The sequence below is a fragment of the Hyperolius riggenbachi genome, chromosome 3 (genome assembly GCF_040937935.1).
Source record: "Hyperolius riggenbachi isolate aHypRig1 chromosome 3, aHypRig1.pri, whole genome shotgun sequence".
Lineage (NCBI taxonomy): Eukaryota > Metazoa > Chordata > Amphibia > Anura > Hyperoliidae > Hyperolius > Hyperolius riggenbachi.
The window spans coordinates 199,181,803-199,253,891 of record NC_090648.1 but is presented as its reverse complement, the minus strand read 5'-3'; positions in this window follow the sequence as shown (position 1 = coordinate 199,253,891).

Genomic DNA, 72,089 nt, shown 5'->3' with positions numbered 1-72,089 from the left:
AGATCAATATCTGCAAAAGATCTGTTCCTGCCAAAGATCCGTTCCTGCAAATTGCATTCATAGTCTATGAGATCTGCAGATCATCATACACACCTTGTTTAACTGACATTCATCTGCAGATCAGACAATCATCTGCAGATCTGAAGATCCATCCTGGTGGATCTGATCTGCAGATGAAGGTCTGTTAAACAAGGTGTGTATGATGATCTGCAGATATCATAGACTATGAATGCATTTTGCAGGAACGGATCTTTGGCAGGAACAGATATTTTGCAGATACTGATCTTTTGACTGTCTACAGCATCTATGTGTGCAGCATCTTGCAAAGATTTCTATCTGATGGGGAGTTCAGCTCCATAGAATAGACTGTGTAGGTATAGCTCTCATACTACATGGAAGGGGGTAAAATTGGTCTGTGATCTTTCATTTTCCAAAGACTATGGTCTGATGTGTGTATGAGCCTTAAGACTGCAATTTGCAGGAACAGGTCTTTGGCAGGAACAGATATTTTGCAGATACTGATCTTTTGTGTCTGTACAGCATCTGTGTGTGCAGCATCTTGCAAAGATTTTTTTCTGATGGGGAGTTCAGCTCCATAGAATAGACTGTGTAGGTATGGCTCTCATACTACATGGAAGCGGGTAAAATTGGTCTGTGATCTTTCATTTTCAAAAGACTATGGTCTGATGTGTGTATGTGGCCTAAGAGGGCCACAGGGCCCACAACCTCCCCAACACCTTAATATCTAGTTATCTGGCTTGCAGTCACTGCTATGTATCCCCTTTTCTTATTTCTTTCTGCTTCATACACAATTAGGAATGACAGCTGAATGAATTGTGCGCCCCCTCCTACACTGCGCCCTGAGGCTGGAGCCTCTCGAGCCTATGCCTCGGCCCGGCCCTGCACGTCACAGAAGAAAATGCCTTCTACTAAATTGTGCTTCTATTCCGCTCTGTCCCTCTCTCATTCCCTGCCTGACTGACCGTGCATGAGTGCTCTGAATTATGGAGGAGGAGCACTGATCTGGAAGTTGGCGCCATCTTTACCAAGGATGCTGCATTTCTCATCATATTCATTTCAGCATAATGTCATCACTTTTCTGGCAATAAATATTTTTAAATGCCCAAATCCATTGCCACAACATCACTGATAACACATTTGAAAGTAAGCATCTCTGGCCAAATTACCATGAAAAATGTACCTACTCCTACTTGAGTTCTTATTCCTTTTATCTTCACGTACAGCAACAATAAATAAATAAATAAAGTATCCTGGCATATGTATACATACTGTGACATCTTTGGATCATGACACAGTTTTAGTTTCTGCCCTTTTTCCTGCATTGACAGCTCCTTATTCACCTGTGGTGGTCCAAAAACCTTCAGGCTGCATTCACAGTGGGACTTTGCGGAGCTGTGTTATAAACGCTTATAACGGAGCTTACCACACTGCAATGCTAATCCTAGGGGGCGTTCACTGTGCGTCGTTAGCGTTGCATTGTGTAACGTGTAGCGTTATGGTAACTCACTGCTTGCAGTTACCAGGTTACCAGGCAGAGGAAAGTTACTTTTAATTGCCTGTATGCTTTACTGTACCTACTGTATGCAATGGTAATGCAGCGTTAATGTGCATTACCACCTTTTTTATTTTTTTTTTGCCGTTGCGTAATGCTGCGTTGTGACTTTAATGTCACATTACAACGCAACATCCCTCTGTGAAAGCAGACTCAGGGCCCTTTCACACTGGGGCGGTGCCCCCAGTATAGGTAGTATAGTTGCCCCAGTATAGATAGCTAGTATAGCTGCCCCCAGTATAGGTAGTATAGTTGGCCTTATATAGGTAGCTTAGTTGCCCTCAGTATAGGTAGTGTAGTTGCCTCTGTATAGGTAGCTTAGATGCTGCAGTATAGGTAGGTAGTATAGTTGCCCCCATTAAAGGTAGTATAGTTGCCCCTGTATATGTAGCCTAGTTGCCCCAGTATAGATTGCCTGCCTTCTAGAAGACCTTGGATCACATGACCCGCAAATCCCGCTGTGAAGAGAGAACAGCGTCGGCTCCCATTGTGTGTATACTGGAAGTATATACGCAATGGGAGCCACCAATGTCCTCTGTTTAGCGGCCTTGCGGGTCACGCGATCTGAGGTCTTCTAGCAGGCAGGCAAGTTGAGCGGGACCCGGCAATGCTTCCTTGCTGCAGAAGTCGGCCGCTGCTGTTTAAATAAGGTAAACAATGTAGCGGCAGCCAGGAAGGGAGGGGAATGAGCGGTGGCAGGGAAGGGAGGGGGTAAGTGGCCAGTGCGGGGTGTGGGGGGGATGCAACCCTGATGCGTGACGCCGCTTGAGGATGCGGTCACCTGGCATCATGGGGCGGGACAGGGCTGCCAACTGTGAACCTAGCCTGAAGAGTATGGAATTCCCTTGAGAAAATGTATGGTTTCAGTATTGTGGAACACTCTAGGTAAAGTCAGTGACACCGGATTGCTTCAGAACTATTTTCAGCAGCCTTCAAGATGTGTTTATTTTTATTTTTATTTTTTTTACAGCAAAGTCATCATTCATGAGAATAAATGTGAAGGACTTATTTCGATGAAATATGAAAAGCCATTGTTTCTCAAGGATGTTCCTTTGGTGTTGTTTTCTGCATTGCCGTATCGTGCACGACATAGTGTCTGTTCTAAAATGTTTATTGTTGCTTTTCTAATGAGATGGAAAGCAGTCTCTTCTGGTATTTGTTTCTGATACAGAACACAGAGGTTAATCTGGCACTAGGATAGCAATCCTTATTACTATAAGAACATTATTGCAACATTTGTAATTGGGAAGTTTATTGTTAAGTAAGAGCTGTACTTTTTACTGTTCCCCAAATACACAGCCCTAATGCATTTCTATGTGTACTACATCCTAATACTGTCTGTGTACTATACCATGCCAGAATGAGGCTACATTCACATTGGGACGTTACGCAGCTTACCGCACTGCAATGATAAGCCTGTGGGACGTTCACGTTCACAGTGCGATGTTAGCGTTGCATTGTAACATGTAGCGTTATGGTAACGTACTGCTGCAGTGCATTACCTCTAAATGTACGTTACCAGGTACAGAAAAGCATACTTTTCATTGCCTGTATGCATTACTGTACCTACTGTATGCGTCGGTAATGCAGCGTTAATGTACGTTACCACTTTTTTTTGCGTTGCAATGCAGCATTGCGACTTTAACATTGCATTACAATGCAACATCCCACTGTGAATAAGCCCTGAATTTGTTCTGAAATATGTACTACAGTATGCTGCAGCAAATTTATACAGTATTTTTTGAAGTATAAAACTAAATTTGCTACCCAAAACTTTGGGGGGAAAAGTCCAAGCAGGTCATTTTGACATGCACTTTACCATAGACATAATGTTATCATATATTTAGTGGCGCAGTGGGATTTCAGATGTAATTTGGCTACCAGCATACTACTTCCCTTAGATTTGCTGTGCCTCAGAGGGGGATAGTATTTCACACTGTCGGTGTTTCAGTGGCAGCAAGGTGAGGTGTCATTCAGCTCACCCTGCACCCACCATTACTGCTTCGCCGGTCCTTCCACTCTACACATGCTCCTCTCCTCCTTTGTCTGCAATTGCTGCTGTATGCTGTTCTTTACGCTCTGGTCTACAGTACATCCTGTTGGGTTATGTACTTCCTGGTTCCCTCTTACTGTGTGATCTGATGGCCAACTTGCGCCGGGGTCACACATGACTTGTGTTGTGGTGCACATGCAGTGTGACTGGCGGGGGCAGCAGGGGTTAGTGTAGTGTAGTGTAGCTGGGCAGTGTAGCTTAGAGTAGTTTAAGGAGAAAAGCTTGGGGAGAAAAGGTCCACAAGATGCCCCTGCTCCATTGACTAGGCTTTGCATTTTTTCCCCCTTGATGTTTGTCCTCTAAACCTAGGTGCATCTTATGGTCAGAAGAGTTTTATGGTCCAGGAAAAAATGGGTTTCCTGCTGCCATTGACCACAGACTGTAAAGAGAATATATCTACAGTATAATGTGGGCTTTGGGCGCCACCATAGGTTGCTTTAAAAATTGTGGCTCTGGCGGCGCTCTGTACTCTTTGGCTACAAAGCAGCAGTACTTTTTTGCCTGAGGAAGTGGACTTGCACTCACGAAATGTGCTGCCTGTGTGAATAAAACCAACTCTCACTTATTTTAATTGTGTCATTTGTGAGGTAAGCCACATTCACTTTTTTCTATTTTATTTTTGTTTTAAATAAGTTTTATCTGCCTTGGGTGCCTCTTCACCCTAATTGTGCCAATTTTACCTGCCACTTCTAGGGTTCTTCCAACTTCTATTGGTCTACGGTGGCTTAGCCATCTGCAGTACCTTTTACAAGAGTGTGACCACCTCTCACCCAACTATACCTGGAGTGCCCGAGTGGAGATGGGTTATTGTTCTCCATCTGTTTCATGTTGTTGGTTGCCCCTTGCTGCAACCCACCTTTGTGAGTATATTTCTTCTGATCTATTTCCTCAAATAACAGTGACATATTGTGTTATCGGGCTTCTGTTGTCTCTGTGCTCTTTTTTTCAAGGTGTATCCTCACCCGACCTCATCCCTTCTTTGTTATCCACAATATGCTCACCGCGATCCACAGCACATTTTAGCCTTTATTCAATTAACTTTATCTCCTAGGAGATAATTTTCACTTTCTCTTCAAAAACAACTTTTCAGCAATTTAGTTGCAGTAGAGCATTGTATAGGGTTTGCCATCACTAAAAGCATATCCTGATTCAAAACTTGCTTTTTTCAGCACTTTGCAATTAAAACATATGTGCCAAAAAGTAGGTGAAAAAGTACTCTCAAGTCTCAATTATTTTGAGTATTTTTTGTTTGCTGTGTTTGCTGATAGTTTAAAAGGCATTCCTGTGGTAAGTTTCAGTTCTATCTTCCTGCTCCACTGATTTCTGCCATGTTAGGCCATGCTTTAGACAGGGGCGTATCTGGGTAATAAAGAGCCTATGGCAAACACTGAAATTGCGCCTTCTAGGTCAGAGCCCCCTTCCCCTCTAAAAACAGCATCCTTCCTCGTGTTCATGTGCAGTGGCGTAGCAAAAGGGGGTGCAGAGGTAACGACCACATCAGGGTCCTTGGGCTAGCGGGGCCCCTTGGGGCCCACACTCAACCACAGCATTAGCTCTTTCTTGGTCCTGTGCTTATAATAATCACTTATATAGATGCTTTGAATAGTAGTGATCATTAACACACTGCTTCCCATCCCCTTCTTGCACCTCTGACACTGTGGTTGTCCTTGATTGATTGTTATTTCTAGCAAGCTTGGGGGGGCTCCAATGCAAAACTTGCACTGGGGCCCACAGCTTGTTAGCTACGCCACTGTTCATGTGTTATGGTTGCCTGTGTTTTTGGTGTCGGATATTGCTTGAATTACTTTTTTGGAAATATATATTCTTATTCCATCTCTGTCCTCTAACAATAAGCCAAGTCTGCCCCATTTACATAAGTTACGTTTATGTTTCCTAGATAATAGAATTAATCTGCTCTGAGGTCTGAGTGACAGGGAGGCACAGGAACAGGCATGGTGATGCAGTACGGGGCAGGCCATGCCCATGGTATTGTGGCGTCCATGTTATGAGCTCTGCCTGCACCCCTCTAGATACACCTCTGACTTTAGAGGCTTCTGCAAAACTTTATTGCTGCTCATTACTACTCACAACCATGCATGTTATCAACCCGATAGATCTTCAGCCCAGCTATAGGTGTTTGTGTGGCTATCCTCACTTCCGTGTTCAAGAACATTACAAATATGCCTATCTCCACTTGTGCCTTTACACTGACTCTCTACACCTTTTTTTCCTAGATTCTACTACTCATAATTTGTACCTATCAACCTGCAGCAAGATAATGTCTCTACATGCATCAGGCTAACCCTTTCATACAAAATCTACAGCTTTAAAGGACCACTATCGCAAAGAATTGTAACATTTTAAATTCATAAAAAGTACATTTCTCCCTGAATAAAATGAGCTTTAAATTACTTTTCTCCTATGTTGTAGTCACTTTCACTAGGTAGTAGAAATATGACAAAACTGACAGGTTTTGGACTAGTCCATCTCTTACTGGGCGGTTCTCAGGCTTTTATTTATTTTCAAAAGCACTTAGTGAATAGCAATTGCTTAATCCAACTCCATGAAAAGTGTCCAAACAGGTAGGAGGCCAGCCTGCATCTTTGTATACATCCTTTACAGGGAATGCTTCTGTAAAGAAATAATAAAATGCTGAGAATCCCCGATGAAGAGATTGGCTATTTAAAAACCTGTCAGTTCCATCAGATTTCTACTAACTACTGTAAGTGACAGCAACATAGGAGAAAAGTAATGTATGGTGTATTTTCCTCTTGAAGAAACATACTTGTGTTATTTGTATGTGTTTACATATTTTTTAAATTTTACAACTTTTTCGAGATATTGGTCCTTTAATGTCATACTCTCAACCAAGTAGCCACAGTAATATACCATACCATGTTTTACAATTTCACCATTTCAGGTAATCTTTTAGGCCCAGTGTACACCAACAACCTCTAGCAGATCTGCAAAACGCTAGAGGTTTTTGAAGCAGATTTCAGAGCGATTCTAGGCATGGTTAGAGAGGTTTTCTAAACATGCTGAGCGTTTTTGTGTAGCAGATTACAAATATTGTTACAGTACAGCTCTTACTGAAACGCCTGGAAAACCGCTCTGATCTAGCGTTTTTGTGTAGCAGATTACAAATTTTGTTACAGTAAAAGCTGTTACTGAAACGCCTGGAAAACCGCTCTGATCTAGCGTCTTTCAGAGTGGTTTTCCACTTTACTATACTCTAATATTGAGGCAGACAAGCCTCAGAAATCTAAAACATGATGCAGCCCCCGAGTTTGCTTTTGTGGAAAAAACAAACAGCTCTGGTGTGCACCAGCCCATTCACTTTCATTAGCCAAGTGTTTTTCCCCCTGCAAGCGTTTTTAAAAACGCTCCAGAACCGCTCCGGTGTGCACCAGCCCATTGTTGAGGACAACATTATTATGAGTATATATGTTGTGTTGCATGTGCATGTACGTTGCCATGTCTACTCATATTTATGAGACTCCTCCTTTTGTGGTTACACCCATTGATACTGGTCAACAAAATCCATTCTTACCACTCAGTTTAATAGTCGGAATGGTCAATGAGATGCAAATAATTCCGAGTTGATAAGGGATTATGCAATTTTTAATGCAAATGTATGCAGCTTGAAAATGGAACAATTGAATACCACCTTGGTTTCATTTGACTGGTCCATTTTCAAGTTGCCTACATTTACATAAAATATTTTTCATAATCCTGCATCAACTCAGAATTATTTGCATTGCACTGACCATCAAGATTTAACAGATAGGACTGTGGTCAGGTGACTTGCATTTGACAGACTTCCCTAGAAATGCATTCATGCACCTAACTTAGCTCTTAAAAACTCGTTCCCTGTAAACTGTGATTAAATATTTAAGAAGTGCTGACATTACAGGAAACCTAATCAAAATACTATAAAAGCATTAAAAATGTCTCTTTAACACAATATCAATGCTGATTGTGGTGGCGATATTAAAGCTAACCCAAATTATATTTATTTCGGCAGCGTCTTGTCATTTGACAGAATGAATAAAACAACTTTTATTTTCTTGCCCATGCAGCATTTTTGAATTGATGAATCACGGTAGTGCCTTTAGCTATTTAGGTTAGATGAATATTGAATGCAAGTCATCTGTTATTCTGACAAGGGAATAGAGTTGGCTAAAACAATAAATATTTGCATCCAACTAATTGTATGTTCTGGCACTTTATTGAAAATTGATTAATGTAGATGTTTTTGCTTGTGAGTGACTATCCTTCACTTTTAGATGACTGCAACACTTCAAGAAGTCTGTATGAGGTCATCTGCAGTTGAAAGAGTGTCTAACTTATTTAATTAAAGTTACAGACTACACAGTTCTGTTGTTATAGTCTGTTGTCTGGTATGTTAAAAATTGTACTGCTATGATTTGATCCCAAAACATTAATTTTTAATCTCAGCAATATTTCTTTATTTTCATTATGCTTTTTTGTTTAATAATAGTAATGAGAAAAGGAGCCTTTAAAATTACAACACTCTTAAAAATAATAATAATAGAAAAAAATTACAACACTCTAAACATGTGTGGAAGCAAATTGAAAAACAATCAAATTTTGTTATTTTATGAATGTTTAAAACCTAATCCCATTTAAAATGTTTAAACAGTGTAATGGGTGCTTTATAATATTTCTTACTGCACTGTAATGTAGAGGCCTGCAGCGGGTCAGGTACCCGCGGGTAACCCAAAATGTGGGTCGGGTTCGTGTACCCGAATTTATTTAAGCTGCGGGTGCGGGTCGGGTGCGGGTAGGGTTGCGGGTAGCGGTCTGTGGGTGCGGGTCGCGGGTAGTGAAAGCAAGCATGTAAACCTTCTTTAGCTTTGGTTTGTGTATAAAAATAGGTTTTATTAACTTTACAGCTCCCCAATGTTACTTTAAATGTGCACTTTAGAAGAAAATGTAAAAAAGCGGATCGCGGGTAGCGGGTCGGGTAGCGGGCCTGTGGGTCGTGGGTCGGATGCGGGTAGTGGGTACGGGTCGGGTTGCGGGTATCAAATTCACCAGAAAGCGGGTCGGGTGCGGGTAGCGGGTCGCGGGTGCGGGTATGAAAAAGTGGACCCGCGCAGGCCTCTACTGCAATGCACTACCCAGCCATGTGACATTTACAGTGCAGCAGGTGTGTTGCAGTGTAATGGGTTGCAGTATGGTAACACACTGCATACAGTGCGTTACCGCTAAATGCATGTATAAACAGTAAGAGTGAAGCTTACTTTTCATTGACTGTACTCTTCACTGTACCTGACGCAAGGCATGGATAACAAGCAGCGCCACTGCCCCGATCCGTTGCATTCCTGCTGACACAAGGAACGCAACAATTACTGTAAATGTGTCCTTAGCGTTGGATATTATGTTAAGGGGAGGGAAACTCTTTTGAAATTTTTAATACTATCCTCTGTCCCTGTCATCTGTGATAATTTCCATCAGTTCCTATCCAGACAGCAGCTGGGAAAATAATCTGCTTGAGTGACAGAATAACAACAAATAAAACAACTTTTGTAAGTAGGAAAAAATTACAATTCTCTACTAAAGTTTATTGCTGTGAAAGGAAGGCATACGTGAATTTCGGGCGCCATTGAAAATCGGGTTCAGGAACAGTGCTGGTAGATTTACTCTACTATTTAAAGTGTTAATTTTTGTTAGTGAAGTATTGGTAATTGTTACAGATATTTTACTATAGCTAAACCTAACCCTACTCTCACACAGAACCCTTCACTACAGATGCCTAACCCTAACCCCCTTGGTGATGCCTAACCCTAAACCCCTTGGTGATGCCTAACCCTAAGACACCTAGGAGTAGGCACCACTAGGAGGAGTGGTGCCTACTCCTAACCTCCCCCCTACACAAACCACCTTCCTGGTGCCTAATGCTTACCCCCTGCACAAACGAACTTCCTGATGCCTAAGCCTAACCACCTTCCCCATGCACGAACACCCTTCCTGATGCCTAACCCTAACTGCCTTCCCCTGCACAAACCCCCTTCCCAACATCTAGCCCTAACTGCCCCCCTTCCTGCACAAGCTTCCTTCCTGATGCCTAACCTTAATCGTCCCACCTGCACAGAAAAACTGAAAGAAACCAGCAAAAAATAACCACTGGGTGCTGCCTGGTGCCGAATATCCCCTTTGTCAACGGTTTGTTGCCTTAAAAACAAAGGAAGAACCCTGCAAAAGAAAAACGGTAATTATGTAACGTCCAAATTTCCCTTTTGGCACTTGCTTGCCGATACTTTAATTTAAAGTATATGGCGACACCCAATTTTTTCCAAACTGCACTGCCTCGCAGCATGTGTAAAGTTGGATTTTAGAAATCCCAAATGAAGCATTTATGTGTCAGATAGAATAGATGCTACATTTTTGAAAGTGAATGGTGCTTAGGTTAGACCAGTGAAAAAAGCTGTAGAGCTTCCTGGCTCTGTCTAGCTCTGTCCAGCCACAGCTGTACACCTGGTAGTTGATTATTGAGTCAAGTGCATCATTACAATTATGAAATACAAAAACAAAACAACGTTACCCATCTATTAGTTGCAGTTCAGAATTTGATTCCCTGTCTATGTCAGTCAAATAAAATATCTAAACAAATAGAACATTGTAAATGTGTTCAATTCATAGTGCAGGACAAGGAACTATATGATGGGATTATGTTCAGAATGATATGCAGGTGAATATAAAGAATTACATTTTTAGGGAGGAGGAAAATGAAAATACAGTTGAGCAGTTGGACTGGGTAAGAACACATGGGGAATATAAAGCGTCGCGTAATGACGCAATCAGGAAGAGCATCCTAGTGGCGGCTCCTCCTGACTGCATCATTACGTGACGCAAGAGGAGCCGCCGGGCAACAGTGAAGGGAGAGAGGACGGGCTGCGCAGCTTCCCGGCAGCACAATTAGACCTTTCACCACCATGGAATAGGTGAGACGTCTCCATGTGGCTTCTGCTACGCCTATTCTGCACAAGAAGCGGGCAGAAGAACAGGTAGTCCCCTGTATCGTGACATCATCGCGGCGATTCGGCGGGCGTTCGTATCGGTGGGTCGTTCGTAAGTCGGGCGTTCGTAAGTCGGGCGTTCGTAAGTCGGGGACTTCCTGTAGTAAGCTTGCAAAACATACTGTACCTCTACTATGCATTAGAAAGACTGAATGAAATAGGAAATATCTCAATCAAACATTTCACCTCTTAAACATAAACCTATATTTCAAGTAAATCAGTTAGATCATGAGCTTGCTCCAGATTCCTCGCACTGATTATAGTGTCATTTCTTTGGCTCTCATGTCACTGAGCAAAAAGGGCTAATCAACTTTTGAGCTGATTTCACAAACTCTCAACAGATGTGTACAACAGATGGGGTGAGCCTGGAGCATTATAGATAAGCTTCAGCAGCCCACATAGTATTTCAGGAGCACAGCCGAAAGTATGGCTGCAGCCCTCAATAAACTTAAGGCTCCTGGAACAGAAATTTTGAATATTTAACGTAATGTAACTTATGTCTACCTCTACTTTATATTTTTATTTTATTTTTACTCTGTATTCAGGCTTGCAATACGTTTATTTGCGAGGGTCAGAAAGTTCCTGGTACTTTCATAAGGTTGTCACAAGTGATGATTGTAATCAGCTAATTATGATTACCCAAAATTTTGCGTATATTTTTGCAATTACTCCTATACGTAATTACAAATTGTTAATTCAATTTATTTTGTATAATCATTTGTAATTACGCATGAATTGATGCGTAATTCATGCGTAATTTTGTGCTGACTTTGGCAGTGAATAGCATAGCCCCAATACATGCTATTGCTACCAAAAATGCTACATATGTTAAGGAGAATAGTGGGTACAAGAATTTTTCAAAAAGACCATGTAGTTTTTCCAGAAAAATGTTTTTTAAACTCAGAAAATTTCTCCTTAACCACTTGAGGACCACAGTCTTTTCGCCCCTTAAGGACCAGAGCCTTTTTTTTCCATTCAGACCACTGCAGCTTTCACAGTTTATTGCTCGGTCATACAACCTACCATCTAAATGAATTTTACCTCCTTTTCTTGTCACTAATACAGCTTTCTTTTGGTGCTATTTGATTGCTGCTGTGAGTTTTAGTTTTCATTATATGCATCAAAAAAGACATGAATTTTGTCAAAAAAATGACTTTTTTAACTTTCTGTGCTGACATTTTTCAAATAAAGTAAAATTTACTATACATTTGAGCGCGAAAGTTATTCTGCTACATGTCTTTGATAAAAAAAACAAAACATTCAGTGTATATTTATTGGTTTGGGTAAAAGTTAATAGCGTTTACAAACTATGGTGCAAAAAGTGAATTTTCCCATTTGGACGCATCTCTGACTTTTCTGACCACCTGTCATGTTTCTTGAGGTGCTAAAATTCCAGGATAGTATAAATACCCCCCAAATGACCCCATTTTGGAAAGAAGACATCCCAAAGTATTCAGTGAGAGGCATGGTGAGTTCATAGAAGATTTTATTTTCTGTCACAAGTTAGCGGAAAATGACACTTTGTGACAAAAAAAAGGTTTCCATTTCTTCTAACTTGCGACAAAAAAAAAAATGAAATCTGCCACGGACTCACTATGCTCCTCTCTGAATACCTTGAAGTGTCTACTTTCCAAAATGGGGTCATTTGTGGGGTGTGTTTACTGTCCTGGCATTTTGGGGGGTGCCTAATTGTAAGCACCCCTGTAAAGCCTAAAGATGCTCATTGGACTTTGGGCTCCATAGCGCAGTTAGGCTGCAAAAAAGTGCCACACATGTGGTATTCCCGTACTCAGGAGAAGTAGTATAATGTGTTTTGGGGTGTATTTTTACACATACCCATGCTGGGTGGGAGAAATATATCCGTAAATTACAATTTTTTGATTTTTTTTTTTACACACAATTGTCTATTTACAGAGATATTTCTCCCACTCAGCATGGACATGTGTAAAAATACACCCCAAAACACATTATACTACTTCTCCTGAGTACGGCGATACCATATGTGTGGCACTTTTTTGCACCCTAACTGCGCTAAGGGGCCCAAAGTCCAATGAGTACCTTTAGGATTTCACAGGTCATTTTGCGACATCTGGTTTCAAGACTACTCCTCACGGTTTAGGGCCCCTAAAATGCCAGGGCATTATAGGAACCCCACAAATGACCCCATTTTAGAAAGAAGACACCCCAAGGTATTCCGTTAGGAGTATGGTGAGTTCATAGAAGATTTTATTTTTTGTCACAAATAAGCGGAAATTGATTTTAATTGTTTTTTTTTTTTACAAAGTGTCTTTTCCGCTAACTTGTGACAAAAAAATAAATCTTCTATGAACTCACCATACTCCTAACGGAATACCTTGGGGTGTCTTCTTTCTAAAATGGGGTCATTTGTGGGGTTCCTATACTGTCCTGACATGTTAGGGGCCCTAAACCGTGAGGAGTAGTCCTGAAACCAAATGTCGCAAAATGACCTGTGAAATCCTAAAGGTACTCATTGGACTTTGGGCCCCTTAGTGCACTAAGGGTGCAAAAAAGTGCCACACATGTGGTACCGCCGTACTCAAGAGAAGTAGTATAATGTGTTTTGTGGTGTATTTTTACACATACCCATGCTGGGTGGGAGAAATATCTCTGTAAATGACAATTTTTTTATTTTTTTTTACACAATTTTCCATTTACAGAGAGATTTCTCCCACCCAGCATGGGTATGTGTAAAAATACACCTCAAAACACATTATACTACTTCTTCTTAGTGCGGAGATACCACATGTGTGACACTTTTTTGCAACCTAGGTGCGCTAAGGGGCCTAACGTCCTATTCACAGGTCATTTTGAGGCATTTGCATTCTAGAATACTCATCACGGTTTAGGGCCCCTAAAATGCCAGGGCAGTATAGGAACCCCACAAGTGACCCCATTTTAGAAAGAAGACACCCCAAGGTATTCTGTTAGGAGTATGGTGAGTTCATAGAAGATTTTTTTTGTCACAAGTTAGCGGAAAATGACACTTTGGGAAAAAAAACAATACAAATCAATTTCCGCTAACTTGTGACAAAAAATAAAATCTTCTATGAACTCATAATACACCTAACGGAATACCTTGGGGTGTCTTCTTTCTAAAATGGGGTCACTTGTGGGGTTCCTTTACGGCCCTGGCATTTTAGGGGCCCTAAACCATGAGGAGTAGTCCTGAACCCAAATGTCTCAAAATGACCTGTGAAATCCTAAAGGTACTCATTGGACTTTAGGCCCCTTAGCACAGTTAGGCTGCAAAAAAGTGTCACACGTGGTATTGCCGTACTCAGGAGAAGTAGTATAATGTGTTTTGGGGTGTATTTTTACATATAATCATGCTGGGTAGGAGAAATATCTCTGTAAATGACAATTTTTTTATTTATTTTACACACAATTGTCTATTTACAGAGAGATTTCTCACACCCAGCATGGGTATGTGTAAAAATACACCACAAAACACATTATACTACTTCTCCTGAGTACGGCGATACCACATGTGTGACACTTTTTTGCAGCCTAGGTGCGCTAAGGGGCCCAACGTCCTATTCACAGGTCATTTTGAGGCATTTGTTTTCTAGACTACTCACGGTTTAGGGCCCCTAAAATGCCAGGGCAGTATAGGAACCCCACAAGAGACCCCATTTTAGAATGAAGACACCCCAAGGTATTCTGTTAGGTGTATGGGGAGTTCATTGAAGATTTTATCTTTTGTCACAAGTTAGTGAAAATGACACTTTGTGAAAAAAACAATAAAAATCAATTGACGCTAACTTTTGACAAAAAAAATAAAATCTTCTATGAACTCGTCATACACCTAACAGAATACCTTGGGGTGTCTTTTTTCTAAAATGGGGTGACTTGTGGGGTTCCTATACTGCCCTGGCATTTTACTGGCCCAAAACCGTGAGTAGTCTGGAAACCAAATTTCTCAAAATGACTGTTCAGGGGTATAAGCATCTGCAAATTTTGATGACAGGTGGTGTATGAGGGGACAAATTTTGTGGAACCAGTCATAAGCAGGGTGGCCTCTTAGATGACAGGTTGTATTGGGCCTGATCTGATGGATAGGAGTGCTAGGGGGGTGACAGGAGGTGATTGATGGGTGTCTCAGGGGGTGGTTAGAGGGGAAAATAGATGCAATCAATGCACTAGGGAGGTGATCGGAAGGGGGTCTGAGGGGGATCTGAGCGTTTGACCGAGTGATCAGGAGCCCACACGGGTCAAATTAGGGCCTGATCTGATGGGTAGGTGTGCTAGGGGGTGACAGGTGGTGACAGGAGGTGATTGATGGGTGTCTCAAGGTGTGATTAGAGGGGGGAAATAGATGCAAGCAATGCACTGGCGAGGTGATCAGGGCTGGGGTCTGAGGGCGTTCTGAGGGTGTGGGCGGGTGGTTGGGTGCCCTAGGGGCAGATTAGGGTCTAATCTGATGGGTAACAGTGACAGGTGGTGATAGGGGGTGATTGATGGGTAATTAGTGGGTGTTTAGGGTAGAGAACAGATGTAACCACTGCACTTGGGAGGTGATCTGACGTTGGATCTGCGGGCGATCTATTGGTGTGGGTGGGTGATCAGATTGCCCACAAGAGGCAGGATAGGGTCTGATTGATGGGTGACAGTGACAGGGGGTGATTGATGGGTGATTGAAAGGTGATCAGTGGGTTATTACAGGGAAGAACAGATGTAAATAATGCACTGGCGAATTAATAAGGGGGGGGGGGGTCTGAGGACAATCTGAGCGTGTGGGTGGGTGATTGGGTGCCCGCAATGGGCAGATTAGGGTCTAATCTGATGGGTAACAGTGACAGGTGGTGATAGAGGGTGATTGATGGGTGATTGATGGGTAATTAGTGGGTGTTTAGAGGAGAGAACAGACGTAAACACTGCACTTGGGAGGTGATCTGATGTCGGATCTGCGGGCGATCTATTGGTGTGGGTGGGTGATCAGATTGCCCGCAAGGGGCAGGTTAGGGGCTGATTGATGGGTGGCAGTGACAGGGGGGACTGATGGGTGGCAGTGACAGGGGGTGATTGATGGGTGATTGACAGGTGATTGACAGGTGATCAGTGGGTTATTACAGGGAAGAACAGATGTAAATAATGCACTGGCAAATTGATAAGGGGGGGAGTCTGAGGGCAATCTGAGCATGTGGGCGGGTGATTGGGTGCCCGCAAGAGGCAGATTAGAGTCTAATCTGATGGGTAACAGTGACAGGTGGTGATGGGGGTGATTGATGGGTGATTGATGGGTAATTAGTGAGTGTTTAGAGGAGAGAACAGATGTAAACACTGCACTTGGGAGGTGATCTGATGTTGGATCTGCGGGCGATCTATTGGTGTGGGTGGGTGATCAGATTGCCCGCAAGGGGCAGGTTAGGGGCTGATTGATGGGTGGCAGTGACAGGGGGTGATTGATGGGTGATTGACAGGTGATTGACAAGTGATTGACAGGTGATCAGTGGGTTATTACAGGGGGATAGAGGCATACAGTACACAGGGAGGGTCTGGGGGGGGGCCTGGGGAGAATCTGAGGGGTGGGGGGGTGATTAGGAGGGAGCAGGGGGCAGTTTAGGGTTAAAAAAAATAGCGTTGACAGATAGTGACAGGGAGTGATTGATGGGTGATTAGGGGGGTGATTGGGTGCAAACAGTGGTCTGGGGGGGGGGGGTCTGAGGGGTGCTGTGGGCGATCAGGGGGCAGGGGGGGAAATCAGTGTGCTTTGGTGCAGACTAGGGTGGCTGCAGCCTGCCCTGGTGGTCCCTCGGACACTGGGACCACCAGGGCAGGAGGCAGCCTGTATAATAGGCTTTGTATACATTACAAAGCCTATTATACGCATTGTGTGCGGAGATCCGGGTGCTAGTAACCCGCCAGCGCTTCCGAACGGCCGGCGGGTTACAGCGCGAGGGGGCGGAGCCAGTCGCCGGTGGCTGATCGCGTCACGAATGACGCGATCGCCGCCTAACTACGCCCCCGGCCGCCGCCCCCCTCCGATAGGCGTATTGCGGTCGTTTAGGCCCGGTCTTTGCCGCCCATCGGCTGGGGGCGGTCCTGAAGTGGTTAAAGCGAATGGGAATCGGATTTAAAAAAATGAGATAGATACTTACCCAAGGAGAGGGAAGGCTCTGGGTCCTATAGAACCTTCCCGCTCCTCTCCTGGTCCCCTCGTTCCAGTGCTGGCTCGCCTGATAGCAGTATTTGACTAAATTAGTAAAATAGTGCTTTATCCGGCTGTAGGAGGCTCCAGAACTCTTTAGGGAGCTTGAGTGCGCCTGAAGAAGGGACGCCCTGTACTGCGTCTGTGCAAGCACGCTCTCTTGCACGCTCACGCCTGAAGACTTCCAAATACCCTTTTGACCGGGGAATGCAATGGGGGGGGGGGGGGGGAGCCAGCACAGGTATAGAGAGCACTAAGAGAGGAGAGTGAAGGCTCTATACGACCCAGAGCCTTCCCTCTCCTTAGGTAAGCATTTGCTTCATTTTTTTAAAAATGCGGTTCCCATTCACTTTAACATGCCATATTTTTTGGAAAAAAATACTAAACATGGTGCATCCATGGTACAGGGGCGTCTTGTGGATCTTCTCCCCTCCCCAATTATTATGTTCCCCCTTATACCTCTTGTGTTCCTGTGCCCTCTTTGTACCTTTAGTGTCTCCCTTGTGTCATCCTCTGTCCCCCTTATGTTCTTGTTTATCCCCCTGTGCCCCCACTGCTACCCTGTCCCCCTGTCCTCCTCTATCATGTCCCCCTGTGTTATGCAGCTGTCCTGTCCCCCTCTATCTTGTCCCCCTGTGTCCTGCTGCTGTCCCGACCTCCTCTATTCTGTGCCCATTTCCCCATGTCCTCATCTATTTTGTCCCTTGTGTCCCATACCTCAGTCCTCCTCAATCTTGTCCCCTGTGTCCCTGTGACTGTCCCATCCCTCTGTCTTCATCTATATTGTCCCCGCGGCTGTCCCATCCCCTTCTGACTCTGTGTCCTGTGGGGAGTGTGCAAGTGGCTTACCACTGCAGCCTAGTGATGGTGAGCGGTGAGCCTCCAGGGAAAAGCCGCGGGGTAGTCCGTGCACACTAAGGACATTTCTATCCCTTCACTTCTGCTGACTGCTGCTGTAAAATATCGGGGCTTACCGCTGCAGGCTAGAGATGATCTGCGGTAAGCCTTCGAAGAAACGCCACGTGGGTGTCCGTGCACGCTGCCTAATGTTTTTCTACCTTTACTTCCACTTACATCACCAAGGCGGAAGTGAAGGTAGAAAAACATTAGGTAGGGTGCACGGACACCCACGTGGCGTTTCCCCGGTGGCTTAACGCTGATCATCTCTAGCCTGCAGCGGTAAGCTCCGATCTTTTACATCAGCAGAAGTGAAGGGATGGAAATGTCCTCAGCGTGCACAGACTCCCCCGTGGCTTGTCCTTGGAGGCTCACCGCTCACCACCACTAGGCTGCAGCGGTAAGCCACTTGCACACTCCCCACAGGACACAGAGTCAGAGGGGTCGGGACAGCCATGGGGACAAGATAGATGAGGACAGAGGGATGGGACAGTCACAGGGACAGAATAGAGGAGGACAAGGAGGGCGGTATGTGGGGAGGGGGCACATTACCGCGGGGATTCCCAGTGGAGGGACACCTGGTGCTGAGTAGCATTTGGACCATAAGACGCAGGCACTTTCCCCCCCCCCCCCATGTTTGAGGGAGGAAAAGTGCTTCTTATGGTCCCAAAAATATGGTATGTATCAATTTTGGTAGCAATAGTATGTAAAGGGGCTTTGCTATTCACCACCAAAGTCAGCACAAAATTACGCATAATTATGAAGGCTTACAATTACATACGAAATTAATTACGCTTTTTCAAAAAAAATTGCATTACAATTACGATGCGTAAATGCAAATTATGATGCATAATTATGCATAGATGTATTTGCTGCTCATCACTAGTTGTCACATTCTAAGGCCTCCTTGTACAACTCTTGCCCTGTTACTTTGGTCTTCTAACAAAATGGTAATGCTTTGTTTTTGCCCACATTGGCAGTGTACTTGTTTTTAATATATGTTTGGGGGATACGTCCTTGAATAAAATCTTTTGTAATTTGACACCTCTGTGCATTTGTATTGATATTTAGACCATGGATTACTTTGTCCTTGTGTAAAGAGTATTTCAGTGCCTCATGGGACTTGTAGTTCCACCACAGCTGGAGTGCTAAGGTTAGCCTTCACTGGTATATGGAATGGTGTCATTTTGAAGGTTTAAAAAGTAAAGGCTTGTCCTTTTCTCAGCTATTGTGTTTGTTTGTTTTTTACTTCACATGTGTGATCCCGCAAACATAGCTTGGGTTTATAAATGTTGTTGCTGCCCGATGTTCTGCTTGCCCCAGCAGTGGGGGTTTTCTTTCCAATGTTATGCAGTTATAAATGTAAAACACAATGGAAACAACATAATTGTGTGTACATGGAGTCAACTTTAAATGGAAAAATATGAATATGCAACATCATAAAATTGTACTTAGCGATTTTTCATTACACAGTGTTTTCTATTAGTTTTTACTATTAGTTTATTGCATGGGGTAGGGGTTCTAGTTTTGTATATAATTAAAGTTATGGAGCACTGCTTTCAATGTAAATAAAGTCAAGGTAGGAAACAGATTGCTACATTTTTCAGTAGTGAATTGGTTTACAAACAAAATGATACAAAGAAATGGAAATCTGAGTAGCAGACTAGGCTAGAGTAGGTGGTAAGGAGATATGAAATCATAGGAAAAGCTGTAAAGCACTAAAAGCAATTTCTGTAACATGCTTTCAGCTGACTCATAAACCTAGAGGGTTTATAAATGAATTTTCACATAAAAAAGTAAAGCTTTAGTTACCTGCACCTGAATCACTGCAATTTATGTATTTGAAAACAACTTTAGCTACTTAGCTTACATAGGTATTATAGAATCAATAGACATTGCAGAACATTATACCCTACAAGCTTTAGAGCATCCACTTATCAGAAAAAGGTTTTTTTTTTTTGTCACAACCTCTACATCTTATGTGTTCCCTACATATTTTCTCTTGGATAAAACTAGCTAAGATATATACAATTGCATTTCTATTTGTTGCCTCAAAGTACAGTGTTCATGTACCTGTTTGCTCAACCACCTTTATAAGTTTAGTTAAAGCATACATGTCAAACATGTCAAACTCTGGTGCCAAACCTGGCCCCAAACCTGGCCCTAAGAGCTATTAATTTTGGCCCTCAAGTGGTTTCCCCACTTTGCATTATGTTTGGCTCACTCTAGACTACAGGGAAGCTATATTGGGGGTGAAGCCCCATAACCCCAGGGAAGCCACATGGGGGAGGTAGAGGGAAAGAACTAAACACCAGATAACTGTAAAGGGAAGGGTGGGGGCTAATAGACACCTGGGAACTTTATAAGGGAGAACGGTAACCAGTAAATATTAAGGGTGGCCCGTGACTTGTGTCAGGATATATGTGGTGATGATGATATGTACGGTAATATGCAGAACATGGGTACCATTTTTATTTATTAGTATCTAAGGTAGCCTCCATCTTGTTTGTCTACTTCACATGTGTGGGGCTATGAAATATTGTATATAATATAATACATTTGCATCTGAAGGAACTGCTAAATTGACTTGCTAGCTTCGGGCAAGTAAATGGCTCATTAGGCCACTAGCCCGTAATATGCCCTCAACTTGATCGGCTGTGAAATACTGTCTCCGATGTGTGCTATTGTCACCTGGCTCAAAGAAGCTGCTAATGTGAGTACCTTATGTAATTAGATAATTACCCCTCTTTTGTCTGGCATCCTGAAAAGGTGTTGCATTGCTTTGAACTCTGTATTCATGTAAACAGCTACCTGTTAACCAACTATACAATCTGGGAACTTCAAAGGGCTAACAGGAAACTCTGGAATTTTCATATGACAGCCTGTTGGAAATGTGTGAAGTGTTTTGAAGTCCTTTTGATACAATTTTTACCTGTGTAAATTAGATCTATGGGAGATGGGAAATCTCTGAAAGATCAAAAGCGGGACAGGAAAAACCTTTGAAGTTTGCATATCACAGGATATTACAAGCATTCTGGGCAAACCTTCAGAGGCAGGTTGGACTTGTACCCCCAGGTCCCAAATGGGCCTATAAGAACCTGCACAGGTCCTTCACAACTCGTAGTTCTTTAGGGATAGCACAACGCTAGGACTAACCTGGTTTGACCAGAACCGCGTTCCCCTCGCAACAATGCTCAGATCCATATGCTTGTGTATCTTTGTAACTTTTATTTTGTAATTTTTACTTTGTTTTTGTGAATCTTTTGTATATATTATTTTCTGCATTGTTCCACTTTTTTCTGGAATATTAAATCGATATTTAATAAGTTTGATTTCTGCTGTACTAAGCCAACACTCATTGCTCTAGAGAAGCTGCAGTGTAATTTATGTTACAAGTTCAGTGCCCGATTGTGCCTTGCTACTGTACGATTGTACTGTGTGTGTGTGCATGGCGTTCCCGTATTTGGCCTAAAGCGCAAAGCTGACCTGAATACGAAAATGTGGACTGCATGTAGATCACTCAACAGCAAAGTGAGAATCACTGAAGTGTCTAGCAGCAGCTAGTGGTGGCCGTGAGAAGTGCTTTGAGGGGCGACAGCCTTGTTGTAGCTTGAATAAGGCTGCTCCCCTCTCGATCTGGTCAAACCCGCAGTCGGTAACCGTATCTGCAGGCTTGCTGCGGGGCCGGTTCCTGACATAATGGCTGGCAGTGGTGGGAACGTTTAGTACATTAGTACGCAGTTTAGCTTTCTTACAGGAGATTGAAAGGACTTGTCGTCAGTATGGGGTGCTCCGAGAGCAAAGGGCAAGGTATCTCACACCAGCTCTGAGAGGCAAGGCCCTGGAGGCGTTTGTGAGTCTCCCCCAGGAGGAAGAAGCAGACTTTGAGGCAATTAAGAAAGCCATCATTACGCGGTACCACCTCACGCCAGAGGTGTATCGCAAACGTTTCAGGACAGTGCAGCGAGGTCCTAATGACAGTTACTTGGATCATGCTTGCAACCTGCGCACTGCCTTCCAGCAGTGGATAAAAGGACTAGCAGTCACAACCTTTGATGCCCTGCAGGAACTGATGATCAAGGACCAGTTCCTACACACTTGTCCTGCTGGGGTCCAGTTCTTTGTACTGGACAGAGAGCCAAAGACTGTGGATGAGGCCGCAAAAGTTGCCGATTCCTACACAGCCCATCGAGCACCCGAGTCCCGGAGGACTACTACGCTCAGCTGGAAGGGAGAACAGATCACTAAACTGGCTTCACCCGTCACCCAGAGGAGGAAAGCACCACCGTCTCCTGGATTCAAGCCACCAACCACTGACACCCGGAAATGCTTTGTATGTGACAAGGTGGGTCATATCAGCGTGACTTGCCCAGAGAGGAAGAGGGAGGCCCCAAAATCCAGTGAGGCCTCAAACTCCAGTGAAGACCAAGCTGTTTTGTGTGCTACCAGGAATGCCACTAGCTATGCAGAGAATCTGCAGCTTGTCACGGTTGGGGGTACAGTTGCCACTGGGCTGAGAGACACTGGAGCAGAATTTACTCTCATACATCCCCAGCTCGTGAATCCCGAGCAGTACATACCTGGGAAAATGATGAGTTGGGGGTGTCACCCCAGCCATACCCACTGCCTTGGTCCACCTGGATTGGGGGGCCGGCAGCGGAATTAAAGAAGTTGGAGTAACTGACAAAATCCCCACCAACGTTTTGCTGGGTACTGACCTGGGACGGTTAGTAGCCCGGTATGAGCCTAATCCAACCCTCAATGAGCCTGCCTCCCCGCCTGAAGTCCAGGACTCATGCAAGGTACTGTTTGATAACTCTGTGCAAGTGGGGAGTGCTGGTGAGTCTCCAGGGTATAAGGACTGTATACTAGGAGCCAGCCCTAGTGAGTTTCCAGTGCCCAGGCCTGGAGTGGGACATGTTGATACAGAAAATGCAGAAACTGATGATGTAATTTATGACGCACGGACTATCGAGGTAATCGATGCAGGAACTATTGATGCTACTTGTGAAGTGCTGAGTAGCAATGTGTGCAATGCTGCAGATAATGTTGATGTATGTGATGTTCTAAATGACAATATGTGTAGGGCTGATAATGCTGATGTCATATGTGTTATACTACCTAATGCTGTGTGTCATGTGGACACTCCGTCAGCTGCAGGAGTAACCAGCAGTGTTCGCTGGGCTGCAGCAGATGAACTGCCCACTGAAGGGGCAGATGGCACCAGGCCAGATCTTTCCCTTTCAGATGATTTTGAGATAAAAGGTATGAGCAATGATATATATGATACGGATACTCCCTCCACTGCAGTGGTAACCAGCGCTAGTGGTCTACAGCAGAGGGACTGTCCACTGAAGTGGCAGACGTTGCCGGATCAGCAGTGTCTGCTTCGGAACCTGTCACTGAGGGCCTAGGAGCCTTTCAGTTTGCAGCCTCCCTGGCATGTGTGACAGGCAGCACTGAGCTCTCTGGGGCTGTCTGATTTGACAGCAGCCTGGAAGAGCTCAGGGGTCTGGCCAGCAGGTCACCAGCTGGGAGGGGCAGGCTGAGAGGGTTCTGAGAGGGTTCGGAGCTGTCCGAAGTGGAGGAGGCAGACCGGCAGATAATTGTTCCCCAAAGGGACAGAGAGATAGCTCCTGCCACTATAGAGAAAGTGCGTGTAGTGACTGTCGGAACCCTTCCTCAGCTGCAGCACTGTCTCTATGGTCGTGAGTTTAAGGTCGTCACGGACCATCATCCCCCTGGTTGGTTACGTCAGGTTGCCGGGGGCAACGACACATTTCAGCAACCTGGCCTAATTTTCCAGCCGTGTAGCTTGGAGCTAACTGCCAGGTGGGGAATCCTCGGGAGAATGCTAAGGAGTTACCCCACCAGGCCAGGCCAGCAGTGTAGGCGCTGGCAAGGGTATTCATGGGAGTCACCTCCCAGCACCGCTACCTGTCTGTGTGTGACAGGTACACATTGTAATGCCCATCACTGCATATACCTACCTGTTGTGTTCAGTGCACCCACCTACCTACATGAGTGTACGCAGTGTGATATACCACTCCGTGCATACCTGTTAACAGCACCTGTGTGACTGCACATTGTATTAGTCAAGTCAGTGTATACCTTCCATTAATCCCCCTGATATGGACAAAACGGACAAAACAGGTAGAGGCAGAGGTAGAGGCAGACCCAGAGGAAGGCCACCCAGCAGGTCTGTGCGAGGTCGTGTTGATGTGATTTCGTGCGGCTCTGGCCCAAAGTACAGTGCTCAGAAGAAGGCACGTCCCATCAACTCCCAAGATTGTCAGGACATGGTTGACTATTTAACACAGAACATCTCATCTTCCGCAGCCACCAGCGCTACTACAAGCACCACATCCGCTGCATTTGACACTTCGCAGGAGTTAATTGGCGGGGAATTAACTGATTCACAGCCATTATTGTTAAAACCAGATGAAGGCGCTAAGCAAGTTACACCACCTCATATGTCTGAGATAGGCAGCGACACTATGGATGTAACGTGTGAGGAGGAGGATGATGAAGTACCTGCTGTTGGTGCATTTTTGGAGGTGCCTGAGGCAAGCGAAGCTGGGCAGGATGATTATGATGATTATGATGATACGGATCCCACATGGGTTCCTAAGAGACAAGATGACAAGGGGGACAGTTCAGAGGGGGAGTCAGAGAGGAGTAGGAGGAGACGAGTTCCTGAAAGAAGCAGGGGGAGCTCATCGTCAGAAACTGCTGGTGGTAGTGTCTGGCTCCATGTATCGCCACTTATGTACAGCCAACCAACATGCCCTTCAACGTCAGCTGCTGATGCCACCATAGTGCCATCACCCCAGGGGGGCTCAACGGTTTGGAAACTTTTTAATGTGTCTGCCTCAGATTGATGCAATGCCATCTGTTCTCTCTGCCTCCAAAAATTGAGCCGTAGAAAGGCCAACATTCATGTAGGGACAACTGCCTTACAAAGGCACATGGAGAAAATGCACAAACTGCAATGGGAAGAGCACCTGAGCAAAAGCAGCACACAATAGAAAAGCCACCCTCCTTCTCCTCTTCCTCCTTCAGTTGCAGCATCTTCAGCCACTTTATCCCTTGCACCTTCACAGCCACCCTCCTCCACTCCGCCTCTGCCATTGAGCGGTTCCTGCTCCTCTGCCCACAGTAGCCAGGTGTCTGTGAAGGAAATCTTTGAGTGGAAGAAGCCAATTTCTGCCAGTCACCCCCTTGCCCGGCATCTGACAGCTGACGTGGCGAAACTGTTAGCTCGCCAGCTGTTACCATACCAGCTGGTGGACTCTGAGGCCTTCCGTAAATTTGTGGCCATTGGGACACCGCAGTGGAAGATACCAGGCCGCAATTATTTCTCTAAAAAGGCGATACCCAAATTGTTCCGTGAGGTGAAGAGGCAAGTGGTGTCATCTCTGGCACACAGGGTCAAGGGTCCGCCTGACCATGGATGCCTGGTCTGCCAAGCATGGTCGGCGCCACTACATTACTTACAAGGCCCATTGGGTCAACCTGGTGACCGATGGCAAGCAGGGAGTACGTGGCTGTGCAGCAGACCAACTTGTGACACCTCCACGGCTTGCAGGCAGGCCTCCTGCCACCTACTCTCCTCCTGCTACATCCTCTTCGCTGTCATCCTCTTCCTCCTCCTTGGCTGAGTGGCAGTTCAACTCTACTGGTGCTGCGATCTCCTCTCCAGCTACACAGCCCCAGCTCCCCCGGGCCTATACTGCATGCCAGGTATGACGGTGTCATGCCATCTTAGACATGTCTTGCCTCAAAGCGGAGAGTCACACTGGACCAGCTTTCCTGGCTGCTCTTAACAAACAGGTGGATCAATGGCTGACCCCGCACCAGCTGGAGATCAGCAACGTGGTGTGTGACAATGGCAGCAATCTCCTTTCCGCTTTGAATTTGGGAAAGCTGACACATGTACCCTGCATGGCACATGTGCTCAATCTAGTCATTCAAAGATTTATGTCAAAGTACCCGGGCTTAGAGGATGTCCTGAAGCAGGCCAGGAAGTTGTGTGGGCATTTCAGGTGGTCTTACATGGCCATGGCACACTTTGCAGACATTCAGCGGAGAAACAACTTGCCGGGGAGACGCTTGATATGTGATAGCCCGACTCGCTGGAATTCGACCCTGGTCATGTTCTCTCACCTGCTAGAACAGGAAAAAGCCATCACCCAGTACCTGTACAATTACAGTACAAGGACACAATCTGGGGAGATGGGGATGTTCTGGCCCAACAACTGGACACTCATGCTAAATGCATGCAGGCTCATGTGGCCGTTTGAGGAGGTGACCAACCTGGTGAATCACATTGAAGGCACCATCAGCGACTTGATCCCGTACGCTTACTTCCCAGAGTGTGCTGTGCGTAGAGTGGTGGATCAAGCTGTGGAGGAGCTTGAACAGGAACAGTTATTGCAAGAACAGTTGTGGGAGCAATTTTCATCAGAATCAGATGTTTCCTCAACACCTGCGGCAGCACAGAGGGGGGAGGAGGAGGAAGAGTCGTGTGGGGAAGAGGAGTCAGACTCGGATGATGAGGAAGGTGTTTCTTTAGAGGAGGAGGCAACGGCGGCAGAAGAACAACCGCAGCAGGCGTCGCAGGGGGCTTGTGCTGCTCGATGTTCCTGTGGTATTGTTCGTGGCTGGGGGAGGAGGATGACTTACCTGACGTCACTGAGGAAGATCAAGAGGAGATGGATAGTACGTCTGGATCTAACTTTGTGCAGATGGCGTCTTTCATGCTGTCCAGCCTGTTGAGGGACTACAGTATAAAAAAACTCAAGGGGAATGAGCTGTACTGGGTGGCCACGCTTCTAGACCCTTCGGTAAAGGCACAAAGTGGCAGACATGTTATCAACTCACCAGAAGGCAGAAAGGTTGCAGCACATGTAGAACAAACTGGCAACTATGCTTTACAATGCATTAAAGGGTGAAGTCACAGCGCAACGCAATAAAGGTACCACTGCCCGTAATCCTTCTCCCATGTCCATGCAGGCAAGGACAGGACGCTCCAGCGATCTCATGGTGATGTCAGACATGTGGACATTCTTTAGTCCAACCCCTCGCCTTAGCGCTTCCGGATCCACCCTCCACCAACGCCTGGACTGGCAGGTAGCCGACTACCTGGCCTTAAGTGTGGATGTAGACACTGTGAGCAGCGATGAACCCTTGGACTACTGGGTGCACATCCAACTTCTGTCTTACCCTTCCTCAAGCGTCCTGTCAGAAAGGACCTTCAGCGCAGCTGGAGGCATTGTCACTGAGAAGAGAAGGCACAAAAGTGTTCAGTACCTCACCTTGATCAATATGAATGAAGCATGGATCCCGGAGGGCTACTGCCTGCCCGAAGACTAAGTCAGTCCCCACTCCCCACACACAGCTTCTCTGCCTGCACGCCGTGTGACTGGCTGCCTGCCCCAAGACTAAGTCGCTCCCCACACAGCACCTCTGCCCACAGGCCGCTTGACTGCCTTCTCCGCCACCACCAACAGGCTCCAGGACTCCAGGCGGATTCCTGAATTTTTAAGGCCGCTGCTAGCAGTGGCCGCTATAATAATTTTTTTGGTGCGTGTACATGCCTGCCTAATTTTTCTGCCTGCAGTGCTGCTGCAACAACAAAACAAAAGGCATGTACATGTGCCCATTCCCCTTCGTGATCATTACCTTGTCGCGGTGAAGGGGCTTGCGTATCTCAATGAAGCAATGACCGCCGGCTATATGAGTGTCTTGGAAGGTGGCACACCAAAAATAATAAGGTTGTTGCTTCATTGTGGACAGACCAAATTTGGTCAGCTGGACAGTCACTGTTGTTATATCATTGAGCTACCACAGTCCGGCGACCATATGGGCTTAAAATGAAAACCACCACGGCCTGCACTCTGGCCGTGGTGTGCACCAGTCCAGCATGGCCGCCACTACACAAGCAGCTGTTTGCGTTACACAGTGAGTTTGGTGTGTCAGTGTGAAGCAGTACTCTAATTACACTCCCTGATTGATTGTATACACATGCAAGATGTTATAAAGCACTTTAGGCCTGCAATTTAGCATTGAATGTGATTTCTGCCCTTAAAACTCTGCTTTGCGTCCAATCCAGATTTTCCCCGGGACTTAGGTGTTAGACCCCTTGGAACATCTTTTCAATCACTTTTGTGGCCAGCATACATTTTTCTAGTTTTCAAAGTTCACCTCCCCCGGGACGAGTAACTACGTCCCTGCAAAATGCCATAACTCTGTGCAGGGACGTAGGTACGTAGGTACCCGCCACGCCCCCCCGCTCGCCCCCCCCCCCTCCCCCGCGCTTGGTACCACTGCTCATTACTGCCGATCGCCCGCCGCTAGATCAATGAATGAGAAAACAAATCCCATTCATTGATCTAATTCCCTGTGTGAATGGCTGCAGCCATCTATACAGACGGCTCTGCCATTCATTCATTCCGTACGCGTAGTGCTTCTGTTTCCGTACAAATAGTACGGAGCTAAAGTCACTACTGAGGACATCTTGTGGCCAAATTGTAATATTACATCCCCCTTTTTTTTCCAGTTTATTATCCCTAGTTACCTTTTTTTTATTATTATTATCAACCCCTGACTTCCTACACTCCCCTAAAGTTACCATTTTTTTATTTATTGATTTTTTTTAATAGAAAAAAATTACAAATAAAAAAAAAATACATAAATAGTTACCTTAGGGACTGAACTTTTTTAATATGTATACAAAAACTGTATACTACAATTGCTTTATAAATTATGGGCCTGTAATTGGGGATAGACGCAAAACTTAAAACATGCACCTTTATTTCCAAATGAAATATTGGCGCCATACATTGTACTAGGGAAAACGTTTAAACGTTGCAATAACTGATACAAACGGGAAAATAAAATGTGTGGGTTTTAATTACGGTAGCCTGTTTTATTTTGAAAATATAATGGCTGAAAATTGAGAAATAATGTTTTTTTTTTCAATTTTTTAATTTTTTTTCTATTAACCACTTGATGACCAAGCCTTAAGGACCAGCGCTGATTTCGCTGATCTGTGCTGGGTGGGCTCTACAGCCCCCAGCACAGATCAAACACCAGGCAGAGCGACCAGATCGCCCCCCTTTTTTCCCCACTAGGGGGATGATGTGCTGGGGAGAAAAGACTGTGGTCCTCAAGTGGTTAACCACTTACGTACCAGCGGTTTTTGCCCCATTAACCACCCTGGCGTTCTATTAAGATCGCCAGGGCAGCTGCATGAGGGTTTTTTTTAAATAAAAAAAAAACTATTTCATGCAGCCAACTGAAAGTTGGCTGCATGAAAGCCCACTAGATGGCGCTCCGGAGGCGTTCTTCTGATCGCCTCCGGCGGCCAAAAGTAACACAGAAGGCCGCAATGAGCGGCCTTCCGTGTTTTGTTTACTTCGTCGCCATGGCGACGAGCGGAGTGACGTCATGGACGTCAGCCGACGTCCTGACGTCTGCCGCCTCCGATCCAGCCCTTAGCGCTGGCCGGAACTATTTGTTCCGGTTGCGCAGGGCTCAGGCGGCTGGGGGGACCCTCTTTCGCCGCTGCTCGCGGCGGATCGCCGCAGAGCGGCGGCGATCGGGCAGCACACGCGGCTGGCAAAGTGCCGGCTGCGTGTGCTGCTCTTTATTTGATCAAAATCGGCCCAGCAGGGCCTGAGCGGCACCCTCTGGCGGTAATGGACGAGCTGAGCTCGTCCATACCGCTAAGGTGGTTAAAGAGGAACTGTCGCAAAAATCTTAAAATTTAAAACACATACAAATAAGAAGTACATTTTGCCCAGAGTAAAATGAGCCAAAAATCTCTTTTCTCCTACGTTGCTGTCACTTATAATAAGTAGTAGAAATCTGACATTACCGACAGACTTTGGGCTAGCCCATCTTCTCATAGGGGGGTGCTCAGGGTTTTCTTTAGTTTTAAAAGCAGCTAGTGAATGGCAGTTGCTCCGTCCAACTGCCAAAATAGTGTGCAGCGAGCAGGGAGGCTGGCCAGCATCTTTTGTATTAATCATTTTCAGGGAATGTCTTTATAAAGAATAAAGGCCATGCTGAGAATCCCCCATGAAAAGATGGACTAGCCCAAAATCTGTCGGTAATGTCAGATTTCTACTACTTACTGTAAGTGACAGCAACATAGGAGGAAAGTAATTTATGGCTCATTTCACTCTGGGAGAAATGTACTTCTTATTTGTATGTGTTTTAAATTTTAAGATTTTTGCGACAGTTCCTCTTTAAGGGGGCAAAAACCGCTGGTACGTAAGTGGTTAACCACTTGAGGACCACAGTCTTTTCGCCCCTTAAGGACCAGAGCCTTTTTTTCCATTCAGACCACTGCAGCTTTCACGGTTTATTGCTCGGTCATACAACCTACCACCTAAATGAATTTTACCTCCTTTTTTTGTCACTAATAAAGCTTTCTTTTGGTGCTATTTGATTGCTGCTGCGAGTTTTACTTTTTATTATATTCATCAAAAAAGACATGAATTTTGTCAAAAAAATGATTTTTTTTACTTTCTGTGCTGCCATTTTTCAAATAAAGTAAAATTTCTGTATACATGCAGCACGAAAAATGTGGACAAACATGTTTTTGATTAAAAAAAAACCATTCAGTGTATATTTATTGGATTAGGTAAAAGTTATAGTGGTTACAAACTATGGTGCAAAAAGTTAATTTTCCCATTTGGAAGCATCTCTGACTTTTCTGAGCACCTGTCATGTTTCATGAGGGGCTAAAATTCCAGGATAGTACAGATACCCCCCAAATGACCCCATTTTGGAAAGAAGACATCGCAAAGTATTCAGTGAGAGGCATGGTGAGTTCATAGAAGATTTTATTTTTTGTCACAAGTTAGCGGAAAATGACACTTTGTGACAAAAACAAAAAAACAAAAAAAAGTTTCCATTTCTTCTAACTTGCGACAAAAAAAAAAATGAAATCTGCCACGGACTCGCTATGCTCCCCTCTGAATACCTTGAAGTGTCTACTTTCCAAAATGGGGTCAGGTGTGTTCACTGTCCTGGCATTTTGGGGGGTGCCTAATTGTAAGCACAATTTTTTGATTTTTTTTACACACAATTGTCCATTTACAGAGATATTTCTCCCACTCAGCATGGGTATGTGTAAAAATACACCCCAAAACACATTATACTACTTCTCCTGAGTACGGCGATACCACATGTGTGGCACTTTTTTGCACCCTAACTGCGCTAAGGGGCCCAAAGTCCAATGAGTACCTTTAGGATTTCACGGGTCATTTTGCGACATTTGGTTTCAAGACTATTCCTCACGGTTTAGGGCGCCTAAAATGCCAGGGCAGTATAGGAACCCCACAAATGACCCCATTTTAGAAAGAAGACACCCCAAGGTATTCCGTTAGGAGTATGGTGAGTTCATAGAAGATTTTTTTTTTTTGTTACAAGTTAGCGGAAATTGATTTTAATTGTTTTTTTTCACAAAGTGTCATTTTCCGCTAACTTGTGACAAAAAATAAAATCTTCTATGAACTCACCATACTCCTAACGGAATACCTTTGGGTGTCTTATTTTTAAAATGGGGTCATTTGTGGGGTTCCTATACTGCCCTGGCATTTTAGGGGCCCTAAACCGTGAGGCGTAGTCTTGAAACCAAATGTCGCAAAATGACCTGTGAAATCCTAAAGGTACTCATTGGACTTTGGGCCCCTTAGCGCACTTAGGGTGTAAAAAAGTGCCACACATGTGGTACCGCCGTACTCAGGAGAAGTAGTATAATGTGTTTTGTGGTGTATTTTTACACATACAGATGCTGGGTGGGAGAAATATCTCTGTAAATGACAATTATTTGATTTTTTTTACACACAATTGTCCATGTACAGAGAGATTTCTCCCACCCAGCATGGGTATGTGTAAAAATACACCACAAAACACATTATACTACTTCTCCTGAGTACGGCGATACCACATGTGTGACACTTTTTTGCAGCCTAGATGCGCTAAGGGGCCCAACGTCCTATTCACAGGTCATTTTGAGGCATTTGTTTTCTAGACTACTCCTCACGGTTTAGAGCCCCTAAAATGCCAGGGCAGTATAGGAACCCCACAAGAGACCCCATTTTAGAAAGAAGACACCCCAAGGTATTCTGTTAGGTGTATGGTGAGTTCATAGAAGATTTTATTTTTTGTCACAAGTTAGTGAAAAATGACACTTGGTGAAAAAAACAATAAACATCAATTTCCGCTAACTTTTGACAAAAAAATAAAATCTTCTATGAACTCGTCATACACCTAACAGAATACCTTGGGGTGTCTTTTTTCTAAAATGGGGTCACTTGTGGGGTTCCTATACTGCCCTGGCATTTTACGGGCCCTAAACCGTGAGTAGTCTGGAAACCAAATTTCTCAAAATGACTGTTCAGGGGTATAAGCATCTGCAAATTTTGATGACAGGTGGTCTATGAGGGGGCAAATTTTGTGGAACCGGTCATAAACAGGGTGGCCTCTTAGATGACAGGTTGTATTGGGCCTGATCTGATGGATAGGAGTGCTAGGGGGGTGACAGGAGGTGATTGATGGGTGTCTCAGGGGGTGGTTAGAGGGGAAAATAGATGCAATCAATGCACTGGGGAGATGATCGGAAGGGGGTCTGAGGGGGATCTGAGGGTTTGGCCCAGTGATCAGGAGCCCACACGGGGCAAATTAGGGCCTGATCTGATGAGTAGGTGTGCTGGGGATGACAGGTGGTGACAGAAGGTGATTGATGGGTGTCTCAAGGTGTGATTAGAGGGGGGAAATAGATGCAAGCAATACACTGGTGAGGTGATCAGGGCTGGGGTCTGAGGGTGTGGGCGGATGATTGGGTGCCCTATGGGCAGATTAGGGTCTAATCTGATGGGTAACAGTGACAGGTGGTGATAGGGGGTGATTGATGGGTGATTGATGGGTGTTTAGGGTAGATAACAGATGTAAACACTGCACTTGGGAGGTGATCTGACGTCGGATCTGCGGGCGATCGATTGGTGTGGGTGGGTGATCAGATTGCCCACAAGGGGCAGGTTAGGGGCAGATTGATGGGTGGCAGTGACAGGGGGTGATTGATGGGTGATTGACAGGTGATCAGTGGGTTATTACAGGGAAGAACAGTTGTAAATATTGCACTGGCGAATTGATTAGGGGGGGAGGGGGGGGGGGTCTGAGGGCAATCTGAGCGGGTAGGCGGGTGATTGGGTGTCCGCAAGGGGCAGATTAGGGTCTGATCTGATGGGTAACAGTGACAGGTGGTGATAAGGGGTGATTGATGGGTAATTAGTGGGTGTTTAGGGTAGAGAACAGATGTAAACACTGCACTTGGGAGGTGATCTGACGTCAGATCTGCGGGCGATCTATTGGTGTGGGTGGGTGATCAGATTGCCCGCAAGGGGCAGGTTAGGGGCTGATTGATGGGTGGCAGTGACAGGGGGTGATTGATGGGTGATTGATAGGTGATTGACAGGTGATTGACAGGTGATCAGTGGGTTATTACAGGGGGATAGAGGTATACAGTACACAGGGGGGGGTCTGGAGGGGGGGGGTCTGGGGAGAATCTGAGGGGTGGGGGTGATCAGGAGGGAGCAGGGGGCAGTTTAGGGTTAAAAAAAATAGCATTGACAGATAGTGACAGGGAGTGATTGATGGGTGATTAGGGGGGTGATTAGGGGGGTGATTGGGTGTAAACATGGGTCTGGCAGGTGGGCAGGGGGGGGGGGGGGGTCTGAGGGGTGCTGTGGGCGATCAGGGGGCAGGGGGAGAAATCAGTGTGCTTGGGTGCAGACTAGGGTGGCTGCAGCCTGCCCTGGTGGTCCCTCGGACACTGGGACCACCAGGGCAGGAGGCAGCCTGTATACATTACAAAGCCTATTATACACTTTCCGTGCGGCGATCGGGGTGCTAGTAACCCGCCGGCGCTTCCGAACGGCCGGTGGGTTACAGCGTGGGGGGGGGGGGGCGGAGCCAGTCGCCGGCGGCTGATTGCGTCACGAATGACGCGATCGCCGCATAACCACGCCCACCGCCGCCACCGCTGATGGGCGTATTGCGGTCGTTTGGGCCCAGCCCTTGCCGCCGCCCATCGGCTTAAGGCGGTCGGCAAGTGGTTAAGCAATACCAGTTGCCTGGCAGCCCAGCTGGTCTATTTGGTTGTAGCAGTGTCTGAATAACACCTGATCTGCATATGCTTGTTCAGGGTCTATGGCTGAAAGTATTAAGGTGGCCACTAACGATCCAATCTTTTTCATCCAATCTTGCCAAATCTATGCAGTAGAAGAGTAAACTGAGTGAATATATTGCATGTTTACTATAGGCAGTCTCTTGTATTACATAGAAATGGTAAGATTGGATGAAAACGATTGGATCGTTAGTGGCCACCTTAGAGACAGAGGATCAGCAGGACAGCCATGTAACTGGTATTGCTTAAAAGGAAATAAATATGGCAGCGTCTATATCCTTCTCACTTCAGTTGTCCTTTAAGCTTAAAAAGGTTAAAAAAAAAAGTGTCATAGACCGGTTTAGCTTCATCCACTAGCTTTGCCCTTGTCCATCTAAAATTTTAAGTGTCCAGATTTTTTTTAGCCTTTTGTCCATCAACATTTTTAAATCTGGTTGACAATGCTGCCCTGCTGCCAAGAGCATGCCCCAATCGACGATGCATCCAATTTGTGGTCGAAATTGGTTGCATGTATCGATCAGACATGCTGCTAGATCTCCGGCCGATGTGCTCGATCATCCTATTCATGCCCAATGTCAGAGTGGCTCCCTTTTGTTTTAATGAAAGGATAATACTAAAGGAAATCAGACTCTTTTCATTAAGGCATTAACGTGGACAACATCATTAATTTGATTAATGACCCAGAAATTTTAAATACTAAAACATATTTTATATATAAAAATGTTTGTTTTCAACATTTTCAGAATTTTACTTATTTCCAGGATTACACTAAATACACCTGCTTGGTAATAGTTACCGATATTTTGCTATGACCTAACCAAACCATACTCTCACACAGAACTCTCCCTCTACTGATGCCTAACCCTAAGACTACCCTGGTGGTGCCTAACCCTTAGACCCCCCTGGTGTTGCCTGACCTTAATCCCCCTCCCCATGTGGTGCTTAACCCGAATTTAATTATGCCATATACATTTTAAATACTATAACATATTGAATATATTAAAATGTTTTGTTTTCAACATTTTCAGAATGCTCATACTTTCTCTTTATTTCCAGTATTAAATAAAAAGAATCCCAGATTTTGGATGTGGTCTCAGACTTTTGGATCTTTTTTTTTTATTTTGGACCTAAATACAATTACAGAAGGGCTCACATTCTTTAGTATGCCTATGTGCTGTAAATATGCACAACTGTCAATGCCAATTAGTGTACTGCGCTTTTTTTGCTCACGAGATTACTTTGCAGTGAAATGTACAGATGGTATTCAAAGGATATGGTATGGCTGAATGACTAGGACAATATGAAACTGCTGAACAATTTCATTTACTGTGCTTTGCCAAACTAAGCAGCTCTCCTTCCTGATAATATTTCACTAAGGCTACAAGTTACATTACTTTTTGTCCTTTGCTCCTGCCAAAATTATAGTACTTCATGCAGACAGCCTTGGTTGTTTTGTAGGTAAATAAACAATTCTGATCGGCGAATCCATTCTTCTACAGCTAATTCTAAGGTTTAAGCGGGTGATGGCCATACAGTTGGCAGTGTGCTATTCCTCTCGGATATAACCGCCATACTGCTGATGTGAAACAAAGCCATATGTAGCTAATTTAGTAAATTCATCCTGATTATCTGCAGTACTTTGCAGTATGTCCCAGTCTTTTGGATGATCTATGATGAAAGGTGAAGTGAATTGATAGGAAGCTGTTTCACCTCCGAACATTGTCATTTGTTTTAATACCTTTACTTGTGATGTGATGCTAAAGTGAATGAAGAAGGCTACAACTCAGTTCTATTTTCCTGATGAATCTGTAAACATTTGTAAACCTCACAATAAAAATGGTTTCTGCAATCCATATTGTCTTTTCACCTTCCAGATAACCAAGGCAGTCTGCATGAAGAACTATAACTTTTTGTCAGGGGCAAACCTAAAATGAAAATAAACTTATGAGATAAATACGTGTGTGTATATATAGTAATAATGACTAATAGAAATTAGCTACATAGAACATAGTCTCATATTTTTATTTTCACTTTAAACGCTGCATTTTTAAGACTGAATATTAAGCAGTAGCCATGATAGTCTGATGTAAAAGTAGCTGCATTCAGCTGAATAATAATAATAATAATAATAATAACAATAATAATAATAATGACTCTTTGAACTTTTCAGGACTAAAATTTTTTCAGGATTGTTTTCTCAGCCACATAAAAGTGCTTTGCCTTCTATTTATTTTTAAGGCCCATGGACTATATTCAACTTTCTGTTCAACTTGCTCATTTGTATAGATAACACCTCACTTTTTTAACAGTTACAGTTAAGGAAATTAGAAAGGAACTTCAGACAATTTCTCAATAGGACTAGTAATAAATGTAGCGATGCTTATCTAATCATGTCACATGTCAGTTCAAGTATGCTTTAAATATTCTACCAGCTAAGTTATGATTCCTTGAAAAAGCTCAAATAGCCTTAATATGTGGATAACACAATCCAAAATGAAATCTACAATATTAACACCTATCTAAATGAAAACATGCATATATTAATTTGTTGTGTATCATGCATGCCACTTATAGTAATGGCCATGCCTGTTAATGTATCCTTTGTGGGAATTCCTCGTTGATTTTTCATAATGACTTTATTTTGCATGGGACTCCATTTTGCATTGTAAGCTAAGTAACATAAACAAACCCATAAATTCAGTATAGATTTTTTGCTTGTGTATGACGTGTCCATCATGTGCTAATATTATTCTTTATTTAGTAGGAGTCTCAGCTCCTAAATCACTGATGACTTCACTTATTTGACAAACTCTACCCAAAGCAAACCTTGTTTCACAGTCACAGTAGCCAATACATCTGATCGTTGAACTGTTAGAAAAGTGCTTTTCAAAGTTCTTTGGTCTGCAGAATTTTTAAATATTATCAAACATGCAAAGGACCAGCTACATACACTTCTTATGCTAGCAGCACATAATAATAAATTGTAATCTTCTTAAAATATCTCAAACTTGTTATAACTCGAAAGTGATGTCCTGGATGATTTAAAATAATCAACCATTTCACTGTGATCAGACCCTTGGTGTTGTTCTCTGTAGCTCTGTATAAAAATAATAAAAATGAAAATGGCATTAACTGCAAAAGAAAAGTTCAAAAAATATTTACACAAGGTTACAAATAAATTACAAGGCCAAAAGATATTTAGGTTTGCCCATCATAATATCACACGGATTAGAACAATCTGTTTATATTACTTAAAGCATATTAAATATGAATGCAAGTTTGTTTATACTGTGCGGCTGGCAACAAAGAAAAAATAAAACCTCCCTAGAAGAAAAATAATTTTGTTAGATCAAAATGGATGAAAGGCAATTATAAATGGGAGCGTTTTTAACAGTAAGAAAATGGGATTCCAACTGTTTCTTTTATCACCCAGTCCACTATTCATGACTTAAAAAGTTTGGAAAGCCTCTGTTTTCTTCTTCGGGGGGTTGTAACAGCCTTAAATCCTATGGATTTTTCCCCTTACAAATTACCTGGTTGCCTTGTTTTCAACACAAACCTAATTTAATGTTCCTTTCAAACTGTTCCTTACAGCGTAAATGAATGAACTGTAGAGCACTCAGGGCACTAGCCTGCTAACAAGCATTCACCATGTTAGCTCCATGTGGCTTTAAACTTTTATTTATCACAACTCTCAGAAGTAATTGCTGTCAAGTGACAATTTCAAGCAAAATATGTTTACTTTTATATTTTTTTATAGATAAATAATGTCCCCATTAAAGCGCTCAATCCATAGCCAGACGGCTTTGTTATTTTAACCACTGATCTCAAATAAATAATAATCCTTTTCTGCAGGCTATTTGGAAAGAATTGTAGCATATTGAATGTGTTTTTCTCAGAACATTTACGTCCAGGGATGCTTAAAGAAAATACCACTTTCTTATAAAAACTGCTGTAAATCTACATGGTTGCTGAACAAGTAGTTTTATAATTGTATGCTATTAAAATTATCCATTCCATTTGAATCTGAAGCCACCTAAATATCTTTCAGAACTGTTAGTAAGCTTAAAGTAAACTATAAGTGAGTGGGAGATGTAGGCTGGTATCTTTGTTACCTACCAATTTCCTTGCTGTCCTGCTGATCCTCTGCCTCCAAGATTCTTAGCCATAGACCCTGAACAAGCATCAAGATCTGGTGCTCTGACTGAAGCCTGGCTGGATTAGCGATGCTTGTTTCGGGTATGTGATTAAGCCATGACTGCAGCCAAAGAGATAAGCAGAACTTTCAAGCAACTGATATTGATTATTAGGTAATGAATATGGTTGGCAGCCTCCTTCATTACCTTATAAGCAATGCCAGTTACCTAGTTTTAATGCTGAGCTTTTGGCACTTTGGGCACTTTTTGACAAGTAAACAGCTAGTGGAGTCGGACTAAAGTAAAAGCAACTGATCTTGAGCACGGTGGCATAGTGGTTAGCGCTCTTGCCTTGCAGCGCTGGGTCCCAGGTTCGAATCCCAGCTAGGGTACTATTTGCAAGGAGTTTGTATGTTCTCCCCGTGTCTGCGTGGGTTTTCGCTGGGCACTCCGGTTTCCTCCCAACATCCCAAAAACATACAGATAAGTTAATTGGCTTCCCCCTAAATTGGCCTTAGACTACAATACATACACTACATGACACATACATACACACATGACTATACTAGGGATTAGATTGCGAGCTCCTTTGACGGACAGTTAGTGACAAGACAATATACTCTGCACAGCGCTGCGTAAGATGTTGGCGCTATATAAATACTAAATAATAATAACAAAAAAGAATCATCTGCATGCTCATTCTGGGTCAGTGATGTAAAATATTAGAGGCAGAGCATCACTAGAGAAGTCTGCCAACTAGCATTGTTCATTAGAGAATAAAGATGGCAGGCTGTCTATTTCTCTCACTTCAGATCCCCTTTAAATTACTCTTCTCTACAGCCTAGGCAACAATACTCTTCACAGTCTGTTTGGAATGCTCTAACCAAGATAATCTTGTTGCATTGGTGAGCAGCCTTTAGTACTCATGTCTGTCATTAGGACTAGTCCATTGAGTGGTAGAACTAATACTCCTGTCTGCTAGGTTAAGTTAGATAAGACTTGGACTGGTTGAAATAACTGTGATTTTATGGACATAAGTACAAGGTAGGTACACTAAAATAAGTTTTGACATTAATTCCTGCAATGTGTGGGTGTTGAGCCCTGAGATGGAGCATGGATGCATTGCTAGTTGGCAGCGTGAGCTGGGTAGATGGCATAAGCAATGTACTCAGAAGTGTACATACATAGAGTGAAAAATAGGAAAAGGGTACAGTAAAAGTAGGAATGCCAGACCAAGATGTTTTGTGCTAGCACATCATTTTTAGCCTGTAGTGCTTAGTGTCACCTTAGCTCATTAAAGGACCACTATTGTGAAAATTGTAAAATATATGTAAACACATACAAATAAGAAGTATGTTTCTTTCAGAGTAAAATGAGCCATAAATTACTTTTCTCCCATGTTGCTGCCCCTTACAGTAGGTAGTAGAAATCTGATAGAACAGACAGGTTTTGGTCTAGTGCATCTCTTCATGAGGGATCATCAGCATGGCCTTTATTCTTTATAAAGACACTCCTTGAAAATAATTTATATAAATATGCTGGCCAGCCTCTGTGTTTGCTGCACACTTTTTTAGCAGTTGGACAGAGCAACTGCCATTCACTTAGTGCTTTTGAAAATAAAGAAAACCCTGAGAATCTCCTGTGAGGAGATGGGCTAGTCCAAAACCTGTCGGCTCTGTCAGATTTCTAATACCTACTGAAAGTGACAGACACATAGGAGAAAAGTAATTTATGGCTCACGTTAATCTGGAAAAAAAATTTTTTTTATTTGTATGTGTTTACATGTATTTAAAATTATTCCAATTTTCGTGATGGTGGTCCTTTAAGAAAAAGAGAGTAACTAGCAGTTGGTTTTTGTCTGCCCTTTGTTTGTACAAGGGCTGGTGATGTCTTTCCTGATGGCAGGAATTCTCAATATAATCTTCTGGGAACCAAAGTGATCTACGACAATGTGTTCAAGTTGTGCTGCTATCTCCATGGTCAGAGACAACCTGAGCCAGATGGTGCAGTATGTTCAGAAAATGAGAGTAATCAGTAGACGAGTACTCACAAAATGAGATTGCAATGAAGGGCAGCCAACCAATACAGCCTAATGCAGATTTGCATATGATTTGCATCTGAATTGAATGCGAAGTGTGCGGAAAATCTATTTAGGTGCTGCACGCTGAGCTGGTGGTCATTTCAGATGCAGCCTTAGTGGTATGCGCTGGCATTCTTCTTGCTGAGCTACAAACAGCTAGCCTATGGCTGCCCTCCAAAGGAAGGAATTGAACACAGCTGGGGGAAGAGGCACCGAGGGATAATAAAATACATTAATATCATTAAATCAAAAATAAGAGGTGGCTTACCATACACAAAGAATGGCAAATGGAGAATGTAGTTTATTTGCACTATGGCAACGCATTTTGGGAGTTCATATGACCAGTGGTGCTCAGCAGAGCTCGAATATTCGAGTAGCTCGAATATTCGAGCTCTTTTTCAGCTATTCGAGCTCGGTATTCGAGTTTCGAATAGCTGCAGCTATTCAAATGGGCTATTCGAGTAAACGCGAATAGCCCATTCACTATTCGAGCTATTCGAGCTATTCGAGCAAACGGCGCTATTCGAGCTCGAATACAGAGCTCGAATAGCGTCATAGCCCAGATTGATGTCCTAAGAGCCAATCAGAGGGCTCCCAGGCCCTCTGACGGCAGCCAATCACAGAGGGGGACCCTGGCCAGCCCCTACCCTATAAATAGCGGCCGCCATGTTCCGTTTCTCCGTCCTTGCCTGAGACTTGCATAGAGAGAGAGTTGCTCCTTTGTGCTTTGGCTTAGCAAGAGCTCTATTGTGGTCATTTACCTAGCGTTTTTGCTCACATACACCTCCTATACACACCTATATTGTTGTTAGTTAGATAGACATTGTATTTTAGTTAGTAGCTTTTGTGTTACATAGAGAGAGACTCAGACAGCTGCTGCAGGCTTACAGCTTTAGGCCTCAGGGCCTTGCCTGTGTGGGCAGCTGTCCTCCTGTCCTCTGTTAGTTTATTTCTCATTAGTATTTAGACAGTATTAGATAGTATTAGACAGTATTTCTGCTGTCCTCTACTACTTAGTGATTGTATTTTGTATTGTAGTTATATACTGTAACTGTACTAGGACACTCACTGACTGTCACTGTTCATAGGCTAGCTCCTGCGTGTGCTTGCACTCACTGTCTGTGTACACACACTCTATTTCCTTCTGAATAGTTATATACTGTAACTGTACTAGGACACTCACTGACTGTCACTGTTCATAGGCTAGCTCCTGCGTGTGCTTGCACTCACTGTCTGTGTACACACACTCTATTTCCTTCTGAATAGTTATATACTGTAACTGTACTAGGACACTCACTGACTGTCACTGTTCATAGGCTAGCTCCTGCGTGTGCTTGCACTCACTGTCTGTGTACACACACTCTATTTCCTTCTGAATAGTTATATACTGTAACTGTACTAGGACACTCACTGACTGTCACTGTTCATAGGCTAGCTCCTGCGTGTGCTTGCACTCACTGTCTGTGTAGTACACACACTCTATTTCCTTCTGAATAGTTATATACTGTAACTGTACTAGGACACTCACTGTCACTGTTCATAGGCTACTAGCTCCTGCGAGTGTGTGTGCACTCACTGTCTGTGTACTGTACACACACTCTATTTCCTTCTGATTACTGATTGATTATTGTAAATTCTACTTCCTGACAGTTACTACTTACTTACTGTAGTAGGGACACTCACTCAGTCACTGTTCATAGGCTAGCTCCTGCACGTGTGTGCGCGTGCGTGCACTCACTGTCTGTAGTGTACACACACTCTATTTCCTTGTGATTACTACTGATTATTGTAACTTCTAGTTGTACTTCCTGACTGTTACTACTTACTTACTGTACTAGGGACACTCACTCACTCTCTGTTCATAGGCCAGCTCCTGCGCGTGTTTGCGCGTGCGTGCACTCACTGTCTGTAGTGTACACACACTCTATTTCCTTGTGATTACTACTGATTATTGTAACTGCTAATTGTACTTCCTGACTGTTACTACTTACTTACTGGGGAGTCGGGACACTCACTCAGTCACCTCACCCACCAACCCACTCCATTAAAGTACCCCACTTTTCACCCGCCCTTTTCAAAAACTTTTGTGTTTACGCCCAAAACATCGAAGATGTCTGGAAGTGGCAGCCAGCGCGGTTTGGGCAAGGGGAAGGGCAGCAAGGGTATCAGGAGGAGAGGGAGCAGCATTGTGGCAAGCCGCGGGCGCGGGCGCGCCACCATGCACAGTTCCGCAGCAGCAGCGTCAGTGGCTAACATTCCTCCCATAGCCACTGGCCATGGACGCCTTGGGCGCCGCCCAGCAGGAGCATCTGCAACTCACGCTGCAGAGACACAGCAGCAGCAGCAGCGTGTAGCACCTGCTCCGATTTTCCTCCAGCCGGGTCGGAAACGTCCCATTGAGGAAAAGGATGCAGACACTGTGGTACAACTGATGACGGAGGATGAGCAGCCCGCCATCAGCTCTGCATCCGAGGCCTCCACCCTCACCACCACCACCACCACCACCCCTGTTCGCAGCAGCCGCCCAGCAGGGCCTGGGGAGGAGGCCAGTTCACCGTCACTCGCCGACCTGTCATTCAGCAGTCTTTTGACCCCAGGCATCATGAGTAAATTGTCTGCTGTTGTTGGCGATCTTGAGGAGGAGATGCTGATGGGCACTTTGGGGGATGAGGGATTGGACAGCAAGACTGTGGCGACAGTCAAGCAGCCCATCCATGCATCAGGAGAGGAGTTTGGGGGTCATCATCCCAGCAGGACATGTTTCAGGAGGGGGAGGATGATGATGACCCGGTGACAGACAGAGACTGGGTGCCACCAGCTCCAGGGGATGTCGTCATCAGCAGCTCTGAGGAGGAGGAGGAGGATGCGCTTGTGGGCCTTGCAAGGAGGCGCATCATTGCAAGCATTGGCAGCAGTAGGCAGGTCCCCCAGCCTGCTGGTGTCTCAGGCTCAGCAGCAGCAGCAGCAGCATCTGCCAGTACCACCACCAGCCGCACCCAAGCCCCCCCCCCAACCACCACAGGGAGACAGGCAGCAGCGGTTACATGCCGTAGGGGGTCGTTTTTGTCACCAATCTGGCGTTTTTTCACCATGCCCACAGTGTACAGCAAGTACGCCACTTGCAACCACTGTCAGCGGAAGTTGAGCAGATGTGCAGACCCCTTAAAGTTCAGCACCAGCTCACTCATCAACCACCTTGCTGTGAAACATTTCCACAAGCATGAGGACTTCCAGAGGCTGAAGGCATCTGGTGCTGGCAGTGGCACCACACCCATCACTGCACAGCCTTCAGCAGCAGCAGCAGCAGCAGCAACAGCAGCCACCCGCCCTCCTGCTCCTCCAGCAGCACCAGCAGGAGTGCGGAAACGCACTGCTCCTCCCCCCTCTGCAACTCCTGCCGCCGACACTGAGGCCTGTTCTGGCAGCCAGTCCTCGGTGGCCTCCTCTGCTGTGTCTGCTGATTCCCATGCCAGCAAAAGGCCACGCCAGAGCCTTTTGAGTGAGTCCTTCCAGGGGGTGGTTAGGGCTCTGCCTCCCAGCAGCCGTCGCGTGCGGCAGCTGAACGGCTTGCTGGCACGGGCCATGTGCTCCCAACTCCTGCCGTACACGCTTGTGCAGGAGGGGAGCGACATGCGTGCGCTGCTTGCTTGCGCAGCCCCAGACTGGCAGCTCCCCAGCAGACACTTCTTCGCCCGCAAGGCCATTCCTGCACTGCACCGCTTTGTGATGGCCAATGTGGAGCGAGGGCTGGAGCACGCGGTTGGTGAAAGGGTCCACGTCACCATGGACTCCTGGAGCAGCCGCTTCGGGACAGGCCGCTACCTGTCCTTCACTGTCCACTGGGTCAGCTTGGTGGAAGGGGGTGAGGATGGGAGAGCAGCAGCGGGCACAGCAGCAGCAACACAGTGGGTGGTGCCCCCCCGCAGGGTCAGGGGAACTGCAGCAGGTTCCTCCGATCCTCTGCCATCCTCCGGCACACCTGGCCAAACCCCCCGCCTCAGCAGCAGCGTGAAGGCCCGCCACTGCCAAGCGCTGCTGCACTTGGTCAGCCTTGGGAAGACCAAGCTGACGGCAACCCATGTGTTGGCCAAACTCCAGGAGCAGGAGAGGATTTGGCTGACCCCCAGAGGCCTCAGAGTCGGAGAGGTGGTGGCCGACAATGGGGCCAATCTGGTTGCCGCAATAGACAGGGGAAACCTGACCCACATCCCCTGTCTTGCCCACGTGCTGAACCTGGTGGTGCAAAAGTTCTTGCGCACCTACCAGGGGATGGGCGAACTGCTGGAAACGGCAAGGAACGTTGTGCGTCACTTCCGGCGCTCGGCTGCAGCCTGTGTGAGCCTGGAAGACGTGCAAAAGGAGCTGGAGCTGCCACGCCATCGGCTGATCCTTGACGTTCCGACTCGCTGGAACTCCACCCTGGCGATGTTGGAGCGTCTGGTTGAACAGAAGCACGCTGTCAACCAGTACCTTGCCCTGGCCACTGTTTCCGCCGCTCCGAGAAGGGACAAGACCAGCAACATCCCGTCCATCGTCCCCGATGATGACTGGAGGCACATGCAGCAGGTGTGCTTAGTGCTGGCTCCCTTTCTGCAGGCCACTAACATGGTGAGCAGGGACCATGCTATGGTCTGCGAGTGGGTGCTCCTGGTTTGTCTGCTGAACAGGGCCCTCGATGCTTTGCTGGAACAGGGAGCGGCAGCCTTGGACCAGCAGGAGCGGCAAGCAGCTGCACAGTCCACCTCTGAGGGGGAGGAGGAGGAGGACTTGGTGGAGGTCCCTGACCTTGCTGCTGATGAGGGGGATCAGCACAGCGCAGCTGAGTTGGTGCGGGGGTGGAGAGAGGATGAGGCGGCAGAGGAGGAGGATGAGGAGGACAGCACTGCCGTCGATGTGCCAGCACACGTGGCCCGCCTCTTCCCAATGGCAGCGCACATGCTGGCGTGCCTGCGCAAGGACCCCAGGGTGATCCAGATGAAGCAGAGGGAGGACATCTGGATCAGCATGATGTTGGACCCACGCCTCAAGGGGAAGTTGAGCCAGTTCCTGCCGCCTGCAGGAGGAGACCCAGCGCAACAAATAAGGAGCTTGCAGCAGGCCCTTGTTGAGCGCTTGGAGGAAGCCTTCCCCCAGCCTTCCACCCCCACTATCCAGCAGCCAGCACAGAGGCAGCAGCAGGTGCCTGCATCCAGCAGCAAGCGCCCCACAGACCTGCTGTCTCTCAGCCACGAGCTCTACAGGACTGTAGAGGCTCCGGCAGCAGTGACTAGAGAGGAGGTGCATGATGCAGCAGCATCCTCCTCCGGTCACAGCCAGCGCCTGACCCGCATGGTGGCTGACTACATGGGGTCCTACAGCGGGCTTGACAGCGATGCCCCTGTTGATCCCATGGAGTATTGGGTCAAGCGCCTGGAGATCTGGAGCGAGCTGGCGCAGTACGCCCTGGAAGTGCTGTCCTGCCCCCCTTCCAGCGTGCTGTCCGAGCGCTGCTTCAGTGCAGCTGGTGGCGTGGTCACCGAGAAATGCTCACGTCTGTCTCACAAGTCTGTGGACAGACTGACGTTTCTCAAGATGAACCAGGCGTGGGTGGAAGGCGAGTTCCTGGCCCCTGTTGTCGGCGAGAGGGGGACATGAACTGGCTAAGAACCATCGTTAATGTGCCTTACCACCCTTTACCACCTCCTGGCTCCTGCTCACTAAGCCAGCCTGGTTCAGTTTGACTATTACGTCGCCTGCAGCCACACATTTTACACCTACAGTGGGCTGCTGTGTACTGCCCTTCTGCTGTCTGTCTGTGTTTCCCACTGCCAGGGTACACAGAATTACATTCTGCTGCCACTCTGCCACCAGCTATTACGTCAAACAATAGCTATATATCTGTGTAATTGGTTGTACAAACAAAACCAAAAAACCATTAAAAAAAAAAAAAAAGGTTTAATTTTTCTGAGGTGCCCGGGTTGAAAACTGTGTTGTCCCAGTTGTGTATTGGACACGATGTGGGCTGCACGACCGCTGTCTGGGACCTCCTGTTGTGTTTATTTACAGCCCTGGTATCACCGCTAGGTACCAGGGCTATTATGTCACGCTGCCTGCCTGCTGCCACACTCACACTACTCCTCCATTCCTCCTGCTGCTGCTTTCTGTCTGTGTTTCCCACTGCCAGGGTACACAGAATTACCTTCTGCTGCCACACTGCCACCAGCTATTACGTCAAACAATAGCTGCTCACATTACTCCTCCATTCCTCCTGCTGCTGCTGCTGTCGGTCTGTGTTTCCCACTGCCAGGGTACACAGAAATTGCAGAATTACATTCTGCTGCCACTCTGCCACCAGCTATTACGTCAAACAATAGCTATATATCTGTGTAATTGGTTGTACAAACAAAACCAAAAAACCATTAAAAAAAAAAAAAAGGTTTAATTTTTCTGAGGTGCCCGGGTTGAAAACTGTGTTGTCCCAGTTGTGTATTGGACACGATGTGGGCTGCACGACCGCTGTCTGGGACCTCCTGTTGTGTTTATTTACAGCCCTGGTATCACCGCTAGGTACCAGGGCTATTATGTCACGCTGCCTGCCTCATTGACTGCCTGCTGCCACACACTCATCCTCCTCCTCCTGCTGCTGAATTTACCTCCTGCTGTCTGTGTGTTTCCACTGCCAGGGAGCACATACAATGGCGCTTCCAACATGCGTGCGCCACCAGCTATTTGTTACGCTCAAAAATAGCTGCATTTCTGTAAAAAAAAAATTGAAAAGAGAAATAAGTGAAGAAGAAGACGATATAGAAGAAGATGAAGAAGATGAAGAAGAAGAAGATGATGAAGAAGAAGATGAAGAAGAAGAAGAAGAAGAAGAAGAAGATGAAGAAGAAGAAAATGAAGAAGAAGATGAAGAAGATGAAGAAGAAGAAGAAGATGAAGAAGAAGGAGAAGAAGAAGAAGATGAAGAAGAAGAAGAAGAAGATGAAGAAGATGAAGAAGATGAAGAAGAAGATGAAGAAGATGAAGAAGAAGAAGATGAAGAAGATGAAGAAGATGCAGAAGAAGATGAAGAAGAAGAAGATGAAGAAGATGAAGAAGAAGACGATGAAGAAGAAGAAGATGATGATGAAGAAGATGAAGAAGATGATGATGAAGAAGATGAAGAAGAAGATGAAGAAGAAGAAGAAGAAGAAGAAGAAGAAGAAGAAGAAGATGAAGAAGAAGAAAATGAAGAAGAAGATGAAGAAGATGAAGAAGAAGAAGATGAAGAAGAAGGAGAAGAAGAAGAAGATGAAGAAGAAGAAGAAGAAGATGAAGAAGATGAAGAAGATGAAGAAGAAGATGAAGAAGATGAAGAAGAAGAAGATGAAGAAGATGAAGAAGATGCAGAAGAAGATGAAGAAGAAGAAGATGAAGAAGATGAAGAAGAAGACGATGAAGAAGAAGAAGATGATGATGAAGAAGATGAAGAAGATGATGATGAAGAAGATGAAGAAGATGAAGAAGAAGAAGATGAAGAAGAAGAAGAAGAAGAAGAAGAAGAAGAAGAAGAAGAAGAAGAAGAAGAAGAAGAAGAAGAAGAAGAAGAAGACAATATAGAAGAAGAAGAAGATATAGAAGAAGATATAGAAGAAGAAGATATAGAAGAAGAAGAAGATAAAGAAGAAGAAGAAGAAGAAGAAGAAGAAGAAGAAGAAGTATATACAGTACTGAACAAAATTCTGGACACAACTTCTCTTTTCACCTTTTTTTTTTTAAAGGAACATCCCCACATAATCACTTGCTGTTGTTACTTGGAAAAAAAGATGTTTCTTGCATCATTCACCCTCAAAACAAGTGTTGGAAGCTATTTAAGGCCAATTCGAATAGTCAGCTCGAATAATGAGCTCGAATACCGACTTGAATAGTGAGCTCGAAGTCCGAGGTCGAATCGAATAGTAAAAATTATTCGACTCGAATATTCGACTGACCTCGAATAATTTACTATTCAAATTCGACCAAACTCGAATTTTAAAAAGGGGTATTTGAGCACCACTACATATGACTAACTTCCTGGAGGGAGTTAGGTTTAGCCATCGGTAGAGGGAGGTCTTCTTAGGGTTAGGCAAGAGTAGAGGGAGGGTTCTGTGTGAGAGTAAGGTTAGGTTAAGACATAGTAAAATATTGTTAAAGATGACCAATATTTTACTATTTGAATTAAGTAGTAGAATATCAATAATTTTACCGATATTCTACTTACAGCAATCCCACCCAGGCCCCCAACCTTTTTTTCCAGGTGCTTTTTTTACATGTATGCCCGCTGTTCCTCCAAGCTGGATCCTCTGTATCAGAGAGAAGATACCTGTACAACATAAACACTAAGCTCTCCGCGGTCTAATCATAAACAATATTTTCTGGTAACAGTTATTATCTAATGTTAGTGAGAGACTGTATTGTGAGCTCAAGCTCTTTGCATGCTTCTGGAATAAGCAGTAAATCTATTACAATAATATGAGTGTGTTTGAAGAGGGTTGGGGTGAGAAGTCTACAAGTACATGAAAATTGCAGTAACTGCCAGTAACTACAAGGACGCTACATGTGATTTATTAGGAAGATATAGAAATTCGTGGCTATGTAAAGAATGAACAAAAAAAGATAATTTTAATAAAGTAAGTTACACTTTTATATATGGAATTCCTTTTTATAACTAAAGTGGAGATTCATTTCTGTGAATTCAGGCTCCCTGGAGCTTTTATACCTTGCAGTGAAATGTGAATATGGTAATGGCTAATGAACGTCTTCCCATCCTTCTCTCCAGGCAGTCAGCTGCTTTTGCTCAGTGCACCTGCTGTCCTGGCTTGTCACGTCAATTCCTCTGTCAGCACCATGGACAGGGCCACAGACCTTCTGGGCAGGAAACAGCCACTCAATATTAGGCTTCTGATATATGAGCATTCTAATTTCCCCTGCTAGATTTTAGCTTATTTCAGCACCTAGCTATTGCTTCAGTTTAGTTCATAGCTGTTAATGCAAATACAGTTGCTCTTTGTGTAATGGAATGACAGCAAGTCTTAATGGCCAAGGGTAAAGTTATTTTTTTTTATTTTTTGTTCACTCTGAAATTGGTATTGGTATTATATTGCTACACAGTGCTTCTGGGTGTTGTATCTTTTGATACAGATACCCTGCGCTAAGCTTAATTTACATCTGTAACTAATCCGGGTTCTGGTAACTAGGACATAGGACATGTCCTATAGAAATAGGACATGTTGCCTAACGAATGACTTAGCCCAATCTGACTCTCTTCCCCGGAGTCTACATATCTGTCATGGAATTGATGTAACTTGCCTTGCCTTTCCTGATGTGTATCTCTTTTCATGATAATGGATCTGTATTTGCCCTATTTGTATTATAATTGTATGTATAGTTTGCCTTTGCAACAGCATTTGAAAGGTACCATGGAATATGCTGATGCTAATGGAATATTAACTATTTTACTATCAAATAATCTTTTCACTTGATAGAACTCTATGGCCCATATACAGTTAACTTTTTCTCCTGAGTTTTCTCCTAGGAGACACTTTTCATCTTCTCTTTAAAACAACTTTTCAGCATTTTACAATTGAAAAAGTACCTAAAAATTGGTGAAAAAGTACCATCAAAATTATTTGGAGTATTTCTTTGCTTGCTGGGGGTTTAAAGGGTATTTTATGACAAGGTGTGAAAATATCACCTAGGAGAAAACTCAGGAGAAAAAGTGAATTGCATATGGGTCTATGTGTATTAGGAAATAAAGCTAACGTTACTAACATAAATCATAGGAATGGTAAATGAAATGCAGAATTAAGCAAATTTTGTATATGCACCATGAATATGGACAGATTCTACCTTGATGAAATTTGATTGGGCAGTTTTCAAGATGCATACATTTTCATGCACATTTTGCATAATCCTGCATAAACATAATAATTATTTGCATCTCATTAACCATCCCTAGTGACTAATTTAAAGCAACTCTCTTGCAGAACTCGGGCTGCAGCAGCAAAAAACCTCCAGCTTCAGTGGTGCTAATGTTACTTCATGCAGTTACTGATAGACATGTTGCCCTAGCAGTAACTAAAGGTTGAATAGGCCTGTTGTCCTAAACTCACCGGACACGCGTACCTGTGGCAATCCTGTCACTTACGAGAGGCAGATCAAGCAGCTTGACTTCCAGCCAGTCTGTGATGGCAGCCTCAGCATCCCTGCAGTGGTGCATGCGTGCATGCTCTGATAACTCTGGAGGATGGGTGTGTAGGGTCATGCACCCACCCTATGTACTCAGACACTGGCGATTATAGTGTAGATGTCAGCTGTTAGGGGCATGTTCACTTCGCCCTACCTCTCAAGCCCATTGTCTGGGTGTCACCCTGGACTCCGCACTCTCCTTCACTCCCCACATCCAAAACCTCACAAAGTCCTGCAACTTCCACCTTCGTAACATCTGCAAGATCCACCCTTTCCTGACCTCTGCCACCACCAAACTCCTCATCCATGCCATCATAATTTCCTGCCTTGACTACTGCGATGCCCTTCTGTCTGGTCTCCCTATGACCCAAACAGCCCTGCTGCAGTCCATTATGAATGCAGCAGCCAGAATTATCCACTCCTCTCAACGCTCCACCATGGCAGCTCCCCTCTGTGAATTCCTCACTGGCTTCCTATCTAGTCCAGAATCAGATTAAAGATACTGTGTCTGACCTACAAATCTGTCCACAAAACCTGTCCAACCTACATTTCTTATCTTACTCTTACTCAAAGGTACACACCTAGCCGCTCACTCCGCTACTCCAGTGAACTTCGCCTGACCAACCCCCGCATCACCCAGTTCAATGCACACCTCCAGGACTTCTCAAGAGCTGCTCGAACACTATGGAACTCTCTACCTCCACCCATTAGGGCAGCCCCCTCCTTCAACATCTTCACGAAAGGCCTCAAAACTCACGTTTTCACTCTGGCCTACCACCCCTCACAAGTGCTCTAAACTCGCTGCTGAACTCTGGTCCCCTACCTTTCATGTCCCTACCTCTCCCTCTAGATTGTAAGCCTTTGGGCAGGGTCCTACTCCTTTTGTGTCCTACCTGATCATGCACCTCCACTGTGCACCCATGCTATGCATCTGAGTGGACCTAACTTGCCTAATCTCCATGCTCCCATCCAGTGACTGGCTAAGCATTACCTTGTACTCATACTGTGCTGTGTGATCTGGTTTTTCTTGTATTCCTGTATTGTCATATTGCTGTATGTCACCCCTAAATATTGTCTGTAACCTAAACTAATGTCCAGCGCTGCGTAATATGATGGCGCTTTATAAATACAATAAATAAATTAATAATAAATAATAAATACATGTTCATTGTATGAACCTGGACTATTTGATTACTCTCACCTGGGTGTTCAGTTTGGTTTGGTGGTACTTTTGCCTTCTGGTTATCAGTCCCTATACCTTGCACACTTACAGGCCTGGCTGTAACCGAGTACTGGGACGATGCACTTGTCATCTTTTAGCTCAGCAGGGACGTGCAACACACAAGGTGAAGCGTGTGTAGGAGATTTGGGCATTCAAACTGATTTTGAAGGCAGGAGATCTATCAGGGCTTACACTTGTAAGATACTAAATGTGTGCTACAAAGTTGCTGCACATGGTCCCTAGATTCATCCCCTGAAAGCATCTGTTCTTAAATTATTCAGTTTAGTAAAAACAATGTGTTCCCTCTTGTACACTTGTATCATCAAGGTGATGTATGGTTTCTGCATATATTTAAAAGTCTACGAAACTGAGTCTTCTCTTTTCATTCAGTTTAGAAGCAGATTTTAATCTGGTCCCCTTGCCAGCTGTCAAATTTGACTGCTGGTGAATTTGCGAATGATTTAGCATTGAATGCATTATCAGTGACTGATGTATTTGCTGTACCAAACTGGCATTAGAGCATGAGATGTATAAAAAGGCAAAATAGAAAATGTACAAATGTATAAATATTTGTATGCTGCATTTTACCTTGCAATAAAACAAGCTAACAATATATTCTGTTTTACATGGCATTTTATCGTTATCTTTTATCAACAACGCATTTTATCTTAAAGAATAACATTATTTACATTTTCTTGGTGCCATAAGTAGTTAGGACTATTTTGCACTGCAGGTGATTCCAATCCTTGGCGATTGAGTTGCAATTGCTGATCAGCAAATCGCTAGTGCAGTGTCTCCCTATGGGAGCATTCACACTGCAGTGTTTGAGATCGAGAAGCAATCACAAAAATGCTGCATGTAGTGCTTTGGGAGCAATAGTGAAAAATTGCTGAAAAACTGCTAAAAAATCACAATCATTGTGACTTTCAGTGATGTTCAATGAGAAACAGCCTTTAGAGATAAAGATGCTAATCCTCATGCTTTCTGTATTTTATCTGTTGGGAGGGGCAGCAAATGTCCCAAGTGCCTTTGCAAGGAAAGTGATAATAAGCTGGAAGACTCAAGGGTAGAGTTTTCCTTCCAAAGAGGTCCCTCTAATACACCGACAAGAGCTTGTAGAGAAACATAACTACAAATCATTGGGACACTCATGACAGAACTCCCCATGTATGTCTGTGAATCTGGCAATGTACGGCTACTATGTATAGCTGACAGTGCATGGACAAAATACTGTATGTATGCTTACTCCGCCAACAGCTTATTTCTCAGTAACAAACTGGGAGGGAGGCGTACCACAAAAATTAAATAATTAAAAACAGTTTAAAAAGTAAGATGAAGTTACCTGAAGAATTGGAGTTGTCAATTTGTCTTAAAAAACTACTTGCTTGTTAAAGCGGATCCGAGATGAAAAACTAACTATTACAAGTAACTTGTCTATATATCTTATGTAAAGTTTAGATGGTTTACACAGCAAATCTAGCTGCAAACAGTTTTAATAGAATATGATTATTTGTTCTTGTGATACAATGACAGCGGCCATGTTGTTTGTTAACATTACACAGAGGCAGGCTTATCTGTATCTTGAGCCATCAGCCTAATCCCCTCTCCTCCTCCCTCCTCCCCTCTGCCTCTGAAATCAATGGCTAGTAACACCTCCCCCTCCTCCTGGCCAGACTGAGCTCCCATGAGCCCTTGCTACTGCCTTGGCTCTCTGAATCCTGTGGGCGTGGCTTTTTTAGTTTATAGGGAATTAGAGTATTAAAACAAAACAAAAAAGTATTTGGCTTGAGGAATGCCCTATAAACAATAGGAAAGGAACACAATTATGCAATGAGTAAAAGTTCACCTCGGATCCACTTTAAACTGACACTCATTCTTAAGGTAAGTTCATCTTAACTTTTAAACTGTTTTTAATCATTCTATTTTTTGAGGGGTGCTTCCCTCCCAGTTTTCTAGTTTCTATTCCCCCCTTAGTCAGGTTTTTATTGTTTTTTAAAAGCAACCAGAACCATTCCCAACTTCCCAAGACGTTCAGTTCAGTCCTGTGTGAGGCAAATATGACACATGTGCTCTACAATGTTTGCCATTGATAGGGGGCGTGGCCAGCACGGAGACCAGGACGGACGTGCAGTAACTGAGCTCCGCACTCAGCAGGCCATAAGCGACGGAAAAGCTACCGCCATACACTCCCTTTTTCGCCCGATAGGATGGAGGACACCACCATGGACCTGGATCTCTCCAAAAAACGGAAGAAGTCAGGTCAGAAGCCACAGAAGCTGACCGACTTCTTTCCCCCTCGCTCAGATCCGCCATTCCAAGATGGCGCCGGACTGCCTGCAGCCTCACCGAGCGCCCAGACAGACAGCAGCGCAGCTTCCCAGCCGGACACAGCAGCGACTACAGAGACCGCTCTCTCCTCGCCAGACACAGCCTCTCCGTTCACCAGCCCAGCAAAATCGAGGCCCAGGAGAGACGAGGACCAGGAAGCTCCCACGCAGGTAGGCCCAGGATCGCCTCAGCGCACAGGGCACAAACACTCCCCAGCAGCTTTCCCGATCGAGGCATTCCCTGCTACTGACACGGCAGCTACACAAACATACATTAAAGAAATCCTCCTAACTTTCAAATCGGCATTACTATCAGATCTAGCAGACTTTACAAAAGAACTGCGGCAAGATCTTACTTCAATGGGAGACAGAGTGCACAGAGCTGAAAACAAAATCTCAGAACTCACCAAAGCACATAACGTCATGGTAGAGTCCTCTGATGCACAATCCTCTGACATAATCTGGCTCAAGTCTAAAGCAGCAGATCTAGAGGATAGAAGCAGGAGGAATAATCTTAAATTCAGGGGTATCACTGAACAGATTTCCCCTGGGGAACTTTCTGCTTACTTAAAAGGCCTGGTTAAAGCGGCGCTCCCTAATATACCTGAAGTCGAGCTGACAATCGATAGAGCCCACAGACTACCAAAACCTGCTCATCTACCCAATTCTACTCCCAGGGATGTGATTGCAAGGTTCCTGTTCTTCACAACTAAAGATGAACTGATGCTATTTATCCGGAAAAATGGAGCTCTCCCTGAGCAGTACTCCCACATCCACTTATTCTCTGATCTCTCTGCAATGACCCTACTCCTGAGGAGACAACTCCAACCCTACACAAAAGCACTTCAAGCAATTCAAATCCCCTATAAATGGGGCTTCCCTACCAAACTAATTTTTTCTTACAACAGCAAGCAATACGTAATCACCTCAACAGAGAATGGTCTCAAACTATTCCGTCAGCTAAAGATCCAGATCCCAGAGACTGCACACTCTGCATCAGACCAAATGGGTCCCTCCAAGATTACCCCTGATTGGCGGTCCCAACCTAAGCGTTGAAGGCCTGTCTGAGGATTGGCCATATTCTTCCTGAGCACACACGAATAGATCACTTCTATTCCTATCAACACGTGAAATGTTGATAATCCTACCCCCAGGTTTTCTAGTGTGGCATGACGAACTGTACCACACGATCATACATCTGAGTTTGTTGACTGGGCTAATCCCAGCTGTAAATGGTTATTTAAGTTTGTTCGGTTGTTATATTATTATCTGGTTAATTTCGTCCACTTTATCTGCCTTTTATCACAGTAGCCTCTCCCCATCTGGTACAAACGCCCATTCTCACACCACAGTGCATAGGTTTCTACAACTTCTTACTAAAATAATGCAGGATTCGCAGCAAAATGAAGAATACATATGCCTTTAAAATTTCTATCTATAAATGTTAGAGGTCTCAACTCAGCAACTAAACGATTTATGTTCTGGAAGGAGGTCAAATCTAAATTGCCCCAAGTTGTGCTCGCACAAGAGACACATCTGATAAAGGACGATACCAAATATTGTCATAACCCCTTATATCCAACAATTTACTACAGCTCCTTTTCGAAAAAGAAAAGAGGAGTCTTACTAGCTTTTCACAAGGACGTAAAAATCGAACCCCTTTCAATCATACAAGATCCGCAGGGAAGATACATAATATTCATTGGATCAGTAAATGACCAACCTTTTACAATAGTAAATGTATATAGTCCCAATCAAGGACAAAAGGCTTTCTTACAAAAAATATGCACACGCCTTCAAACCCTGAAAAAAGGCCGCCTCCTAATTGGAGGAGATTTTAACGCCTGTACCTCAGCAATAGACTCCACAGCCAAAGACCCTAGTAAATTGATCTTAATTGATAAACAATTAAGATGGAACTCACTCTTCGACCCCTGGAGGATTTTACACGGCTCTGAAAAGGATTATACATTCTTTTCTGGGGCACATAAATCCTTTTCTAGAATCGATATGTTCTTAGTCGACAAAATTCTCCTTCAAGATATTGTGTCAGCCTCCATAGGTACAAAAACATGGTCCGACCACGCTCCAATTGAACTCTTGATCAAAGACGGCCCCCTGGCCCAAAAACCCTTTTACTGGAAACTAAACAGTTCCTTATTATCTGAATTATCTTTTAAAAACGAGCTATCCCAAAACATAACCTCCTTTTTTAACATAAATGTCACCCCGGAAGTTGGCATGGCGACGATATGGTCCGCCCACAAGGCGTTCATTAGAGGATTACTCATTCGCAGAGGAGCTTTCCTCAAAAAGCAAAGAACCAAGGTATATGATGACCTAATTGCAAATATCCACCTCAAAGAAAAACTACATAAACAAAACCCCACTCAAGAATTAAATAAATCCTTGTTTCAGCTGAGGGAAGAACTACGCATGCATTTAACGCATCAATATGACTACTTACTGCAAAAAGCAAACCTACAATCTTATTCGCAGCACAACAAAGCGGGCAAGTTTCTAGCGAGACTACTCCACCAAAGACAGGCCAAAACTAGAATTCACACCATGATCAATCCGGCTTCTAAATGCGTAATCACAAATCCCAAACACATAGCTGATTTATTTAGTGAGTACTATGCAAAGTTATATAATCTTAAAGACGACCACAGTACCCCCCAACCCACGGATGAAATCATAGCTAATTTTCTCCGCGACATTAATCTGCCACAACTATCCCCCTCCCAGCTAGAAAAGTTAAACATGCCCTTCACCCCATCAGAGGTATTAGGAGTGATCAAATCCCTAAAACGTAACAAAGCGCCCGGTCCTGACGGATTCAGCAACGAATATCTCCTAACCTTTGCTCAAAACTTAGCCCCGCACATCTCAACTTTATTTAATACCTTTGCAAAAGGTACGCAAATACCTCAGGAATACCTGGAGGCGATAATCACAGTCCTACCAAAGCCTGGGAAGGACCAATCCAGCCCTGCCAACTTTAGGCCAATATCCCTACTAAACGCAGACACAAAATTATATGCAAAGCTTATAGCCAACCGATTAATGCTATGTACCCCCTACTTATTATCGCATGACCAGGTGGGTTTTACAAAGGGCAGGCAGGCCTCAGATGGAACCAGACGCATGCTGGACATAGTCAAATTTATTGAACTCTGTCGGATGCCTTCGGCGATGCTCACTTTAGATGCGGAGAAGGCATTCGACAGAGTTCATTGGCGGTTTCTTAAAGCCACACTTCTTAAATTTGGCTTCACAGGTTGGATCACAACGGCGATTATGGCATTATACACTTCCCCCTCAGCTAGAGTCAATGCCGCAGGCTTCATGTCCAAACCCTTTTCCATATCAAACGGCACCCGACAGGGATGCCCCCTATCTCCTATAATTTTTGTCTTACTAATGGAAACAATCGCCCAAAAAATCCGTGCAAACCCAAATATCTCTGGTATTAAAATTGGAGACTCCCAACACCTGATCAGTATGTTCGCAGATGACGTAGCTCTAATCTTATCCAACCCTGAAAACTCTTTGCCCGCCCTAATGAATGTCCTTCTCTCATTTTCAGAAGCATCTTACTATAAACTAAATCAACATAAGTCTTTCTTGATGGGGTTTCACTTGCCTGCCCTTATTAAAGCTAAATTAACAAAGACATTCAATTTTCCTTGGGCCGTTTCGGAAGTATCATATCTAGAGTTGGGCCGAACCTCCGATTTTAGGTTCGCGAACCGGGTTCGCGAACTTTCGCGGAAGGTTCGGTTCGCGTTAAAGTTCGCGAACCGCAATAGACTTCAATGGGGATGCGAACTTTGAAAAAAAAAAAAAATTATGCTGGCCACAAAAGTGATGGAAAAGATGTTTCAAGGGGTCTAACACCTGGAGGGGGGCATGGCGGAGTGGGATACACGCCAAAAGTCACCGGGAAAAATCTGGATTTGACGCAAAGCAGCGTTTTAAGGCCAGAAATCACATTGAATGCTAAATGACAGGCCTAAAGTGCTTTAAAACATCTTGCATGTGTATACATCAATCAGGGAGTGTAATTAAGGTACTGCTTCACACTGACACACCAAACTCCACTGAACAGAACAGGTATGCAGTGGCGGGTTCACTGAACAGAACAGGTATGCAGTGGCGGGTCCACTGAACAGGTATACAGTGGCGGGTCCACTGAACAGAACAGGTATGCAGTGGCGGGTTCACTAAACAGGTATACAGTGGCGGGTCCACTGAACAGAACAGGTATGCAGTGGTGGGTTCACAGAACAGGTATGCAGTGGCAGGATCAATGAACAGGTATGCAGTGGCAGGATCAATGAACAGGTATGCAGTGGCAGGATCAATGAACAGGTATGCAGTGGCAGGATCAATGAACAGGTATGCAGTGGCAGGATCAATGAACAGGTATGCAGTGGCAGGATCAATGAACAGGTATGCAGTGGCAGGATCAATGAACAGGTATGCAGTGGCAGGATCAATGAACAGGTATGCAGTGGCAGGATCAATGAACAGGTATGCAGTGGCAGGATCAATGAACAGGTATGCAGCCAGGGACAAGCTAAGGCTAACTAATCTTTCCCTATGAGAGACTGCAGTAGCTCGCCCTACTCTAACTAATGCAGGCACACGAGTGGCCACGGCCGCCGCTGCCTGCCTATATAAGGGGGGGTGGGGCTCCAGGGGCTAGTGTAGCCTAATTGGCTACACTGGGCCTGCTGACTGTGATGTAGAGGGTCAAAGTTGACCCTCAGTGCATTATGGGGCGAACCGCAATGGGGCGAACTTTTCCGCAATAAAGTTCGCGTGCGGTACCCGCACGCGAACCACCTAGGTTCGCGCGAACCAGGTTCGCCGGCGAACCGTTCGGCCCAACTCTAATCATATCTGGGAATCAAAATAACGAAGAACCCAGCAGAATTATTTCGATACAACTACATCCCTTTGCTAGCCTCTATTAAAAAAGAGACATCCGAAATGTCCAAAAGCTGGCTCTCATGGTCCGGCCGTATAGCCGCACTAAAAATGTTCATCCTTCCTAAGATATTATACTTCTTTAGAACGGTACATATACCATTGCGTAAATCCTTTCTTCTGGATATTAAAAGATGTATCAACTATTTTATATGGCAAGGTAAAAAGGCCCGAGTTCCCTTCGAAATAATGAAACTTCCAAAAATAAAAGGGGGTTTAGGCCTTCCATGCATCATTTCCTATTACTATGCTGCTAACCTGGATATGATTAGATTCTGGTGGTCTTCTGACTCCCCAAAACCATGGGTTTCTTTAGAAACTACTATACTCAAAACTCCACTAAGACAGATCTTAATGAGCATAGCGTTAGGGGCCCCCACACCACCCTCCCCGTACCCTTCCATTCAAGCAACTCTAAAGGCTTGGGAATACTTTCTCAAACATCCTCCGGACATAAAGACCTCGCACAACCTCTTAATACAAATCGATACCTTGAAACAATTTACTCCTAGTTTAGACCTCTCCATGTGGCATTCAGCTAACATTAAGTTCATAAACGACATCTATGAACATCAGAATATTAGATCCTTCAAATCACTTCACACTAAATATAACCTCCCTCAATCACAATTATACACGTATCATAGAATCTATAACCTACTGAAAACCCGCCAAATTACTATCCCACAAATCTCCAGCAAGATTTTAACAATGCTCAATTTTAGAGGGAATTTCTCAGGTGGCATCTCATTATGGTATGAAGAGCTGATAGATAATCTTACCTCTCCGCTTCAGAAATATGCTTTAATCTGGGCCTATGACCTCAACACTAATATTACCCCTGATCTATTAGTTAAAACCAATTCGTTTATAAATAAATTCTCAAAGTGCAACTCCCATTGGGAAATGTCCCGCAAGATTTTACTTAAATGGCACTATACACCGCGGAAAATCGCATCATTCTCACCTGAGATCTCCCCTTTGTGCTGGCACTGCTCTGGTAATGTAGGCACTCTAGTACATATGCTGTGGGATTGTCCACTAATTCAAGATTTCTGGCTCAAGGTGGAGAATCTGATTAAACAATTATTTCTAGGGGATTTTCAAATATCTCCCCCACTAGCACTACTTCTGATAGGTATAGATAAACTTCCAAAGCAAGCTCAACCTCAAATATGCCACACTATACTAGCAGCTTTATCACTCATATTATCCAACTGGAAATCGGCAGACCAATTATGTATTTCTACGCTCTTGGCACTAGTCAATAGAAACCTATCAATGGAGGAAAAAATTAGGATAAGATGCCCTGGATCTCAACTCAACTTCTCATTGCCAGAAAACTGGGTGCACTTGTCCACATAAGGTATCAGAGAGGATCTCAGATGGTCACTATCTATTATTATGCAAGCAGAAAAGTGGACTGAACTTTTAAGTTGTTTCTTTCTTTCTTTTTATTTACCTCTCTCCGGTGTTAATGGTCTCATAGTATGTTCATCATCAATCTTGCCATGTCTGATAGGTTTATCGACTGGATATAGGTTTAAGTAGTGAGACACTGGAGATATTTGTTATTAATCTCAAGTTAATGTTAATTTAGATAACAGTTTCTTGGTACAATTTTCCCTATAGAATACTATACTTATGCTATCGACAGGCCCACGGCCCTCTGGTGTTGATAGCCCCATTGGACAACCGGGTATGCATAGTGTCAGCCTAGTCGGCTTAGTTAATGATACTATGTACGGTTACGAATAATTTAGTACCAATAACAGTGGATATATACTATAAGCAAAATAATTCTGTATATAATGGATTATATGAATAAGGCCTAATCATTACATAAGCTTTATAAAGTTGTTTAAAATGTTTGAAGCAGCAAAGCCTTTATATCTGTATGTCAAAAATATCAATAAAAACTATTTTGATGGAAAAAAAATGTTTGCCATTGATAAAATGTGGTTTTGTGAGTATCCTCTTTCTTGAATTTCATTTTCCCTTGACAAGGTAAATTATACTATATGGGTTCCTGGTTTCTTCCCCTGGAAGACATATAAGTTTTCCAGACAACAGATTATTTGTTGTTGTTGTTATTATTCCAATTGCTTCAGATTATTTCTTAGACACACTGTTGGAAGTACCAGTATCTCTCCAGTTGGGACCAGCAGTGATGTTGCTGCCTGGAAAGGAGGAGCTTGGTATTATTCAGAGTTTCAAGAGAGATGCCTTTGTACTCTGCTGGACTTCCCTGCAGGCTCTGTATTTGTTTGTACCTAGTACATATGTAACCAGTACACATAGCTCAAATCTGTGTTCACCTATTACTGTTCTATACCATACACTGCAGCATTTTGTGTTTCACACCTTGAACACCACCACAAGTTATATATTTAAGAGACACCTGAAGTGAAAGGAATATGTAGGCCATAATATGTAGATCCTTTTAAACAATACCAGTTGTCTGGTGTCCTGCTGATCTTTCTGGTGAACAGTGTCTGAATTACCCACCTGAATCAAGCATGTGGCAAATCTGGGCAGCACGGTGGCATAGTGGTTAGCACTCTCGCCTTGCAGTGCTGGGTCCCCGGTTCAAATCTCAGCCAGGTCAACATCTGCAAGGAGTTTGTATGTTCTCCCCGTGTCTGCGTGGGTTTCCTCCGGGCACTCCCACATCCCAAGAACATTTTTTCCTCCCACATCCCAAGAACATTTTTTCCTCCCACATCCCAAAAACATACAGATAAGTTAATTGGCTTCCCCCTAAAATTGACCCTAGACTACAATACATACACTACACAATACATACATAGACATAGGACTCTGGTAGAGATTAGATTGTGAGCTCCTTTGAGGGACAGTTAGTGACTAGACTATATACTATGTACAGCGCTGCGGAAGATGTCGGCGCTATATAAATACTGAATAATAATAATAATAATAAATCCAGTCAAACTTCAGTCAAACATCTGAACTGGATTCTTTTTCAGGTTCTATTGCTAAAGTATTAGAGGAAGAGGATCAGAAGGACAGCCAGGCAACTGATATTATTTAAAAAGAAATATGTATGGCGGCCTCCATATCCTCCTCACCTCAAGTGTACTTAATAAGAAGTGTGGTTAACTCTTAACTTGTCATTTGGTGCTTACAAAAATTTACTGCACAATTTAGGTAGAGTTCTATCTGTACCAAGCTATGAATTGTATACTAAAAAGTAGATCTGTAGCTAATAAAACAGCACACAGGAGGTCGTACATCAGCCTCTTATTAATTGCTTGTCATAGGTAATTATCTTACAGTTTTGAAGCCATTACACTTAAGCATCATAATTTTGCTGGATCATTTTATAATAAACAAGTCTACTTAATTCTTATAGCCGCCTAACCTTTTTCTGCCTAATTAATATTGGTAAGTGTTAAACTTGTACACATGATTCATTAGAAGCACCATTTTCGCAGGGTGAAAACACTAATCAAACAGCAAATGCCAAAACCAATCATTGGCAATATTAATAACCTGAACTTCCCGATCTAATTGCAGTCAGATTATCTAAAAAAGTGTGCGAGACTGGAAAAAGATGTTCAGCAAATGTTGCCATGCTCTTTAAATATCACATCAGTCTTTATATAAATCTCAGTATAATGCCAAGGTTACCAAACCTATACATCGTCTCAATGCACTTCATACTGCAATACAGGGAAACTGACATTATCATATTTTGTATAGGTTATTGTCACAAGAACACATATCTTTAAAGTGAAATGTAATCCATCATTGTCTGTTGAATGTCGTGTGGTATCTCAAATAGAAGAAATGATGGGTCAAAGTTGAAGAGGCTTTAAATATTAAACTTTCTTACTGTACAACGCCCCTTACTCAGTGTTTAACTTAACCTTTTACATACTGTAAGTTGTATTTTAAGTGCTGAGAAACAGCTTATAGGGAGGAGAGGGATTAGTTTTATTTTTTAACAGACAAAATAAATCCCTGCTTTTTCACTAGCTTTTGTGTTGGTATTATGTATCCTTTAAAACTTTTTTTTAATTAGTATTCATATTGGAGGTTGGACATATGGCTGCGTGTCTGATCATATAAGTATGTTTTTAGAAAAGTACAGAACCAATTACCTGAATGTCCACCAGGAATGAAAGGAAAAAGATTTAGGGGTAAAGGTTAACCACCCTACTTATAAAGCTGCCAGCAGTGATGAGCGAAAATGCCAATATTGCTTTTTAATTAATTTTCACAAAAATATTAAATTTGACTTTCAAGCAAAAATGCCATTGGAAATCATTTTGTAAAAAGTTTGTGATTTTTTGGCACTAAAAGAAATGTTTTTGCGTTTCTGTAAATCTTTACCATATAACTGTTCTTGAAATCGAAAATGCCATTTTCGATACGAAAATGACTTTGGCAAAAATTTGCGAGCAACACTGGCTGTCAAATCTTGTATTGACTTCGTGGTGGTTAAATTGTGTCCAGACTTGCACCTGTTCTTCCATTTCCTTAACCAGTGTAAGGTGAATTTGTGTGTACTTAGTGCAGGGATGGATTTACCATAAGGCACTGTAGGCATGTGCCTGTAGGCGCCTTATGTGAGAGAGGCGGCCTCTCCTCCTCAGATCACTGATCTCAGAAGCTTACAGTTTAATCCCTGCCCCCTCAGGCACTTACGCCCTAATCCTTGTCTCATGTCACGAAGGATGATATTAGACAGTGATTAGAGTTTAAGACTCTAAGTACAGTTAGTAGCATAAAGCAGGGATTAGATTTCAGAACATTTTACTTGGGGGTGTGGCCTGTGTTCTGGGTGTGCCATTTAGGGTGCCAGAACGCCTGTGCCCACAGGCCTTTGAGTTGTAAATTTAGCCCTGACTTAATGGTGTCTAACCTTCCAGGCATAGGCGCCTACATGTGTCTGCATACATCTTCACGTAACTGGTTTCGTTGCACTTGGGTGTCCTGCATGGATAGCTCTGCTAATGAATAGTTAGCAAAGCACTGCCCATTACATTCCTAGCTTTCCCCACCTCTGAACTTTCCTTATATCCTTCCTATGCTAAGCATCACTACCCAGTTAGGAGGTGGGATGCAGTAGGGAAAGTAGTAGAATGAGTGGTAAGTTTAACAGATTTCTATATTGATGCCCTAGATTCAGATCTCCTGGGTGGATTCTGTCAGTTATATAAATGTGCATGCAGTCACTTCCTGGGCCCTGCATGTTAACTAGGCTGGCAGGTACCAGCAAGAGAACACAGATTCCCTTTAAAATCAATATCTAAGAGGAAAAAAAGCTCCTACCTACCCATCATCCCCTTAAACATCACAGCAGTAGTAGAAATTATAAAGGGAGCCTAAAACCTGTATGTAATCATACCTTCATGGTCATGTGATGACTTCTTGGCTTCTTCTTCTGGTCCTCCTGGGGTAATACGGAAGCTAGTATCCATTCATGTTTACATATACAGAAGCGCTAAAGCATTTTCAATTCAATTTTCATATTTAGACAGTTTTGCTATATCTGTTTATGTAAAAGCAAAATAAATAAATAATCTAACTTACTTCCTTCTAATTGTTTTAACTTTTGCTGCCCTTATGTGAAAGTGTTTTTAAAAGACTACATCTAGCATAGATAGCTGTGCCAGGCTCCCCGGCCATTTGATGTTGCCTTTGTGAGCCTGGCATAAATAGAAAATGTCAAGATGCTCATTTGAAGATAGTGGTGATAAGCAGCTCTATCTAGGCGAATGCAGCCTGCGATAATAAATGGCCACTCCGTTTAGTCAGAAACAACTATCTTTCTTGTATAGAATGTAGCATAGAGAAGCACTATAATGAGACAGGCTGGCTGTATTTTAGCCAAAGAAAGTAAAAAGAAGCAACATATTAGAAATAAAGAGAGCCTTTCTCCCTTCTACCTTCCATTAAATTCAGAGTTGAATGTCTCATTTATGCAGGATAAAAGTTAACAGCAATAGTAAATATCTATTGGTACAAAATGTTTCATCATTACCTTTTTATGATTCAATGACATACTTTACGGGATACTCTTTAATAGATTTTCAACTTATTTGCTGCTTAAACTCAATGTGATGACTGAGAGGACTCATTGCAGAGCAGAACACAGCAGTACAGGTTATGGAAATGTACACTGACCCTTAGCAAGCGGGAAAGATAAAAATGGTGCACAGGGCCGAGGGTATAAAAATGGCGCTGCATTTACTTACATTATTTCATGCTAGTTAGCGTTATAAGGGTTAAAAATGGCGCATGCAGGGGGGCTAGTGTTAGGTAGTGTTGGGCGAACACCTGGATGTTCGGGTTCGGGAAAGTTCGCCGAACATGGCCGCAATGTTCGGCATGTTCGGGCCGAACCCCGAACTCCCCGAACATCCCGCTTTTGGGGGCCCTACGGGGTCGCAGGCATAAGGGGGGAGCATGCCCCGATAGCGGGGGGGGTCGGAAATTCCCCCCACCCCCTCCGCTAGCGCTCCCCCCTCTGCCCGCTTCCCCATTCAAAAGTTAGGAAGTGAAACTGTACCTGTGCGGCCGGTAGTGGGTGACTGGCAGTGGGCGGCACTATGGAGAGACTGAGGAGGAGGAGGAGTCCGGAGAGTGACGCGTTGAGGGAGGCCGGGCAGTGGGCGGATCAGCAGTAGTACCGTACTACTGCTGATCCGCCCACTGCCCGGCCTCCCTCAACGCGTCACTCTCCGGACTCCTCCTCCTCCTCAGTCTCTCCATAGTGCCGCCCACTGCCAGTCACCCACTACCGGCCGCACAGGTACAGTTTCACTTCCTAACTTTTGAATGGGGAAGCGGGCAGAGGGGGGAGCGCTAGCGGAGGGGGTGGGGGGAATTTCCGACCCCCCCCCGCGATCGGGGCATGCTCCCCCCTTATGCCTGCGACCCCATAGGGGGCCAGTATTCGGGCGAACAGGGCCCTGTTCGTGCCGAACAGGGGCCCTGTTCGGCCAGGCAATGAGCCGTTCGGGCGAACCCGAACAGTTTGGCCGAACACCACCAGGTGTTCGGCCGAACGCGAACATCACCCGAACAGGGTGATGTTCTGCAGAACCCGAACAGTGGCGAACACTGTTCGCCCAACACTAGTGTTAGGCAGCGGGGGTTGAGGGGGAGAGTGTTAGGCAGCGGGACACCGGTGTTAGGCAGCGGGGGTGGAGGGAGTAGAATTAGGTGGAGGGAGGATTCATGTGGACATAGGCATACATTGCCTTGTCCCGGTAATCGCTCCTTCACTTCCTCAGTTAGTTTGCTGTAGTCCTGCATCCAGCCAATCACCTTGTGGCTTCAGGCCCCTGCATGGTGATTGGCTGGCTGCAGGACTCCTGCAAACTAACTAGGAAGTGAAGGAGTGAACGTCGGGACAAGGTAATGTATATTAACAATAAATAGCATTTTGAAAATGGCGCACCGTTCCACCAATAAATGTATCATAGAAAAGCAATTTACTGTTTTAATGTATTAAACATTAACGTATTTACAGTAAAATGGTAAATAGCGTTTTATGATACATTTATCGGTGGAGCGTTGCGCTATTTTTTAACCTGCGCCTTTTTTAACTATATGCTTAGCAAGGACCTGCATCAACAGTCAAGAAGGTTATGGAAGATCCTGCGAAAAAAGTCTCAGAGAAAAGACATCATTTATCAGCACTGCAGCTCCATGAACAGATTTACTGAGAGAAAAGGGAATGACAATTTGGTTCCTCTGGTTGATTGTAAAACCATCCCACTTACTGGCTCTGAACATGAAACACAGCATGAGACAGGAACCTCCTGCCATATTTCAAGCTGACCTGTTTTGAATTGTTTGTTCGTGCAATAGTGAACTGTCCTCCATTTTCTTAATAGGATCCTCACATTCATGTGTAGGGCGCACATTAGGAAAAGGCCCTCGCTCCTTGGACTTTTGGGTTTTATTGGTGGGTGGGTGGGTTTCTTAGTGACACGTCTGACATCCAATTCTCACATCTTTTACTAAATTTGATAAAAAGTGAAGATTTTTGTACCTTTACATAACTTGTGAGTTTTTGGTTATATCTCGCTTTGCACTTTCTCCTTTTTATCTAATATGAAACACAGTAGAGTTGTTTAACTAAGGTTGATAACAGAGTTTTTAATTTCCCTTCTGTTAGGAAGCAAATGCATACAACACTTGGCTAGGTCATGCAGACAAAGCATGGTGGGGTTGCAGGAAGAGTAACACATTAAAATCTTTACAACTGCAGTTATGTGCACTCGCCCATAGTGCAAATTATTTTTATAATAGATCAAGGATGCCCTAAATGTAATAAAGATAATGTTTTGCAGTAGGTGTCGTCATGTGACTATAATGGTGCAAGGTCTTATTCACTAGCCTTTCAGAATTCCTTAAAGGACTTACGAGCCCAAATAGGTAAAAAAAGAGAAGTACCTTAATCACTTTTAAATGCACGGAGGACGCCATCCGCGCCCTCCGTGCAGTTCCGCCGGGTCCCCGCAGTGTGATAGGGGCTATCACGGACCCTACGCCCAAACGCTAGAGGTTTCAGAAGCTCTTCCCAATGTAATGCTATGTTTTTTTACAAAACCTCATTGCTCCAGTGTGCACAGACACATAGAATAACATTAGCAGCAGATTTAAAAACTCAAAACGCTCAGAAAAACTCCTCTGGTGTGCACCAGGCCTAAGGCAGTGTTGTGACTTATAGCAGAATGCAATACATTATTCAGGATACCCACTTTCACGATAGTTTTCCTGGACCAGCATCAGAAACACTCCCTATGGGCTGGTGCACACCAAAACCCGCTAGCAGATCCGCAAAATGCTAGCAGATTTTTAAACGCTTTTTTTTATTTTTATGAGGCGTTTTGCTAGCGTTTTGCGGATTGCTGCTGCGGTTTTCAGTATAGTAGATTTCATATATTGTTACAGTAAAGCTGTTACTGAACAGCTTCTGTAACAAAAACGCCTGCAAAACCACTCTGAAGTGCCGTTTTTCAGAGCGGTTTGCGTTTTTCCTATATTTAACATTGAGGCAGAAACGCACCCGCAATCCAAAAAATGCCTCACCCAGGCATTTTTCGTTTCTGCAAAACGCCCCCTGCTCTGGTGTGCACCACCCCATTGAGATACATTGACCAAGCAGATCCGCAGCCGCAAGCGGATCTGAAAACGCCCAAAAAGCCGCTCGGTGTGCACCAGCCCTAAATCTATATATTGCTGTATATTGGTATGTAGCCCATCCTTCCAGTAATGCTTAGCCTAGGCCATTTAGCTATTCTCCCAGTGCATTCTAGAAAACTGGGCATTGTTTTCACTGGATAGGGATTTCTCAAGAACAAACATTAAACAGAGCTGCACCTGACAGGACTAAATATGTTGCCACCTGTGATACATTTCAGTATGTAAATCAGGATATGGAAAGATTTTATAATGGACAAATAATGAAAATATAATTTATAAATGAATATTGTAAAATAACAAGCAATTTTAATAATTGTTATTTTCACTACAGTTTCTCTTTACCTACCTGCCGACTGCTAAACGCCAACTGGCGTGAATGAGGTGGCAGCCCCAGGACCACTCCACGCCGATTGGCATGAATGGCTTCCTATGAGTCTTGCAGGCTGCGGACGCATCTCCGCTCTGATGATGGAGCTCCGGTCCACCTTCAGTCTCCCAGTGGCGATCACCGCTCGGAGACTGTTAGACGGCCGCCTAATAACTATGTACAGTGCTGCATTCTAAGGCAGCACGGTACTGGGGACACAGGAGTGATCCGCTGTGATAGGCTGAAGCCGCAACGCAAATTACAACACAACGCCCCCAAAAAAGTCGCGACGCAAATTAATGCCCCATTATCACGGCATACAGTAGAGCATACAGTCAATGAAAAGTATGCTTCCAAGTCATTACTGAGCATGTGCAAACAGTCCAACTCAGCTAATAACATGTATAACGCACAGCATGCAGCACTTTCTAATAACGCTACACTTTACACACAAACGCAACATGTGCACTGTGAATGTTGCACAGACTTAGTATTGCTGTGCGTTAGTCTGCGCTGAAACATTTTCTAACGTGCAACTTTAACCACTTTACCCCCGCCCGTACGGATTTCTCCGTCTTTTTTTCCATCCTTTAACCCCCAGGGACGGAGAAATCCGTACTTTGCGCACTCCCGCCGCTGCCCGTGCTCCCGCTCGTAAACACGCCGCCCGCTCGCTCAGAGATCAACGAACGGGAAAATCCATTCCCGTTCGTTGATCTAAGCCCCGCAATGATCCGCTGCCGCTCGGCTGAGCAGCGCGATCATTGTGAGCAATAACAAACTCCCAGCCTCTTTTTACTTCCTGCAAGCGTCCGGAGGGACGCTTGCAGCTCACATGAAACAAAAAGTTACTGTTGCCATCTTGTGGCCAAATAGTAAAACTACACCCCAAGCATTTTTTAGACACAAAGAAACTAGTTTTACACAAAAAATTAACTCCTTATATCCCACACTTCCCAATTTTTTTTTTTTTTGTAATTAAAAAAAAAATAAAAAATTTACAATTAAAAAAAAATACATAAATAGTTACCTTAGGGACTGAACTTTTTAAATATTTATGTCAAGAGGGTATAACACTGTTTCTTTATAAACTATGGGCTTGTAATTAGGGATGGACGCAAAACTGAAAAAAATGCACCTTTATTTCCAATTAAAATATTGGCGGCAAACATTGTGATAGGGACATAATTTAAACGGTTTTATAACCGGGATAAATAGGCATATACATTTAATGGGTTTTAATTACAGTAGCATGCATTATTTAAAAACTATAAAGGCCGAAAACTGAAAAATAATACATTTTTTCACACATTTTTTCCTATTTTCCCATTAAAACACATTTAGAATAAAATTATTCTTGGCATAATGTCCCACCTAAAGAAAGCCTAATTGGTAGCGAAAAAAACAAGATATAGTTCATTTCATTGCGATAAGTAATGATAAAATTATAGACAAATGAATGGAAGGAGCGCTGAAAGGTGAAAATTGCTCTGGTGGTCAGGGGGTAAAACCCCTCAGTTGGGAAGTGGTTAACGTTGCGCTGTGAAAGAGGCCTTAGCAACATCATGACACATATATTCCTAAGCATTAAAATGTAGGTTTGTAATTTTTTCTTATATTTTCTTATATTTTAAGGTCATATCCAAGGGGCAATAAAATATAAAATGAATTTTCCCCATAGAAACTCTTTTAAGAATGACATTCTTTATCTAAACTAGCTACCATAAAATGTTATTGACAGAGACCGCTTGTGGCAGTGTAGAATCATTGTGCTTTTGTAGCATGTAAAATGTCAAAGGGTAGTGAGATGAAAATGATTGATCATTGTGGTAATGGATACACTGGCTAGTCAGTTGAAACACTGTGCCTTTTTTTTCAGAACAGCATTCAAACAATTAAAGTGACCATGCATCAGGTGGTGTATGGACAGACTTACCAAGAGACAGATCTCTCTCTGATCAAATCTGACCACAGAAAGATCTGTTGGGCACCATAAGCCACAGGCTGATTCCCATTCAATTTCAGCATGGAACCTTGCGGCAATCAGCCTCATGATGCCGCCACACTGCCCCCGGCCATTGTCTTCCCCCAGTATACATGTAGCAACCCCCCCCCCCCCCTGTGCCCCATGCAGTTTACCTGCTGCTGTCTGCACACTCATTTTGAATTTGCATCTCACATGTTGCCAGCGAATTGTGTGATTGTGTTATAGCACATGGGGCAAATGTGCGGACATCACACATGCTGTCATGATTAGCCGAGCTCTGTGCAGTGGAAACTCCCACATATGCAGACACCCAGGATTGATGCATGGTGATATTTATCTACAAGTGAAAACTAATGTTCAATGCAATGCTCCAAACATAACTCAACAGCAAGATCCAGGTACAGGTATGCAGATAATGTATATTCCAGAACAGATATGCAGCTAGATTATCCAGGAACATATATACAGATATAATGTCCAGGAACAGATATACAGTTTATACAGGAACAGGTATGCAGACAATGTATACTCCAAAACAGATACGTAGGTATACAGGTAGGAAATCCAGGAACTTGAAACTCAGGACAGGAACAGGCATGAAATCCAGGAACTGGGAACTCAGGAAGAGGCATACAGGCAGGAACAGGGAGACACAACAATGATCAGGGAGCTGAGCAGCAGCTGCAATTAGAACTAAGCTAGACTGCTTAATGCAACAGCATGGGTTGCTGGAAATTCCAAACCCTCAATGCTCCCACTAATGAAACAATCAGACACTCCCATGCACACACACAGCAGGAATGTTCAGGATGAATCAAATCCACTGCCAGGTCATCAGTGCAGGGACAGACAGAGAATCCTAACACATGCGCTCCTATGAGTTATAATGCAACCATGTGGGGTGCAAATTTGGAAGGACTTTGGAGACAGCAGCACGTAAAGTATAACTGCATGGGGCACATTTTATACTAGGAAGGACAGTGGACAGGGGTTTCTGTCATGTTCGTCATTTGCGAATCGCGATTACGCTGTTACCACTGCACACGCGATTGAGCATGTCGACTTGACATCTTGCAGCCTGTTCGATCCATACATGTGACCAATATCACCCCAAAATTGATGCCTTTGGCGCCACCAATTTTTATTTAATTCGATAATACTCATCAAATTGAATGGTTGATTAGCCGCCAAATCGGTATATGTATGGGTACCCTTACATTACTTCCATTTACACACAGAAATCTGATTTTCGAATTCTGAAACGTGGAAATTTCATTTCTGCAGAATCCCTAATGTCTAACCAACAAAAAATTGCATACTGTATTTCAACCTTCAAAGCTTTAGGCCATTGAAGGTTTATTGTTGATATTTTACCAGAGTTCTTTTCTAATGGAATGTATTTTTATTCATCAATCAGTTTGACATTTGTTGAATTTTTTTGCAGCAGAATTTATCTGAGTGTAGCATCATGCAAAGGATGACTTACCTTCCCCTGGTAAAAGCACACACTTCCCAGTAGAGCCACCATCAGAAATTTTGGGGCCCCTCACACATCATCAGGGCTGCCCCCCCCTCCCTGGGCCCACCCACTGGTTGCTGTACCTGCCCACTAGCCACCCCAGCTCCGTGTCCATGCACAAAGTGCGTTGCAGGGAAAAATGTGCA